Below are 72,089 nucleotides of genomic sequence, written 5' to 3' on the forward strand. Positions count from 1 at the left end.
CAGTTTTTGAACAACAAAACAAAGCATAAATATGGAATGCTAGAAATATTAAAGACTAAAGACTCATGGGATAAATTCTGATAAAAAAAAAAGACTCATGGGATAAAGACAACGTAACTGTGATTTATCCCTATTTAGTCCTCAAACAAATTATTTCAGATTTCTTCACTCTTCCTCATGAGTTTTGAGTCAGGCTTTTATAATTGCAATCTTTCTCTTCAATAGTAAAAAAAAAAAAGAAATTCTTCTCTAAACAAATACGTTGAATAAAGTAAATAATGTGTTAAAAAGCTCAAAGTTTTTTCGAAAACACACGTTAGGGACAGAATATTAATTGACACGTTGAAGTGAAAATTTACTATGGGCAAGATGAAGCCCATGAATGTGTTGGGACTTGTTTGAAATAATAATTAAAACCTTTAAAAGCAGCTTTTTAACCATGAGGTTTAAAATTTAGGCAAATTAATTGAGTAGAAATGTGTGTTTAATAATATAGTTAACGCGTTAGACAACATGATTAACGTGTTAATAAAGGTTTGGAAGTTCCAACTTTTATAAAACCAAAGAATAAATATCAACTTCCACAAAAACCATTTGAAATTGAGAAAAAAATATAAGTATTTCCAAAATGATTTTTCCTTTTAAGTTCATAAAATAAGGTTTCCTACTTTCTGGTCTATGTTCTTTGTTTGATTTGTATTTTACTAAAAGAAAAGATAAAAAGTAACACGGTTTTTTCAAGGGACATTGACAATATCCATTTTGCTTTTCTTCTCCAACTTTTCCACCATATATAATCATAGATGAAGATGCCGTCGAGACTGAAGACAAATGCTGAATGGTGCCCCTAGCCCCTCCCGGATTGGAAGGATTTGATGAAAGATGCAATAAGCTTCCACTCTGTTACTGTTATTTGTATTTTTTTTCCCCCGCATATCAAGGAATATAAAATAAAGTTTTTTCACAATTTTAATGGGTATTGAAAGATGGCCCAAAAAAATTGAGAATATTGAGGGAAAAAAATATGTTCTACGTTTTTTTAAGGGAAAATGACAGATAAAGAAGCTCCAAAATGTGAAATACCAATTTGGGAAGTTAAGGAAATGTAATTACCCATAGGGAAGTCCTTCTCAAATTGGAATTTTGAAATTCAGTGAAATGATAAAAATGTCCTTTGTTCTTTTTTTTTAAAAAAAAAAAAACCCAACCCCTCACCGGTGGCCAGCGACCGGCGGCCACCAACCGCCTCTGGCCACCGCCGGCGACTGGCCTCCAGCGGCCGCCAACCGCCTCTGGCCACCGGTGTGGTGGCTGCCGGTGAAGGGTGGCTGCCGGTGAAGGATTTTTGTGACAAGATTTTTTTTTTTTGGAATAGGATAATATTGGTTCAAAGTGACGGGGGTGGGATTTGATCCCACAACCCCTTGACCACTTAGACCAACAAAAGGATGACTATTGGGCCATCAAAGATTTCTTAACCTTATAATGCAAACAAAAATATAAGTTAACTCTTTTGCTGTGACTCCAGCTCGTGACAACAATTTATCTGAGGATGACAAGTCTTAATTGAGAAATAACAAGTCTAAATTTGATATTAACAAAGCAACTTTTCCTTATACATAACAAATAGCAGCATGTGCATTAATTAAAAATGATCATAATTTATTTAAAAATGACACGTCTTTGTTGAAAAATAACAACAATTTATTCGGTATTTCTTGTTATGTATAAGGAAAAGTTGCCTTGTTAATATCAAGTTTAGACTTATCATTTTCCAGTAAAGACGTGTTATTTTCAAATAAATTATGGTCATTTTTAATTAACGTAGATGCTATTTCTTGTTATGTATAAGGAAAAGTTGCCTTGTTAATATCAATTTTAGACTTGTCATTTTATAGTAAAGACGTGTCATTTTTAAATAAATTATGATCATTTTTAATTAATGCACATGCTGCTATGTTATGTATAAGGAAAAGTTGCTTTGTTAATATCAAATTTAGACTTGTTATTTCTCAATTAAGACTTGTCATCCTCAGATAAATTGTTGTCACGAGCTGGAGTCACAGCAAAAGAGTTAACTTATATTTTTGTTTGCATTATAAGGTTAAGAAATCTTTGATGGCCCAATAGTCATCCTTTTGTTGGTCTAAGTGGTCAAGGGGTTGTGGGATCAAATCCCACCCCCGTCACTTTGAACCAATATTATCCTATTCCAAAAAAAAAAAATCTTGTCACAAAAATCCTTCACCGGCAGCCATCACACCGGTGGCCGGTGCCGGTGGCCAGTCGCCGGCGGTGGTCGCCGGTCGCCGGCCACCAGTGAGGGGCTGGGTTTTTTTTAAAAAAAAAAAAAAGAACAAAGGGCATTTTTGTCATTTCACTGAATTTCAAAATTCCAATTTGGGAAGGATTTCCCTATGGGTAATTACATTTCCTTAGCTTTCCAAATTGGCATTTCACATTTTGGAGCTTCTTTATCTGTCATTTTCCCTTTTTTTAACTACTTTCTTTGTTAATTTAACAGGGATAAAATTAAAAAAAACATTATTTACCTTACAAAATTAAAGATTTATATTTAGGAATACATTTTTCTCTTACGAATAACTTAGATATAAAAATAGATTGATATTATAATAAAAATCAAATATACACTTCCTCCGGTCTTAGTTGCATAAGCAACTTAGGGTTTTTGTGTCTTAAATATGATATTATCTCCTGTCTTTAATATAAAATCTAGTTGACTAATTTGAAAAGACTAAAACAAATTAGTTTAGTTATTTATTATAAATATATGTTCTCTCTCCTAAAATATTCTTGCTGATCGTGTATATTAATTAGAATTACTATTAGATGAAACATTTAACATGTACTATTAGCTAGAATTACCATTTGATGAAATATTTAACATGTACAACTACTATGAGGGCTACTTTAGAAAAAAAATGAATAAATATTAAAGGCAAGATGGATTAGGGTCTTATATTTGGAATCAAATTAAAAGTCAAACAAACTCTTATAATAAAAAACAGAGGTAGCATATCAATAAATTTTGTCTTTCAAATTGATACGCTTTTTGTTTTCATCAATAAAATAGTGATCAAATGTGGTATTTTAGAGATATTAATATGTATTTGTTATAAATAACTAATTTAACTAATCTTCTTAACATTCGTATATTATACTCAACAAAAATGCCGTGTGAATCATTGAAAACTTGACAGCAAAATGTTGAAGATTACTACCAACAAATGTTGATTTTAATAAAAATTATTAATATGAAGTCTGGAATATGAGCTTGTATAAATGCAGAAAATGACTTTGGGGGAGTAACCCTAATTCGCTCCGATCACACTCAAATCTAATCAAATCAGGCAGGTATCAGCTTCAAAAAAGAAAAAGAAAATCAGCGACCACCATTGAATACAGTAGTGACACATCAAAGCTTGATTATAGAAACTAGGAGCTTAATAATAATAGATACTTTTCGTTTAAATATTTCAGTTAAAAAGTAAGAGTAAAATTTTAAAGCGTGATTATTTGGCCAAAAAAAATATTAAGATGTGATTGGTTGATCGGTGCAAGTTCCATTGCCTTCAATATAATAAAAATATTTAAATCGAAAAATAAGAGTTGTAAGGTGCGAAAATATAATTTGAAACAAATTGTTAGATGCCATTATCCCATACTTGGCTTATCAGCAACTTTCCTATTGGAGAAAGAAGACACCGTCTTTGAAATGCTTATACAGGGGCTACGTGGGTGTTTGCAAAGTTTTAAGATCATTAAAAATCTTTTCACAGTAAAACAAATTAGTGTAAGTATATTTTTGAGTAAATTCAAGTTTTAAAACTTGATTACTGAAATGGTTAAACTATTTTCACGATTACAATAAGTGTTAATTAAAAAAGCTTGAACATGATTTTCAGAAGGGAGTTGTGAGTATAAAACAGTGAAGAATTGCAATTCAGTTTTTGAACAACAAAACAAAGCATAAATATGGAATGCTAGAAATATTAAAGACTAAAGACTAAAGACACATGGGATAAACACAATGTAAACTGTGATTTATCCCTATTTATCCCTACACGCTTAAATTTACATCGAGTCCTCAAACAAATTACTTGAGATTTCTTCACTATTCTTCATGAATTTTGAGTCGGGGTTTTATAATTCATTACAATCCTTCTCTTCAATTTTTTTAAAAAAAATCTTCTCTAAACAAATACTTTCAATAAAGTAAATAATGTGTTAAAAAGCTCAAGGTTTTTTCAAAAACACATTTTAGGGACAAAATGTTAACTGAGACGTGAAGCAAAAATTTGCTATGGGCAAGATGAAGCCCATTAGTGTGTTAGGATTTATTTGGAATAACAATTGAAACCTTCAAAAGCAATTTTTTAACCATGATTTAGGGTTAAAGATTTAAGCAAATTAAATGAGTAGAAATATGTGTTCAACAATAGAGTCACCGTGTTAGACAACATGCATTAGCGTGTTAAGAAAGGTTCTAAAGTTAAAAACATTTTTTTATTGTTTTCCAACTTTTATAAAACCAAAAAATATAAACTTTCGCAAAAACGATTTGAAAGATTAATTTCATGTAAAAACAAAGCTGTCTATGATTGTTTTACGTAGGTACTAAGATTCAAAAGATTAGAACACTGAATTTTCTAATTCTCCTTTTGCATTACAAGACTTGTAGTCAACCCTAAATCAAAACTTTTAACTACTTATATTATCATCTAACAGCGTAAGAGCTGATGCAATTTCCAATGTTCTCAATTAGCATGAAGTGTGGTACACTCTTGGCAATTTTTTAAGTTGTGAAAACCATATTAGAGGTACCTATACTTTCTTTTCATTTTTAATTTGGTACCTATATGCTTTTTTTTAATTAAATTATGTTATTTTGTTCTTTTAACCACATTAACTTTTGTAACTTTGTTTTATTAGTATTGGAAATCTTTTGTACAAGAATTAATGATGTTAATAAAGTAAAACTAAAGATCTAATTAAGAGAAAAAAAACAAATAAGTATCAAATTAAAAATTAAGAAAAAATAGAGGTACTTTCAAAATGGTTTTTCCTTTGAAGCTCATAAAATAATGTTTCTACTTTCTGGTCTATGTTCTTTGTTTGGTTTATAATTTACTAGAATAAAAGATACAAAGCAACAAGGTTTTCCATGGGACATTGACAATATCCATTTTGCTTTTCTCCGTCAACTTTTCCACCATATATAATAGGGAAATTACACTCAGGTTCCACAAAACACAATTAATATCAAAAAGGTCCCTCGAAATCGCAAAATGATTCTGAAGTCCCCAGGGACCTATGTGTAATTAATTCTAATTGTGAAATTACGTAGTTGCCCCTGTTAATTTGAACCTATTTACAACCTCAACAGTGGCTGTTAACAACCCGAGAAGAGGTGGTTAACAACCTCAACAACGCCCCTGACATTCCACAGAGTGAGTTGTCATGAGCACTGTCGAGGTTGTCAATCACGTCTTCTCGGGTTGTTAACAGCCACTGTTGAGATTGTAAACGAATTGCTGCAATAAAATTAGAATCTATTTACAACCTCAACAGTGGCTGTTAACAACCCAAGAAGAGGTGGTTAACAACCTCAACAACACCCCTGGCATTCCACAGAGTGAGTTGTCATGAGCACTGCCGAGGTTGTTAATCACGTCTTCTCGGGTTGTTAACAGCTACTGTTGAGATTGTAAACGAATTGCTGCAATAAAATTAACAGGAGTAAGTAGGTAATTTCACAATTAGAATTAATTACACACAGGTCCCCGGAGACTTTAGAATCATTTCACGATTTCGAGAGACCTTTATATTAATTGTACTCTGTGGGACCTGAGTGTAATTTTCCCTATATAATAATAGATAATGTCGAGACTGAAGACAAATGCTGAATGGTGCCACTGGCCCCTGCCGGATTAGAAGGATTTGATGAAAGATCCAATAAGCTCCCACTCTATTACTGTTATTTGTATTTTATTTTCGCATATCAAGGAATATAAAATAAAGTTTTTTCACAATTTTCCTAATTAAAAAATGGGTATTAAAAGATGGCCCCAAAAAAACCGAGAAAGGATATGGGGTAAAATTTAACAGGGGTAAAATTTTAAAAAAAAATCATTATTTACCTTCAAGAGACTTATATTTAGGAATATATTTTTCTATTAGGAATAACTTACATATAAGAACAGAACAGAGTGATATTAACTCCAGTCGTAGTTACATAAGCAACTTAGGGGTTATTTGTCTTAAATATAATATGTCAATGTTGATAAAAAAAAATTTGTTTTTGGCAATAAAATATCAAATGCGGTATTTTGGATATACCTATATGTATTTATTAAAAATAACTAATTTAACTAATTTTTTTAATATTAATATATTATACTCCGGAAAAATGCCGTGTGAAACACTGAAACATTGAAAACTTGATAGCGAAAGGTTGAGGATTACTACTAACAAATGTTGATCTTAATAAAAAGTATTTTGACTGCAATTCTTGAATATGAATTTGTATGAATATAGAATATGGTTTTGGGAGAGCCATCCTAATTGGCTCGGATTATACTCAAATCTAATCAAACCAGGTAGGCATCAATTCCGAGAAAATGCAACAAGCATTGAGTACAATAGTGAAACATCATTGAGTGCAATAGTGAAACATCAAGCCGTGATTATAGAAACTAGAAGCTTAATAATAATAATAATAATAATAATAATAATAATAATAATAATAATAATAATAGACATTTTCCATTTAAATATCATTTAATATTCCAATTAAAAAAGTAAGAGTAAAATATTAAATGTGATTATTTGGCAAAAATAATATTGAAATGTGATTGGTTGATCGGTGTAAGTTCCATTGCATTCAATATAATAAAAATCTTAAATCAAAATAATAAGAGTTATGAGATGCCAAAATATAATTTGTTGATTGGCATGAGTCTCACTATTTTGGTGGCAAAAAAAAAAAAGTCTATCGTGGAGATAATTTAGTAAATTCGTGATGCTAATATAATTTCTCTCAAGGATTATCGTCTCCAGAAATCATTTTTCAATTCTTATTTATTTTTAACAAATTTTTAGATGCCATATCCGATACTTGTGAGCAATTTTCCTATTGGAAAAAGTAGAACACCACCTTTTAAAAAATAATTGAGGTGCCATGGGAAGATTCTTGGAATTCCGTAGGCAGGTAATGGAAATTGCGGGAAAGTTCCAAAGAAGCTTATAAATTCAAGGATGCTATTATGCTAGTTTCGCTACAAATATTGGGAACATAAACTTTATTTTAATGAAAATTGGGAAAAGGAACTTTAAATATGACGGTAAAAAAGAAACTTTTAACATAACTCTCTGTTCTTATTTATAAGTTATTTTTAACATGTTTGATATAAATAAAAAAATTTATAAATTTCATTAACTCTTGTTTAAATTTCAACAACTTTTCTATTTTATTTCTATTTACTACCACTCTGTTCTTTATTATAGGTCATTTGTATCCCAAAAATTTGTTTTCAAATATAAGTCACTTGTAGTATAAGTAATGATCTTTTTCCAATTTTACCCTTATTAATTTAATAAAAAATCAATTAATCTCCCTCTTCATCTCTCTCTCAACTTTTCATTTGCTATGCAATCCATCCCCTACCCTCTCTCTCCCTCTTAACTTATAATAAGGGTAAATATGGAGAAAAAAAACTAGTTAATTTAATGTATTTATTGGTTTGCGGGTTTGGGATACAAGTGACTTATAATAAGAAATAGAGTGGTACTTCCGATCCTTAATAAAAGAGCTTGTTTGACTTTTTATTTTGATCCTAAATATAAAATCTCAATCTACTTTATTTCTCATATTTATTTATTTTTTCCAAGATCGTCCTTGTAATAATAGTTATTCTAACTAATATACTTAATTAATTAGCAAGGATATTTTAGAAAAGACAATATCTATTTATTACAAATAACTAACTTAATTAATTTTCTTAATATACTCAAATTAGTCAATTAACGCTTATATTAAGAACTAAAAGTAGTCATGTATATTATACCTCATGTAAACAAAATCATCATAACGGTAAATAAAGGGTAAATATATACATTCATATAAAATATTTCTTTCAATATCCTATAAATAAGATCATAAAATGTTTTTTTAACCCTATAAATAGCATCAGAACAGTCGTCATTAGAAATTAGAATGGCTAGAGTTTAGTGAAAGAAAATTCAACAGAAGACCAGGAAAAAAATAATTTCATCCACAATATAAGTCATTTTCACAAGAAAAATAGTAATTTTTGTAGGGCAGTTAGACAAAATGATTAACGTGTTAAGAAAGGTTCGAAAGTTAAAAACATTTTTTTATTGTTTTCCAACTTTTATAAAGCCAAAGAATATTAACTTCCACCAAAACCATTTGAAAGATTAATTTCATGTGAAAACAAAATTTTCCAGCTCTTCTCTTGTATCACAAGACTTGCAGTCAACCCTAAATCAACTTTTTACTAATTATATTATAATCTAACAGCGTAAAAGCTTATGCAATTTCCAATTTTCTCAATTGCCATGAAGTGTGGGTCACTCTTGGCAGTTTTTTAAATTGGGTACCTATGCTTTCTTTTTATTTTTAATTTAGTACCTATATGTTTTTTTTTAATTAAATCATTTAATTTTACTCTTTTAGCAATATTAGTTTTTGTAACTTTGTTCTATTAGCATCGGAAGTCTCCGTACAAGGATCAATAATATTAATAGAACAAAATTAAAAACTTAATTAAGAAAAAAACACATAAGCACCATATTAAAAATTAAAAAAAAGTACAGATACTTCTGAAATGGTTTTCCCTTTTAAGTTTATAAAATAATGTTTCTACTTTCTGGTCTATGTTCTTTATTTGATTTATATCTTACTAAAAGACAAGATACAAACTAACAAGGTTTTTCAAGGGACATTGACAATATCGATTTTGCTTTTCTTCTTCGACTTTTCCACCATATATAATCACAGATGACGATGCCGTCGAGACTGAAGACAACGCTGAATGGCGCCACTAGCCCGTACCGGATTAGAAGGATTTGCACTTGGTTACACCTATAAGTAGAGTCGATAATATAAATTAAGTCTATAAACCGACAGGTTGGGTTGAAAAAAAAAAAAAAGAAACTGCTTGGATGCAGTTTTTTTAGCCTACCTGTCAATCTGCAGGTTAGCCCAGTTTTTTTTTAAAAAAAAAAAAATTTACAATTTTTATTTTTTTGGTTACATTTAACCAGGGTAAAATTTAAAAAAAATCATTATTTACCTTACAACACATTTATATTTAGGAATACCTTTTTCTCTTACGAATAACTTACATATAAAAGTAGATTGATATTATAATAAAAATCAAATATATACTTCCTCTAGTCTTAGTTGCATGAGCAACTTAGGGTTTTTTTTTTCCCTTAAATATAATACTATTTTTAGTTTTTTAAATATAAGTTAGTTATTTGTTATAAATACGTGTATATTAGTTAGAATTACCATTTAATGAAACATTTAATATGTACAATTATTATAATGACTACTTTAAAAAAATAAATAAATATGAAAGACAAAATGAATTGGAGTCTTAAATTTAGGACTAAATTGAAAGTCAAACAAACTCTTATAATAAGAAACGGAGATAGTATATCAATAAATTTTGTCTTTCAAATTGATACACTTTTTGTTTTCATCAATAAAATAATTATCAAATGTGGTATTTTAGAGATACATTGAAACTTTGATGGCAAAATGTTGAAGATGACTGACTACCAACAAATGTTGATCTTAATAAAAAAAAAAGTATCTTGACTGCTTAAATGTGAGGTCTTGAATATGAGTTTGTATGAACGTAGAAGATGACTTTGGGAGAGCTACCCTAATTGGCTACGATCACACTCAAATCTAATCAAATCAGGTAGGCATCAGCTTCCAGAAAAGGGGGGGAAAAAGCAACAACCACCATTGAATAAAATAGTGAAACATCAAAGCTTGATTATAGAAACTAGAAGCTTAATAATAATAGATATCTTTCGTTTAAATATTATCTAATATTTCAATTAAAAAGTAAGAGTAAAATACTAAAGTGTGATTATTTGGCAAAAAAAATTAAGATGTGATTGGTTAATCGGTGTAAGTTCCGTTGCCTTCAATATAAAAAAAAAATATTAAGTCAAGAAATAAGAGTTATAAGGTGCCAAAATATAATTTGAAACAAATTTTTAGATGCCATTGTCCCACACTTACCAGCAACTTTTTCTATTGGAGAAAGCAGAGCACCGTCTTTGAAATGCTTATATGGGGGTTACGTGGGTGTTCGCAAAGTTTTGAGTCAATTCAACTTTTAGACCTTCATTACTGGAATGGTTAAACTATTTTCACAATTACAGGAAGTGTTAAAAAAGCTCGAACATGATTTTCAGAAGGGAGTTGTGAGTATAAAACAGTAAAGACTTGCAATTCAGTTTTTGAACAACAAAACAAAGCATAAATATGAAAAAGTTAAGGGTCAAAAATGTCCATAAAAATATGCTAAAAGTTCACCGAACATCATTTTTTTTTGTTCAAATCTACATATCAAAGTTTAAAAAGAGGTTAAACGTCTGCTTTATAAGCAATGGGACCCACCATTTTTTAAATGAAAATACCAAAATACCCCCAGTGAAAAAAAGTTAAAAGTCAAAAATGCGTATGAACTTATACCAAAAGTTCATCAAAGTTTCAGTGCAAGTTCATGGGTATTTTTGACCCTTAACTTTTTTGTTTTAATTGGGGGTATTTTAATCATTTCATTAAAAAGAATTGTGGGTCCCATTACTAAAAAAAAAAAACAGGTGTTAATAGCACTTGTATTATTAACCTCTTTTTAAACTTATGATGGGTAGATTTAAACCCAAAAAAAATTTTCATGGTGTTGAATGAATTTTTGGTATATTTTTATATGTATTTTTTAGGAAAAAAGACAGAAAAATGACGTATTAACTTCATAATGCCCAAAACATCTGCTCAATTTAAGAAATCCTATTTTGGTCTCAAGAGATAAAATTGGAATTATCATGTTAAATGAAAAAACCAAATTACCCTTCATTTTATTTATTGTTTTTAAAATACCAAAGCTTCCACTGCTCAGCCGTTCGCCGGAACTCCGGCAGTGCAGTCACTGAAGCTCCGGTGACCGGCCAACAATTGGTCACCGGAGCTCTATCAATCAGAAAATTTTTTTTTTAATTTTTTACAATTTCAGTATAACGGTTAACAACTTTTTTAACACTATTAACAACTTCAGTATCACAGTTAATAACAGGTTTTCTGAGAAATCCAATAAGTTTCGGCAACTAGAAACAATTTTTTTGAAAATTTTTACAACTTCAGTATAACAATTAACAATTTTTGTGACACTATTAATAATTTCAGTATAGCAGTTAACAACAAGTTTTCTAGAAAATTCAACAAGTTTTAGCGGCCAAGAATAATTTTTTTGAAAATTTTTACAATAACAGTTAACAACTTTTATGACGATAGTAACAACTTTAGTATAGCAATTAGCAATAGGTTTTTCAAAAAATTCAACAATTGGTCTCTGGAGCTCTAGCAACTGGAAACAATTTTTTTGAAAAATTTTACAACGTCAGTATAACGGTTGACAACTTTTGTAACGCTATTAACAATAGGTTTTTTGAAAAATTCAAAAAGTAGCATTTTTACAACTTCAATAATACCATTAACAAGTTCCGTAACTCTATTAATAATTTTGGTATAGCATTTAACAACATGTTTTCTTAAAAATTTAAAAAAAAAAGAAGGCATTTTTACAACTTTAGCAACTTTTTTTTTTTAATTTTTACAACTTTAATATAATGATTAACAACTTTTGTAATGTTATTAACAACTTCAGTATAGCAGTTAACAATAAGTTTTTCGAAAAAATTCAAAAAGTAGTATTTTTACAATTTCAGTAGTGTAACCATATTAACAACTTCAGTATAGCATTTAACGACGGGTTTTCTTAAAAATTAAAAAAAATGGCATTTTTACAACTTTAACAACTACTTTTTTTGGAAAATTTTTACAACTTCAGTATAATGATTAACAACTTTTATAACTTTATTAACAACTTCGATATAGCAGTTAACAACAGGTCTTTCAGCAAATTCAAAAAATAGTATTTTTACAACTTCAGTAATGCCGTTAACAAACTCAAAAACCTGTTGTTAACCGCTACACTGAAGTTGTTAATAGCATTACAAAAGTTGTTAATCGTTATACTGAAGTTGTAAAAATTTTCAAAAAAAATTATTTTCTGCCGCCGGAACTCTGACAACCAATTATTGAATTTCTTGAAAAACCTGTTGTTAACTAATATACTAAAGTTGTTAATAACATTACAAAAATTGTTAACTGCTATACTGAAATTGTAAAAATTTTCAAAAAAATTGTTTCCGGCCGGAGCTTGTTGAATTTCTCAGAAAACTTGTTGTTAACTGCTATATTGAAGTTGTTAATAGCGTTACAAAAGTTGTTAACCATTATACTGAAGTTGTAAAAATTTTCAAAAAAATTGTTTCTGACCGACAGAATTCCAGTGACCAATTGTTGGCCGGTTGCCAAAGCTCCGGTACTACGTCGCCAGAGCTCCGGCGACTGGCCAACAAGTAAGAATTTTGGTATTTTAAAAACAATAAATAAAATGAAGGGCAATTTAGTTTTTTCATTTAACATGATAATCCCAATTTGCTCTCTTGAGACCAAAACAGGATTTCTTAAATTGAGCAGATATTTTTGGCATTATAAAATTAATTTGTCATTTTTCTCTCTTTTTTCCTATTTTTTACCCTAAACCCAATATGAAATGCTAGAAATATTAAAGACTAAAAACTCATGGGATAAAGACAACGCAAACTATGACTTATCCCTATTTAGCCCTGCACGCTTAAATTTATATCCAGTCCTCAAACAAATTACTTCAGATTTCTTCACTACTCCTCATGAGTTTTGAGTCAGGCTTTTATAAATCATTACAATCTTTCTCTTTAATAAAAAAATTCTCCTCTAAACAAATACGGTGAATAAAGTAAATAATGTGTCAAAAAGCTCAATGTTTTTTTCAAAAACACGTTAGGGACAGAATATTAATTGACTCGTGAAGTAAAAATTTGCTATGGGCAAGATGAAGCAGATTAATGTGGTGGGACTTGTTTGAAATAATAATTAAAACCCTTAAAAGCAGTTTTTTAATCATGAGGTTTAAAATTTAGGCAAATTAATTGAATAGAAATGTGTGTTTAACAATATAGTTAACGCGTTAGACAACATGATTAACGTGTTAATAAAGGTTTTAAAGTTAAAAACAGTTTTTTACTGTTTTCCAACTTTTATAAAACCAAAGAATAAATATCAACTTCCAGAAAAACCATTTGAAAGATTAATTTCATGTAAAAACAAAGCTGTCTATGACTGCTTTACATAGGTACTAAGATTCAAAAGATTAAAACACTAAATTTTCTAAATCTTCTCTTGTATCACACTGATTAACTTGTAGTCAGCCCTAAGTCAAGTTTTGAAACTATTATCATCTAACAAGGTAAGAGCTGATGTAATTTTCAATTTTCTCAATTAGCATGAAGTGTGGTACATGCTCGGCAACTTTTTGAGTTGTGAAAACTATATTAGAGGTACCTATACTTTCTTTTCATTTTTAATTTGGTATCTATATTGTTTTTTCTTAATTAAATCATTTAATTTTGCTCTTTTAGCTTACGTAACTCTGTTCTGTTAGCATTGGAATTTTTTGTGCAGGGATTAATAATAGAGCAAAATTAAAGATTTAATTAAGAGAAAAAACACAACTACAAAATTAAAAATTGAGAAAAAATATAAGTATTTCCAACATGGTTTTTGCTTTTAAGTTCATAAAATAATGTTTCCTATTTTCTGGCCTATGTTCTTTATTTGATTTATATTTTACTATACAAAGTAACACGGTTTTTCAAGGGACATTAACAATATCCATTTTGCTTTCCTTCTTCAACTTTTCCACCATATATAATCATAGACGCAGATGATGTCGAGACTGCAGACAAATGCTGAATGGCCTACGGGGTTAGAAGGATTTGATGAAAGATGCAATAAGTTCCCGCTCTACTACTGTTATTTGTATTTTATTTTCGCATGTCAAGGAATATAAAATAAATTTTTTCACAATTTTCCTAATTAAAAAATGGGTATTAAAAGATGCCCAAAAAAAAAAAGAGAAAGGATATTGAGAAAAAAATATATATGTTGTGGATTTTTTTTCAACTACGTTCTTTGTTACATTTAACAGGGGCAAAATTGAAAAAAAAATTATTATTTACCTTACAAGAGACTTATATTTATGAATACATGTTTCTCTCATCAGTAACTTACATATAAGAGCAGAGTGGTATTATGATAAAAATCAAATATATACTTCCTCCAATCTTAGTTGCGTAAGCAACTAAGGGGTTTTTTTCCCCTTAAATATAATATATCAATAAATTTTGTCTTCCAAATTGATAAACTTTTTGTTTTCATCAATAAAATAATAATCAAATGTGATATTTTAGAGATACTAATAAATATTCATTACAAATAACTAATTTAACTAATTTCTTTAATATTTATATACGCAAAAACGCCATATGAATCATTGAAAACTTGATAGTAAAATGTTGAAGATTACTACCAACAAATGTTGATTGTCATAAAAACGATTAATATGAGGTGTTGAATATGAATTTGTATAAATGCAGAAGATGACTTTGGGAGAGCTACCCTAATTAGCTCCAATCACACTCAGATCTAATCGAATCAGATAAGCATCAACTTCCCCCAAAAAAAAAAAAAATCAACAACCACCATTGAATACAATAGTGACACATCAAAGCTTGATTATAGAAACTAGAAGCTTAACAATAATAGATATTTTTCGTGTAAATATTATCTAATTATCATCTAACAGCGTAAGAGCTTATGCAATTTCCAAATTTCTCAATTAGCATGAAGTGTGGTACACTCTTGGCAATTTTTTAAGTTGGAAAAACCATATTTCAGATACCCATACTTTCTTTGTATTTTTAATTTGGTACCCATGTATTTTTTTTAATTAAATCAGTTAATTTTGCTCTTTCAAACAACATTAGCTTTTGTAACTTTGCTCTATTAGTATTGGAAGTCTTTGTGAAAGGATTAACAATATTGATAAAGTAAAATTAAAGACTTAATTGAGAGAAAAAACACATAAGTATCAAATTAAAAATTAAGAAAAAGAATAGGTACTTTCAAAATGGTTTTTCCTTTTAAGTTCATAAAATAATGTTTGGAAAAATGACACACAAAAAATGACATTTAAACTTGAAAATACCGAAATGGTCATTTGAATTTGTAAAATTCTAATTCAGTCATAAATAACCAATTTGACATTTATAAATTTACTGAAACAATCATATTGCCCTTTATTTTATTTATTATTTTTTTAAAAACCAAAGCCCCCTCTAGCCAGCTAGTGGCCAAAGCTCTGGCATCAGCGACGGAAGCCGTCACCGGAGCTCTGGCGACCAGCCAACATTTGGTCGCCGGAGCTCTGACAACCGAAAACAATTTTCTTAAAAATTTTTACAACTTCAGTATAATGATTAATAATTTTGTAATGCTATTAACAATTTCAGTGTAGCAGTTAACATAAAGTTTTTCAAAAAATTCAAAAAGTAGCATTTTTACAACTTCAGTAATATCATTAACAAGTTCCGTAACTCCATTAACAACTTCGGTATAGCGTTTAACAACATATTTTCTTAAAAATTCATAAAAAAGGCATTTTTATAACTTTAGCAACTACTTTTTTTAAAAAAAATTTACAATTTCAGTATAACGATTAACAACTTTTGTAACGTTATTAACAACTTTATTATAGCAATTAACAACAGGTTTTCTAAAAAATTCAAAAAGTAGTATTTTTACAACTTCAGTAATGTCGTTAACAAGTTCCATAACTCTATTAACAATTTTGATATAATATTTAACAACATGTTTTCTTAAAAATTCAAAAGAATGGCATTTTTACAACTTTAGCAATTACTTTTTTTTTTTGAAAATTTTTACAATTTTAGTATAACGGTTAACAACTTTTCTAATACTATTAACAACTTCAATATAGCAGTTAACAAATTTTACAGAAAATTCAAAAAGTAATATTTTTACAACTTCAATAGTGTCGTTATAACAAGTTCCGTAACTCTATTAACAACTTCGATATAGTATTTAACAATAAGTTTTGTTAAAAATTCAAGGTAACAAGGTTTTTCAAGGGACATTGACAATATCCATTTTGCTTTTCTTCTTCAACTTTTCCACCAAACATAATCATAGATGAAGATGCCGTGCGGAAATATGGTTTTTCCTTTCAAGTTCATAAAAATAATGTTTCTACTTTCTGGTCTATGTTCTTCATTTGATTTATATTTTACTAAAATAAAAGATACGAAGTAACAAGGTTTTTCAAGGGACATTGACAATATCCATTTTGCTTTTCTTCTTCAACTTTTCCACCATGTGTGATCATTAATAAAGATGATGTCGAGACCGAAGACGAGTGCTGAACGGTGCCACTGGCCCCTACCGGATTAGAAGGATTTGATGAAAGATGCAATAAGCTCCCACTCTACCACTGTCATTTGTATTTTATTTTCGCATATCAAGGAATATAAAATAAATTTTTTTCACAATTTTCCTAATTAAAAAATGGGTATTAAGATATGGCCAAAAAAAAAAGAGAAAGGATATTGAGAAAAAATATAGGGATAATTAGTTTCCGGGTCCTTATAGTCTCATCTGATTTTTAATTAAGTCCTTATAAAATTTTTTCTTTTTATCAGGTCTTTTTAATTTTACGTGTTTTTAGTTAGGTCTCTTTATTTTTTTTTCTTTTTATTAAGTCCTTATAGTTTCACTTATTTTTTAATTAGGTCCTTTGTCATTTTTAAAAAATTATTTATTAACTTTATTCTTTAAAATTAATTTCATTTTAAACTAATATTATATAATTGGACAAAATAATTAATATAATCATTTAGTAATTAATAATTAATCAGAATAATTAATTATACTTAACTATAAATTATTTATAATTATATTCTAATTTTAGAAAATTTTATTATTATAATTTGAATTTTATAATTATAAAAATCAGAATTGAAAAATAAATAATATATTTGTTTAACTAAAAATTTAAAAGAATATTAACATAAGATTTTTATAATAATTTATTATTTTTAGAATATTATTATTTATAGAACAAAGAATAAAAAATACAAGGACCTAATCAAAAATAAAATAAAACAATAAGGACCTCATAAAAAGAAAAAAAGATTATAAGAACCTTTAATATTTCAATTAAAAAGGAAGAGTAAAATATTAAAATGTGATTGGTTGATCGGTGTAAGTTCCATTGCATTCAATATAATAAAAATATTAAATCAAAAAATAAGAGTTGTAAGGTGCCAAAATATAATTTGTTGATTCGCATGAGTCTCACTGTTTGGTGCAAAAAATAAAATAAAATAAAGGTCTAGCCTGGAGATAATTTCGTAAATTCGTGTTGTTAATATAATTTCTCTCAAGGACAATCGTCTTTACAGATAATTTTTCAATTTTTATTGATTTTTAACAAATTTTTAGATGTCATATCCGATCCTTATCAGCTATTTTCCTATTGGAAAAAGTGGAACACCATCTTTGAAAGGCCTTTTCTGTTGACCTATTGACTGGGGAAAGCTTTTGGAAAATGTTGGGGTGACTGAAATAATTGAGGTGCGGTGGGAAGATTCTTGGAATTAAGTAGGTACGTAATGGAAATTGTGGGAATGGTTCCAAGAAGCTTATAAATTCAAGGATGTTCCGGTCAAAATAAATAAATAAAGTCAAGGATGTTACTATGTTAGTTTCGCTGCAAATATTGGGAAAATAAACTTTTTTTAATGAAAATTGGGAAAAGGAACTTTAAATATGATGGTAAAAAGAAACTTTTAACATAACCATTAGAAATTAGAATGGCCGGAGTTTAGTGAAAGAAAATCAACAGAAAAAAACCAGAAAAAAATACTCTCATCCACAATATAAGTCACTTTAACTAATTTATTAATTAAAAAAATGATGGTAGACTCGTTAAATCTGTCTTAAATTAAAAAAAAAATTTCAACTTTATTTGTATTAAATGAGAACGCTCAATAAAATCATTAAACTAAAACTTTTAATTAAAAACATATCTAAAGATTTAATTATTGAAAGGACACAATGGTGTTGTATACTTCATTAGTCGACTCCGCTTAGTGGGTTAATGTTTGTTATTGTACATATATTAAATGAGATTATGAAAGTAAGAGAAAAACACAAAGAATTACATTTAAGCATTGATTATAGAGACAAAATTGATAAATAAGTACTCCTCCGGTCCTTAATATAAGACCCATTTAATTAATTTGAATGAATTAAGGAAGTTAGGTAAGTTAGTTGATTATAAGAAAAGTGACACATTTTTCCTAAAACACCATAATCATCTTTCTTAATACCCTCTCTCCCTCTTCTACTTGATTATGATTGAGAGAGTATCCATAGGGGTAGTTTAGAGAAAATTAATAAATATGAGAAATGGGTCTTATATTTATGACCAAAATCAACTCAAGAATTGGGTCTTATATTAAGGACCGGAGGAGTATTAATTATTCTTCAAATGACTTATATTTTGGATCAAGTTATTCTTCTAAATATGACTTATATTGTGGAGCGGAGGGAGTAGAGTGAGAATAAAGTGTGCAATATGTATTTATTAATTGAATATTTGGGTTAACTTATATTAAGTGATTTTATATTTTATGAAATAAATATATTGAGAAGTTTTGTCACAAGTTACATACAAACAATTATAAGAACCCTAATAAATACAAAATATGAAAATACAATCTGAAACTAATTACATGAATTATAGTAGATGTAATAAATGGACAAAAATAAAATAAAAACCACCATTCGATCCAATCAAATTATATTTAATTATATTAATCAAAGCGCGCGAAAATGACTTGAATTGGAATAGAGGTTTTTTTTTTATATACTCCTCCGGTCCTAATTATAAGACCCAATTGACTTATTTGAGGAGATTAAGGAAGTAAGTTAAGTTGGTTATTTATAATAAATAAGTGTTGTTATTCCTAAAATATCTTTGCTAATTAAGTATATTGGCTAAAACTATCATTATTAGAAGGATTATCTTGGAAAAAAATGCATAAATATAAGAGAGAAAATGGATTGGGTCTTATAATTAGGACCAAATAAAAAGTCAAATTGGGTCTTATAATAAGGACCGGAGGAGTATTATATATCAATATGAATATTAATGGGTCACGGCTTTTGCCTCGATGCCTATATAAGCATAGCCGTTCAATTCTTTTTCATCAAATTCCTAAAGTGATTGATAATCTAAGCCATCGGTTCTTTCGTTCATTAATTTCAAAATGGGGATCCAAAGCGTTGAAGCCTATGGTGGAGCCACCAAGTCTTCAATGCTCAATTGCATCGACCTCTCTGATCCTGACATCGACAAATCTGTTAATTTGCTCAAACAGGTTAGCCTTCTCTGTTTCGCTCCTTCTTGTTGCTTCTTGGAGAATTTCGGTGTGTTGGTGTTTAATTATATATGTGTGATCATTTAGGCATGCTTGGATTCTGGGTTTTTCTACGTTGTGAACCACGGGATCAGCCAGGATTTCATGGACGAGGTTTTTGCCCAGAGCAGGAAATTTTTCGGTCTTCCGCTGAAGGAGAAAATTAAACTTCTTAGGAATGAAAAACAGAGGGGATATACTCCTGTTCTCGATGAACTACTTGATCCTGAGAACCAAGTACATGGTAAATATATTCTTTTGTTGTTCCTTCCATGCATGTCTTTACATACAGCACTATGTTGTCTTCTGGTCGTCTTCTTCCTCATTATTTTAGTATTTTTTTGGGTTAAGTAGGTGATTACAAAGAAGGATATTACATTGGAGTTGAAGTATCCGAGGATGACCCAGAATCACAGAAACCATTTTATGGACCAAACCAATGGCCTGCGTCTGGTAACTATCTCAAATTTGTAGTTTCTGAGAATTTTTCAGAAGAAAACATCATTTTTACTTCCCTCTGGCGATAACTCATTCACATTTCTTTGTCAACTTTGTTGTCTTTTAGATATTCTGCCTGGATGGAGAGAAACAATGGAAAAATATCATCGACAGGCATTGTAAGTGTTAAGGAACTTGTTAATAATAAGTAATACCTTCAAAGTAATACGGAGACCATGGATTCACAAAAGTTTTTTCATTTGTTGTTTCTTTTACTGTACCTTTAACCATCGGGTATTCAGAGAAGTGGGAAGAGCAGTTGGAAGAATAATAGCCCTTGCCCTTGATTTGGGTGCTGATTTCTTTGATAAGCCAGACATGTTAGGAGAGCCGATAGCGACTTTACGCCTGCTACACTATGAAGGTATCAATATCAATATTTCAATATACTTATAAAGATGAAACGACCCTATTCATAAGCTATGAACAATGAAACTTATCTTGAGTAAATATTAGTAGTGCCTTATGCCTGATATAATTACAAAATGAAAATGATCCTGACACGAGTTGATCGTTCTTTGGTTAAGGACAAACCTCAAATCCCTCCCGAGGATTATATGGAGCTGGAGCTCATACTGACTATGGTCTAATTACTCTGTTGGCAACAGATGATGTACCAGGTCTTCAAGTAAGGATCTCTCTCTCTAAGCCAGACATTTTACCTTATTACAGAACATTTATATATTTTCTTTATGCAGATATGCAAAGATAGGGATGCTAAACCTCAGATATGGGAGGACGTGGCACCCTTGAAGGGGTGAGTTCTCATTGTAGTTGAACGTAATTTTCTGGCTGAAAGTGAGACTGAGTTGTTACCTGCATGCTATTATTGCACAGTGTCGCATGTTTAGCTGCATACGTTTTCCTCCTTACCTTTCAAAGACACTGATTCTTCCTTTTTTGTTTTCATTACTCGAATTGAAAGAATAATTGCTTCTTGTTGTTGCCAGCGCATTTGTAGTGAATCTGGGAGACATGTTGGAGCGCTGGAGCAACTGTATTTTCAAGTAAGGAACTTTGTTACTGCAAGTTATATATCTGAACTCTACCTAAGTCGGATATACTTCCGAACTTGAAACTGAAGGGACTTTCAAGATTGCCCCGAAACTTTCATCGCTAAACGTTTCTATGAAAGTTTGATATGTGTGATTATGGTGCAATTCATTTTTCAAGCTCTAATTTTTACAATGAATTTATTTATTTTTGTTCTGTGGTGCTAGCTTGAGTTGGCCTGAGTACGTTTTTTTCAATCTAGGTACAAAGGACACATGACAGTACTGAAGCATTCTGGACTATTAGCATGCATGGGATCTTATTTTATTGTCTGAGTGATAATATTTGGTGGTCATTGTTAAAAGCCGCTCTTAATCCCATGAAAATTTCTGCAGTTAGATTGTTGATCTAGCTCTATATGAATCAACAGAGATCGCATGTACATATAATCATTTTCATTTCTACAAGGACTCCCCTAAAAGTTTTGACTATACTAATGCCATGTCATGTGTCTTCCTTTAATTGCTGGGACGAAAAAAATATAAGTTTCATTGAGAGCAATTGTACATGTCATTATGAGTGTCTTCCGTTCTGTACATATTGGAATGGAGATGTTAGACTAAATGTATTGATAGATAAAATTAAAGATCACAATGCTATATGTGATTTGGCCTTCGTCTATCTGATATATATCACTGCTGTTGCTAACTATTGCTATAGGCTCTTATCAGTAGCATCCTTTTACATCGAACTTTGTTCAATGCAAAATCAACATTTTGCTTTGTATTTCTGCTCAGGTCCACATTGCACAGAGTTCTAGGAAATGGTCAAGAAAGACACTCTGTAAGCTCAGTCTTTTTAATTTTAAGTTTCAGCTTAGTTTTTCCTCCCGTTCTGATGTTTAACTTTATTACATACTAAGCTAAGGCTGTACATGGGCAGGGCTGAGCTGGGCAGGACCCTTGCCCCCTGAACTTACTAGGGCTTTTCATGGGCAGGACCGGGCAATGGGCTGCATTTTCGAGCCCGTTCATTTTTCGGGCTGGGCTGGGCAGGACCCTTGCCCGATGCCCAGCCCGAAAAATGAACGGGCTTGAAAATGCAGCCCATTGCCCGGCCCTGCCCATGAAAAGCCCTAGTAAGTTCAGGCTGGGCTGGGCGGGCTTCCATGCCCAGCAAATCAATATACTATATTACTTAACTAGTTATTTATGTTCCTCTAGATAATCTAATGTAACTTTATATTAAAATGGCAACTTGACCTTAATTTAGTTATTTCTAATTAATATATTATGAAACAACATTTTATAGTAGCTAAGAGGAGTAAATTATGACAAACAAAAATGTTGTTAGTATACTTTATTAAACTTAATTGCTTTTCTAGTTTCTAAAATTTCTCAACCAAATGTAAATATTTTTTCCCATAACTCCCAAATACTCATAAGAGCATGGATCAATTATATAAATTGCTAATGGTCATAATGTTTGTACTAAAAAAGAAGATGGTTATACAAATTGCAGTAAATGATAACACATTTACTCTCAAAATCATTTGAAAATAAATAAGTATAATGAATATTGAATATTGATGCAACAATGTGTTTGATTCAGGAGATAAATATGAGACAAATAAAATATATATAAATAAAATTATATATATTTTTGCGGGCAGGGCCAAATAGGCAGGGCAGCATACTGTGCTCGATGCCCAGCCCTGCCCGACAATTTGCCCAGCCCGAACATGTCCAATATATCTTTTGGGCCATTTTTTTTAGGACAGGTTGGGCATTTTCTTGCGGGCTTGGGCGGGCATAGCGGGCCACTAGGCTCCATGAACACCCCTATACTAAGCTATACAATAGTTTTACATATCACTGCTATTGGCTGGTCAAACAATATATATATATATATATATATATAAATATATCAATCCTCTATCGTGACTTTTCCATTCAAAGTAGTAAACTCGTTCCCCATGCAATGAACTTCTGTTCATTAAGGAATGATGTGTACATCACTTTCTTAACTGTACATATTTATTGTCAAATGTATCATGTGTAATGTCTTACTTAAAAAATAAAAATTAAATAATTAAAGTAACAAATATATTTAATACAAATTATTATGGTAATTTTTTTATCTGTTCAAACAAATAATTAAGGCTAAAAATAATAAATATTTTCACATCTGGAGTATTATCTCCGTTATTTTTTGCTTCAATTCCTGATCAGCAATTAATGACCTTACTCTGGGAATTTCTGGTTTCCTTGGTTATGCTTCCTTTTCCTCTTATCTGATTTGTTACAGAGGCCTGTAAAGAAAAGCATGTAACTTTCTCATCTCACTTTTTGTTTTCTCTTGACAGATAGCTTACTTTTTGGAGCCTAGTCATGACTGTCTAGTAGAATGCTTGCCAACTTGCAAATCAGAAAGTAACCCTCCCAAGTAAGTTAAAATTTCTACCGAGTTTACCAGCATATTCTATGCCAGTAAGTTTATATGATAGCTAGATTCAAGCTTTCACAATGAGGGACTCGTTTTTGGACATGTAAATAATAAGGTAGGCAATTTATTTATATCGTAGAACATATGAACCAAGTACATAGAGAAGGAAACTCAAATATGCATGGGCAAATTGGCAACAGAAGACAGACAAAATCGAAATACCATAAAGGGTTTCTCCCAAGCAAAAGGAAAACAAAACTAATACAAAATGGAGAGCTAAAATGAACTCTATCAGTGGTCCCTTCCAGTCTCACAAAACTGCACATATATTTCTTGCCAGGTTCCCTCCCATTTTATGCCAGGATTACCTGTGCCAGCGCTACAAGGACACTCATGCTGATTTAAGCTCATACAAGAAACAGTAAGCTTTACGTACTAGCATGCTTGGCCTTTATGGTAAACTGGAAAGAAGTATTACCTTGCAGTTCGAAAGTTCAAATGCTAGTGGTCACAAGCAGACGAATCAGTAAGCTTGTGTTGTCATTTGAAGCCTTGCAGGCTGGAGAATTGTCTAAAGGAAATTGGCTGTTCACTGATTTTCTCCCAGCAACAAGGTTTCTTTGTACTAGGAGCATTAGCATTTTACCCTAGGCATCAAATTTAGCTCATTAGCTTCAGCACAAGGGGTAAATTAGGCTTTATCTTTTAAGTTTGGTGCGAAATGCTTAGGGATCGGATAGTAAAATCCATGATCTGTACCTAGATAAAAGAAAAATAATCTGATCATCTTTGATATTATCATTCATTATACGATATGAATTTTCACTCTGCATTTAGCATAAAATTTCACGCTGTAGTCAATTATTTTTCAGATACCATATCGTGTTACTACTTACTCCCCACTTCTCGATCTCCCAATTGTATCGTGTATTTTACTCTTTCAATGGAGCATAGTTACACATAATGTCCACATAAACAGACAGCTGCCAAATGTCTACCTCGATAGATTTGAAATTACCTTGGTTGCCCTTGAGAACATTTGCCCTGTTCGCCTTCTAATGAAAAATAAGTTGTCAGTAATAACTTTTATGATTAAACAGCTGGTTTCTGGTTATTTAGTCTAGATCATACTTTAGTTAATGCTAAAACAAAAGGTTCTTCAGAAAGAGGGAGGACATAACAAGTTTATATACATTATAGTAACAAGTCGTTAACTCGACAAGGTCCCACAAAAAAGATAGGGTGGAAGTGAGCTAGGATACAAAATGTTAATTCAGATATGAATGCGAGGAGTCCTTTGCTACCCACAGATCTCTCGCCACACAGTTGGGAGATCTTGTTTAGAGGCATAAAAGTCTAGGAGAATCGAACCCGCAACCTTCCATGCAAAGCAACACTTATTTACTGAATTTTCACTCTTGGCATAGTCATAAGTAACGTGATACACCGCCAAAGCCTCATTTTTAAGTAGCTTCCTACTCTTTGGACTATCATCCAGCTCAGAAGCACCATATAGTATCTGCATGCCACAACGCAGTCAGCAAAGGAAGAAAATATCGGATTTTCTGAGAAAATGTAGTGCAAAACCATTGAAACATATACCTCTTTATATTTCCTGTAGATGTCATCAGCAGCCATGTGTTTGGCTGTCGGGTCAGAACATTTTAGCGCAGCAGCCATTTCGCTCCTATACTGGTCATAGTATGATCTCCACATATTCAGGTAGTTCTCAGGTACTTCGACATCAAAACAGGGGAGCTTTGTAACAATATCTGGTAGCATGCACAGAACAACAGGTGTAATAAATACACAGTACATTACGTTATGAGGCAACACCAAAAACACGGGATTATTCTATTTGGAATTCTCACCCTTCTTAGATATGTCTTCATATTGATATCTGTCCACCTCATCGTATATTAAACCTAAGATAGAAGTAGAGGTGTATGAATTGTCCTTTTCCATGTAATGTGGGTACATTTCCGGCTTCAAATACTTCGGAACTTCAACCTGTTGACAAGCATTGGACAGAGGATATACAATTTAAACGCCTTCCCTTGTTTTCATAGAATTGTATGGAAAATGGAATGAAAAAACGAACGAAATTCTGAAGTATCATTTGTGCCATTAGATAAAATATAATAAAATGATATACTACACCCGTTCCCTAATAAAAAAGTAGCATAGCAGGCAATATAGCGATGAAATTTTGAGGCAAAGAATATGGTAAGGAAAATAACACAGAACTAACCTTCTTTCCTCCTTTCTTTGGTGCGTCCAAAGCATAGTAATAAAGATCAATCAATTTAATCATCTTTTCCTTCACACATTCTTTCTCCTGCTTCTCTTTTGGGCAGTCATCCCTCACCCTCAATGTCAGCAGCCGATCCATAAGGGCAGTCCAACTCTCAGCTGCAATACCCACAGCATAACTAAAAAAGACAGCCAATTAGTATCTTAAGCCAATTAACTTCCGCAACCCAAAAAAAGGGCAGAATATTACATTATTCCAACACTAGATAATGAAATCTCCGATTCTCATCCGAATTCGAATATCAAGTACTTAAGACCAGCAATAATGAAATAATTGTAAGCAAAACAGATTCCATACGTAAAAAATAGTGCCTCCATAGTTTGAGAACCAGCAGTGAAATGGAAGATTCAAAGGACATTGAAGGATGGAATAATGTCAAAAAATGGAAGTTGCCATTGCTTAAGTGATGAAGACACAAAACACTAGCCAGGGCTGCTCGTAAGTTCCATTTCATTCAATTTTGGATACGAAGATTTTAGTAGAAATATTTAGACACCATCATACCTGGGTTGAAACCGACATCCCAAGAACAATTTGAAAAGTTCATGCTGCAGTTCATCATCTGAAAGTGCACTTGGCCTTTTAGAATCAACGACATCATTGCAAGGAGGATTTTCAATCCATGGGTCACTCTTTTTGAAATACTCCAACAACTGAAACATTCAAAATATAAATATCGTCAATATAAAGAAAGTTGTTTTTAAGTACTACCAGCCTCCTCAGCAAAATGATGATGATGATGATGATACATAAATTACTACCCATTAAAGCCCAGAAAGAAGAGCATAAATTCCGATTTCTCAACCCCAGATTTGTGAACATTTGAGAAAAGACCTACGATATAAGTTAATCAAGTTGTACAGAAATCTAACATTCTGGTAAACTTCTATACATTTATAAGCTTTGAGGAATTCCAATTTAAAACATTATAATCAATATCACAAAAGAGAAGAAGCTACAGGAACCACCAAAAATAGAATAATAGGAACTTTGGAAGTGAAAGATATCTATACAGGAACCAGCGCTAGGATGAAACCAAATAATGCATGGATGATGAGAAAGCATCTTTGGAATATGCAGAAATTTAAAAGCAAAGGCAAATGAGGAAAACATCTCTCACTGATGCAAACTTAGGCTTAGCCATTGTATTATTCTCAGCTGTGATAGCAGAAAACACAAACAAATTACTGGTTAAACAAACAACCTCAGTGGGAGATTGGACGGTCTAACCAGTTAACCTCAGCCTAGCTGCCTAACACACCAGAAAACTGAATACTGATTAGACATCTAATAAACAAAAGAGCAGACCTGAGGATTTTTTGATACCCAGTACATGTCACCATCAAAATCACCTCCACCTATCTCATCTGCCAAAGAGCGAGGACCAACACAAGGAAAGAATATTGCATATTTGCTATGGCCAACAAAAGATTCTAGCTCCTTCACATATGTTGCTTGGAGTATGTGAATATCTCCAAAATGTAATCCTGGATTCCGATATACCAATACATCTCCAGAAATTTGACCATTTTCACTATAAACGCAAAGGAAAAAGCACATTATTCAAGCAACAAAAATAGTTAACATTTCCTCAATAAATTAATTTCTAAATGAGCCCGGAGTTTGAATTGTATCATCAAAATTACTAAGTGTTTTATTAAAGTCATTTCCAAGGAACAAAAAACCGGACTGAACACTAAACCGATTAAGGTAATGGTTCACGGGTCAATTAGTCAGAACGGGATCAACGGGTCATATTAAAATAATATGATTTTATTGAAAAGAGCAAAATATAACAACATTAATAATCACTAACAACAAAATATAAGGAAATGTAATAATAGTTTGATTGTAACAATAACAAAGTATAACAATATTAAGAATTTTGTTCTTTATGGTTTATCATTAACTAAAATTAATAATCATTGATACCAAAATCATCATTAAAATTCACTTAAATCTATAGGGGCTGAGATATTAGGAGCTGAATGAGAAAAAATAGAACCAGTTCATTACCAGTTTTAACCAGTTTTCACCGGTTCATGCCGGTTTGACCATTCACTACCGGTTCAACTCCCCTCAGTTTAACATCCAAACCAAATCAAACCATTGGCTGGTTCACCGGTTTTCTAGTTGAACCGGCCGGTTCAGTTCGTTCTTTTGTTCTCTGTCGCTTCTTGATATGATTTAAATTCATATCTTTCTCACACGAAGACCAACATTTGGCACTAGAGTCATAATAATATAGATAAAACTATCGTACCAGAAATGAGCAAATATGCAATAGGCAAAGAATATGTGAACATGATTGGATGTGCAGGGAAAATTATAGCACAAGCTCCATACTAAACATGACATGAGCATGAAAGAACCATCCAGTGTCACATAATACCAACCAATACAATAAAAATTCAACCGAAACCAATCCCCAAATGAGGAAAGTCTCCCATGGTGACTTTTTCTATCCACAAAACTAGAACTCATAACTTGATGAAGGCACGTTAAGTGGCGTGACACTTAACCCCTCACCATTGATCCAAGCAAACAAATTTTAATAGAACAATGATACTGTCTAAAGTAAGGTTCAGAATCAGAACAAATGCTCGAGACTAAACAAAGGAACATCTATGATCAGATATATGAGCTACAAATGTATCCCATTCGCATGGTAGGGCATAAAATAAACGGGGATAGCAATAAGTTGCCACTTTTTAGCCAAGATGAAGTATGACAGACTATTCCTCTTGACCATTGCAGTTAGATGGTAGCCAGGAAAAAAATAATCACTAGAGTGTGAGGAACTAGAAAGAATGCGTCGGCTGCATTGTAAATTCAAAAAATATATACACACACATATATATATCATACGCCTCCAACCATGGGGGTTTTGCGCATAAAATGGAGCCATGTCTTCTACTGATAGAGAGATAAAGCAAGAAACAAAAGAGATGCTTACAGAATAATACAAACTTGATTCTTCTTAAGGCGTCCAGTGGGATCAGCAGTCCCCATTAAGTAGTAACAATTGGGTATATAAAGTTTCCCCCTCCTAAGACTATTCATTTCCTCCTTTGCAAGTACAGATAGACGATATTGCAAATATGGCTCATCAAGAGGGATACCATGTTGAATCATTTTTGCTGAATTGAACTCATCATCTATCTCACCATGGTTTAAAGATACTGCACAAAGAACCACATAATTGAATAAATTTTCTAAAGCAGATTTCAAAAAATCATACAAATGACAGGCCAATATTCAAATGGCAGAATTTAATTATTCTAGGAGAAATTAGATGACAAAATGAAGTATCAGCTGTAGGAATCTCTACGAGGATTACCTCTGAATGCAGCACGCTTGTCAGTGAAGACACAATATGCATTTTCCATAGCACTCTTAAGTAAATCCAGAAAAAACTCATTTGGCACTCCTCCATAGCTTAGAAGAGCAATCAGGGTTCGGGATAAATAACACCTCTGTGGTTTGTTGCTGAAAGATGAAGGCTTAAGATTAGATAACTGTTGCTTTAAAAGTAGAGAATTTTCTTTTCTAAAAACCCTAGAGCATTAGCTTAACACAATAGTTTAAGCACAACTCCTAGTAGTTTAAAACTTATGATTAGTTAGTCATAAGCATATTAAAATGTCTTTTTGCCTCCTTTTCTATCACAGAACTATAAACCTTAACATATAAAAGAATGGATAACAAGAAGGTTAAACAATCCTGCAATAGCTAAAAACATGCAAGCATACGAGTGCCTTTTGAGCCCACTCAGGATGAAAAGTCGGGGAACTCCTGAGCCCATTCCAGATTTTGACATTAGTCATAATTTATTGGTTCTTTCTGAGCCCACTCATTGAAAAATTAAACTATCATATAACAAAAAGTATGATCAATATCCAAACCCCCCATAGCTGCTTCAGGCAACAAAGTTTCAGAAATAGCAAACAATAGCCAACTTGATAGGAAAAAGATATGTAAAGGAGATACCTTGTAGCTACCACCTCCATTGAATTAACGCTTTGAATCGAAAGATTTGGATCTGTATGCGCCTTAATCATTGATTGTCGAACTTGTATCGTCCGAGGAGGAAGCTGCATGATTTAAGAATGAAAGAACTTTACTGCCAGCAGAACAACTGATACATATCTAAATTCACATAAATCTGATATGCATTTAATTGTAACAGCTCAGTTCCCCCAAAAAAAAAAAAAAAAGAGTAACAGCTCAAACAACTTCAATCTGGTAAAGATGTTGAACCTAGACATCATCTAGGAAAATGAAAATGGATAACCTAAATTCTTCCACCTTTTCTATATATCAAAACATTCTCCTGATGGCTGCTAGATAATACTCATATCTTTACTCTACCTCACCTATTTCACTGCAACCCAACAGAATACCTGGCTCCATAAACCAACCAATAACAACCAATAATATGAGAAATTAATATCTTACAAGATAGACCAATTCACCAGCAAGACATGGAAGTTTACTCACAAAGGTAGTAAACTCCATAGCTAAAAAACCACAACAGTACTCCAATCTACTTCAAATTTGTTTGTGCAAGTGAGAGGGGGGGGGACTCCAACTAAACACATTTGTTCAAGAATTAACCCAAAATATCAGTCATTATATCTGCAAGAATGCATTTACAAATAAACTGACATCATCAAACTCTTTTGAGAAATCCTCCACCTAATAAAACATGGAGTGGATGACAGCTAAATCGTCCAAAATTTATTATTTGAATAAAAGAAAATTACAAGTAGGAACAATCTTATGAGCCATGAATTCATCAAAACAGGAATTAAAACTCGGAGTTTATTTGCATACTCCAAAATGCAGATTGCCATATACTACAATTAAGACGATCATACTTCCACACAAAAATTAAGAAGAAGAAGAAGAAATGACTCAATGAGTTAGTACCTTTTTGTTGATTAAAAGCGTTCCCTTCATGGCACATCCCATGTGAAAGAGACGGCATTGGATCAGCAAAGGCTTAGTCAAGGAAAGAAAAACTATCAGAATAAAATCCATGCGACGCACATCTGCAGTCTCAAAATTTACAGAAAAGTAAGGAACGCACTGGCTCACATGTGCTGGACTCCATCTTTGTAGAAGCCATAGTTGTCTTACCCTATCCAACCGAATTAGAAATTCACTATCATTTAAGTCTTGGTGAGGAAAAGATTTCTATGAAAGACAAAATTTAAAAAACTAAAGAGAGAGCAGACAACGAAAAAGTAGCAGTAAGTGTTTATTGCAGCACCGAGGCTCCATGAATAGAAGATCTGAACTTCCAACACTCGAAAAAATTAAGTATCGAAGTAGAAAATAGTTTTGTGAAACAGCACTTCCAATGGAGATTTTAAATAGGGATGCTATCTAAAATTATGAGGCATTCAACCATATAGCAGTTGCTTATTCCATTGAAAATGAAAATAATAATGAATGCCCGAAGATGACCAACATAATATACATTCACCAAACAAGAAATAAAGTTGGGGGGAAAGAACCAAACAAGAAGTAAAGGGAAAAATAGAACAAAAAGACATGCATCTAACAAGACACCGTGATATTATCACATAATCCATTAGTCTTGCACACAATACATATTAATTTCTGATAAAGCCTGCAGTTCAAATCATCTCAGATAACATCGTCTGCCCAAACTTAAGATCGTTGTGGGTGTGTGTTTTTTTTAAAAAAAAAAAGCTGGAAGAATACTACTCTCTTTCAGACCATAACATTGTAGGATGTTGAGACATGAATGACTCGTCATATCAACATAGTCATACAAGCTTTACAATCATTTTCCATCAGCCTCGTGTCTGACCAAAATTTTAAGAAAATGGCATAAATAAAATAGGAGTTAAGGTGCATCTAACACCCCAAAATATCAGGTGTCCAAGTACATCTAACATCATGAAGTTTTTTTTTTTTTTAAAGGTACGTCTAATACTCTAAAATATCTTTTAGTGCATCTAACACCAAAGCAAAAAAAAAAAAAAAACTTTAAAGTGTTGGACATGCCTAAAAATTAGTTTAAAGTGCTAGATGCATCACAAGTTACTTTAGAGTGCTGTATACATCTAACAAAATACTTCAAGGTGCATCTAGCACCTTAACCCATAAAATAGCATATATACTATATAGTTATATTTAAGTTTTATCCTTCGAGAAGTATATTTACTATTATTTAATACACATATCAACAGAATGATGATTAGAAAAAGAAGAGAACCTCGATGAATAAGCTATAGCGAGTTTATGCCATGTAGTGACATGGTACATTCCTACAAGTTAGTTGCTCTACATCACAAAACGACAAGAAGGCACATGGGTAAAAACGATAAAAATAGGAGCATATTGTTATAAACCCTTGATGGATATTTGATACAAAATAGTGAAATAGAATAATGTGAGCAAATAAAGTATGCAAATTTACGTATTAAAACAAAGAGATACCATGAAATTTTTAGCCTTCGTATTAAACACGTGTCTAGGGCAAAGCATAGCTAAATCCTCAGAAATAAACCCGGTTCCATCAGTATGTATCTGTGCTTTCCCATTGTGAGAAACTTCACCATTTTCATCCTAAAAAGAAATGAAAACAAAAGAGAAATAATTTTCTCGTATACAAAAGGGGCAAAAAGTCCTTATAGAGACGAAAAAATAATTGATCATACCTGACAACATACATCTCCAATTTCTTGAACATCAACAGATCCCATGTCAATATCAAGTGTCAAGGTTTTGGACAAGATTAGAGAAAACCTAAGTACTTGACGTCAGTAACTTCGATCAACTGTTCCTTGTGCAGGATGGGAAAGAACATAAGATATAATTTTAAAAACAGTATGGACAGAGTACCATACCTGGCCATAAACTTGTCCAACGTAGGCAATGTATGAGCATGCATAAATAAAGATCGAGCTTCAAATATTGACTTCCCCCGTAATATGTATGATTCCCTCTCATCAACTGATGCACAAGATTTTGTCCTAACAAAATAACATCTCACACCTGAAGACGTTTGGTCCTTCTTTTTCTCTTCCTTTCTTCCATCTTTGAAAACTGATCAGTTGATAAGAAGTTTATGCTCATCAGTGCATGTATATTGGTTTCCCATAGGTTTGTCTAAAAACTCTAAAGGCAGCATCAGATGCATATTAATTGTCAAAGATTCAAGAACGACTTGTGCATAACAGCAACAAAGAATGAGATGTAAGCAATGCATAAAAAGATTTAAAAACCAAGGGGAAAAAAATCAGGCATCCAAATACACAGATACCGCGAATTTCCATTATTGAGGCAACATTCCACCATAGGGGCACAAAGCAACTACATTCACTTTAGTAATCCAGGGGAACAAATAGTTCAATGAGTGCAGGAATAGAGACATATCAACAATTTGACAAAAACAAAAACAAGCAATCAGGCATATAGATACTGTCAAGAAGGATCAACAAGTGCAAGCATAAAATTTCAAGGACATAGCATTTCATAAGAAAAGGTTCACAGATTACCAAAAAAGTGGTAAAGGCGAAGACCAACATGGATTCCCTCTCTTCCAAATTTACTGTATAGAGCATATGCTTCCTCAAAACTAGTCCGATTCGGCTTGTATCCATGCCTTTCCTCAGCAAATTTTACAAGTAGAACATTGTCATCACCTAGTGATTTTTGTAAGTGTGTTCGTACTTCTTGGAAGAAGGGGCCCTGAATTACCAGACAAAGGGATTGGAAATTAATATATTAATTAATAATCAATAGTTCATATATTACCAGCCAAAGGGATTGGAAATTAATATATTAATTAATAATTAATAGTTAATACTATATTTTATAAATAGCCCATATGCCATTGAATTATCACCAAATGTAAACTGGTCTGGGGATGTAGTTATTTTATTAGTGGACAAGGTATCACAAAGAACTTCCATAGTACACATGGAAGTATGTATAGAAATTAAGGATCTGCATCTACAACAGCATGTATAAGTGCATATATGTTCTCTAGAGCTTGTTAAAAGTTAAAAGTTAATGAAAATATAATAGAGGCAAACCTTGAACCTTAAACTCCCATCTGGAGAAATATGACACTCATAGACAAAAGGCTTCCCTGAATCCCAATCATGATACTGCAGAAACCAAAGTTATCAATAGCAAACAATCAAATATTTTTAAGAATAATACAGCAGATGTTGGATAAAGAAGTTCCAAATCGCTAGAGTTGATGGCTTAACAGGATAGTTAAGAACTGCAATAAACTCATTTACATGACAAATCCAACAAATTTAGCCTTTTTTTAAGGTGCAGTTGAATGGTAAAATAAAATATAAAATAATAACAGCATGGTACAACAAATTGGTAAAATAAAATATAAAATAATAACAGCATGGTGCAACAAATTAAATCCTCCAGGTTTTCAATGCACCAGAAAAATTTTATGGATGTCATAACTGTTGAATATTCAATTCAAATTCCCAGGAAAAAAAAATGTCGATGGAAGATGTCATTTTTAATCGCTCAGCGCATAATTGGAATAGTTTTGTCAGAGCTAACCATTCCCTTATTTTAAGGACAAGTTCCGACTTGAGATCAAGAGGAAGCAAAGTACTCCCTCCGTTCTTTATTATAAGAGACATTTGGTGCTTATGGCATGTTCCTATATATAAGAGACACTTAAAAGTTGTCTCTACTTTTTTGTGTTGATTTCCTATTTTACCCATATTTATTGTCTCCAACTCACACTTTCTCTCCTTTCCACTTCTCTGTCTTTTAATAAATTACCATTGTTCTCTCTCATGTTCTCTCTCCTTATTAATGAGGGCATTTTTGGAAAAAAAATTATACTTTTTACATATTAATTGTTCTTAACTAATTTTAACTATTTTTTTTATCAACGTAATTCGGTTATTCGTCTCTTATAATAAGGAACGGAGGGAGTAATAAATCAACGCACTAATTTCATACGCATAAAAAGCAAAAGGAATGTTCAGCCAAAAAAAAAAAAACAAACAAACAAACGGGATGTTCACCAGTCGTCGATCGTGGTGATCGGAGACAAATTTTTTTCCCACGGCTTCCCATATTTCTTCCTCAAACTTCCCCATCGGCAACGGTTTAAGACTCCTAATCTTGTCCGCCGTTATAGCCCGTTCAAGACTCTCTCTACAAAAACAAATGCAAAAAGCAAACTTTAAACCTTAAAGCATCACTGACTCAGAAGTAACTCTGGAAAGAGAAACAAGTAAAATAAAAAACATTCCACACTCACCCTCCAATGTAGCTCAAAAGTAGAAATGCCTTTCTGAATTCCAATTCTCCCAGGGCCACTAATTCTGGACTCGTTGGTAATTCTGCTTCTCCCTGTGCTCTTGAAGGCGAGGCAGTTCCGGGATCCTCTTCCATGGGAGAGGGAGTTGCAGCTCCGCTAACTGTAACTTCAAAATTTTCAAGAATAAAGGAAAGAGATGGCAAAGCTAGTCAATAGTACGACATACACTGACAAGTCATGCCCACTCCTTAACCCGAGCAACTGACACAGTAAAGAGAATCTCAACACATTGAAACCAAACCCACTTCCATCACATCATTTGCCCTGGGGAAAATTGTATACATTGCCTTTTTAAAGACTTTTAATTAATATGTATAACTTTTATTATTATTATTAAAAGAGTTAAATTAGAAAAAAATGTATAAATATAAATTAAAATTTTATATTTAAAATTAAAATAAAAATTAAATAAGTCTTGTTCTAAGCACAGTTACTGTATTGAGCACAGTTACTGTATTGAGGACAGGAGGTAGTATAAAGTAAAAGGGTGTTTAGCAATATGAAAATTATGGTTTCAGAAACACTTTTTTATAAAACGAGGTAAACTCCTTCATATATTTACTTTGTAAACTGTAAAAACACTTCTGAAACTATAGTTTGACTTCTATCCAAACATTCCTTAAATCAAAAAAAAAGAAAGGAATCCGGAGTCGGAATCGTCACTGTTCACCCACATTAACAAAGGAAATGGCCGGCCTTGTTATCTGAGAGACGTTTCCTTTTCCCCGACGAGAGCAATTTTGGTTCGAGCTAACTAAATGAAAGAGAACACGAAACAGTAAGTAAATAGATGTACTCCTTCTACCTTGGGTGTCCATGATTCGCGTAGCAGAGCCTCTGGTTGCGTTCGGTGAGCGCCTAGGGGCTTTCTTCGGAGAATTAATCATGTGCACAATGAACCCAGAGAGACTTTTCCGAACTCTGGAGTGTGAGATTAGTGTCAAAATATCAAGAGCCGATTCTTCTCCGATGTTCGCGAGCTGGCGCCTTACATGGGAGTCAGGAAGGGGCTGATTCTGATCTTTGCAGATACTTTCCAAGAGACGCTCTACTGAGTCAGGAAGAGGGACATTCTCAGCGAGATTTGTCATCGAAAGCAGCCCAAAGCTTGAATAGTTGAATGGTTGAATGGAAGAGAGACAAGACGACGAAGGATGGTTGAAGCTCCACAGCGCTGACAGAAGATGAAATGATTACCACTGCACAAGAGAAACCAAAGAGGCAATCACGTTTCCCGCTCGCCAGTGAGGCCAGTAAGAGTGTGTCTGTGTACGTATATATTTTTATATAAATATATATATGTTCATGCACAATACAAACCAAAGTGACTTTTTTTGAATAAAGTGCCGTTGGGAAAATAAAATTTGTGAGGAGTCTAATCACCATCAGTACCCTTTTGTTGCCTTCGTGAGTAAGGAGACCCCGGTGGCACCGGCTGAGCAATACTACCTTCTCTCATGTTTAATAAAAAATTCTGTTTAGTTTTTATTTTAATTTTAAATATAAGAGTTTAATGTATTTTGTCTCTCATATTTATTTATTTTTTTTCAATATAGTCCTTTAATAATGATAGTTCTAGATAACAAATTTGATTAGTAAAGATATTTTAGAAAAAACAACATATATTCATTACAAATAACTAACTTAACTAAATTCGTTAATCTCTTCAAATTAATTAACCGGGTCTTATAATTAAGACCGGAAGTAGTAGGAACTAGCAAGCACACCTACGTTTACCTTTTGAAAAATTTATCTAGCCGTACGTGCTTATAATTTTATGTCATTTAGAATTAGCTTAGATTTTTTCACCAAAAACAAAAAAGAATTAGCTTAGATTTTTATAATGTTTTTCTTTTTACTGGGTATTTTTAATTTCCTTAGTTATAAACGTTAGTGCTTATTTTCGCATACAATCTGTTAATTATGACTTCCGTAAATGAGGTTTTTCTTTAAAAAAAATGAAATAATAAAATAAAATTTATATATGGTCATCGCAATAAGAAGTTAATATGCTCGTAATTGTCTCCTTGCATCTTTGTATAATTTGCAGTATGGTTGATTTTGATTTTATTTAAAAGAGTGTTTGGATAGAAACAAAATTATAATTTTAAAAATATTTTTACAATATACTAAGTAAATATGTGAAGAAATTTATTTCATTTTATAAAAAAAGTGCTTTTTCAAAGTTTTTTTTTTTAATTCAAAACAACCCCCTAAATCTATGTAACAAAATTAATATTACCTCCAGTCTTAATTATAAGAGCTAATTAGCTAATTTGAAGAGATTAAGGAAAGAAGTTAAGTTAGTTATTTGTCATAAATATGTATTGTCTTTCCTAAAATATCCTTACTAATCAAGTATATTGGCTAGAATTACTATTGTTAGAAAAACTATCTTGAAAAAAATGTATAAATATTAGAGACAAGGTGAATTAGAATTTTATATTTAGAATTAAAATAAAAATTAAATAAAATCTTATATTAAAAATCAAAAGTAGTACAAGGGTATGAGTGTATGCAAAATAAGAGTCACGCTTTCTCACCGAAAAATTGAAAATAAGAGTCATACATAAGTTACTATGTATTTGCTAACGTCATTTTTCTATAACAAACGCAGGACTAATGGCTATAGTTAAGAAAATTGTACGACCTGCCAATAAAAGTAAAAGACCTCGTTAAAATCATACTCATACTCTTATTTATAAGTTATTTTTAATATATTTTAAATAAATTAAGAAAAATTTTAAATTTTATTAATTCTAGTTTAAATTCAATAAATTTTGAATTTTATCACTATCTAATATTAGATTATGTCTCATGAAAATAAAATCAATATAATAATAAATTAAGAGTAAAATTACATATTCATGTAAAAAATTTCTCTATTTCTCTTTCTCCCATCAGAGGAGTACTACTCTATCTTATATACAAGTCACTTGGAAAAATAAAATAAAATTTGTTCCTAAAAATAAATTATTTGTAAAGTAATTAATGATTCTTTTTTTATTTTAAGTGAGTCAAAACAAAATTATCTTTACATACCTTAGGTAGTGATTGTTTAGGCACTAATCAGTATATCAGTACTTTTAGGGTCTATTTGGTACAAGGGAAATAGAAGGGAAGAAATGGGAGAAAAAATTTTAACAAGCTCATTCTAAAATAATTAGAAAAATGGGGTTAAATTCTTTAATTAATTTTTCTTCTTGTTTTTATCTCATATTTTTATTTTATCAAAATTTTATAACCCCACTTCTTTAATTTTTATAAAATCATTGCGGGTAGCTTTCGCTGATCTTTGGAGTGCTGGCCGTTTTGTTTTGCTTTGTTTGTTTTCCTCTTTTACTCTAATTTGCTCACTTTAAAGAATGTTTGCATAAAAATAAAATCATAATTTTAAAAATATTTTTGTGATATACAAAATAAATATATGAAAGAGTTTATTTAGATTTATGAAAAAGTACTTTGAAAAAGACTTTTAAGATTATCCAAACATCTCCTTAATCTTTTATGTAATCTTTTGTGTGATAGGCTGGCTTTTATTAAAATTATCTTTTAATTAAAAAAAGGATATCAGTACTACTATATTCTTATCTACAAATCACTTGTTAAAAAAAAAATTTGTTCCTAAAAAAAGTTATTTGTAGAGTAATTAATGATTCTTTTTTTATTTTAAGTGAGTCAAAACAAAATTATCTTTACATACCTTAGGTAGTGATTGTTTAGGCACTAATCAGTATATCAATACTAGTATTTTTAGGGTCTGTTTGGTATAAGGGAAATAGAAGGGAAGAAAGGGGAGGAAAAATTTTAACGAGCTCATTTTTAAAAAATTAGAAAAATGGGGTTAAATTTTTTTAATTAATTTTTCTTCTTCTTTTTATCTTATATTTTTATTTTATCAAAATTTTATAACCCCACTTCTTTAATTTTTATCAAATAAGTTTATTAAAAAATTTTCTTTCCTTCTTTTCTCTTCATTTCCGTCATACCAAACGGGTCCTTATTGTAACACTTGTTTTTTATTGTTAATGTATAGTATCTGGCTTCTCTCAAGGGGGAAAAAAAGGCACATCAGTTCGTGTAGCTTTCGCTGGTCTTTGGAGTGCTGACCGTTTTGTTTTGCTTTGTTTGTTTTCCTCTTTTACTCTGATTTGCTCAATTTAAAGAATGTTTGCATAGAAATAAAATCATAATTTTAAAAATATTTTTCTGATATACAAAATAAGTATATAAAGGAATTTATTTAGATTTATGAAAAAGTATTTTGAAAAAGACTTTTAAAATTACCCAAACATCTCCTTAATCTTTTATATAATCTTTTGTGCCACAGGCTGGCTTTTATTAAAATTATCTTTTAATTAAAAAAAAAAAAAAAAGAGTATATGAGTACACCTTTCGTTTCCTTCGTGGGCAAGGAGCCAGGGGCTTCAGGTCAAAAGAAAAACGGAGCCTGTGGCAGGGCAACAGCAAGTACGTACCTTTAGCTTTTTATCCGCATGTACTCATTGAAATTAAATAATAAAAAAATACTTTCTCCTGTCTGATATATGACTCTATTTTATTTTTATTTTGATCCTAAATACTATCTTCAGTTCTAATTATAAGCGCTTGTCAACTAATTTGAAGGAATTAAGAGAGTAAGTTGAGTTAGTTATTTTTTCTAAATAGGTATTGTCTTTTCTAAAATATCATTGCTAATCAAATATATTGACTAGAACTATCATTGTTAGAAGGATTACTTTGAAAAAAATATATAAATATGAGAGACAAAGTAAATTGGGACCTTATATTTAGGACCAAAATAAAAGTCAAACATGGTCTTATATTAAGGACCAGAAGTAGTATAAAATATCAATCCACTTTGTCTCTCATATTTATATATTTTTCTAAAGTAGTCCTTCTAACAATAGTAATTCTAGCCAATATACTTGATTAGCAAAGATATTTTAAAAAAGATAACACCTATTTAGGATAAATAACTAACTCAACTAATTTTTTTAATCCTTTTAAATTAGTTAATTAGTTTTTATAATTAGGGCTAGAGGTAATAAAAAAAATTACAATTAGAAATATTAAGGGAAAAAAAGCAGCCTTCGGCGAGTTGGGCTAATGTAATGAGCCTTTAAATGCATTGTAAAATTTTCAACAAGCCCGCTAGGTTTTGATAAGTTAGCCGGCTAACGTGTCAATCCTCACTTTAAGTACATAGCTCTACGCCTCTACCAATAAGCCACCGGAGTTTTGATTTCGAATTAGTCCTTTAAATCAGATTCTTATTTGGAAAAATATTTATACTACCTCCGGTATTTAATATAAAGTCTTGTTTGATTTTTATTTTGATCCTAAATATAAGACCCCAATCCACTTTGTTTCTTATGTTTATGTTTTTTTTTTCAAGATAGTCGTTTTAATAATAATAGTTCTAGCCAATACACTTAATTAATGAAGATATTTTAGAAAAGACAACACATATTTATTACAAATAACTAACTTAATTTTTTTTAATCTTCTAAAATTAGTCAACTAACTCTTATAAATAAGACCGAATGTAGTATTTAGTATCTGGTGATCGAACAGGACCTCTAATAGAAGAAGAATATACGTGCCTAGGGAAAAAAAAATCCTGCCGGTAATCATTGTTTGATTATAATAATGGCAAGTTTATTTCTTTTATATATATATATATATATATATATATATATATAATGATCTTGTTTGAAAAGGCATACATTCTCTATATTTTACATCATTCTTTAATTTTAATTCTCACAATTTTCATTATTCAGGTGATGAGCAGTTGAATATTTATCAAGACACTTGAAAAGATGAATGATTATTAAACCAATTGAGATATCATCTATCCTAGAAGCAATGACATGGTTAACAAAAGACTTGTTAGTTATATATTGACCAAAACAAACGAGACTCGTAACCATCGTCTTAGTGGTGATTCCCATTTCAAATTTCAAATTCTCATCATAACAAGTTTTGGATCAACTTATTTTAAATGATTTTATACCATATGAGATAAATATATGAGATGTGTTTTGTTTTGTAAAATGTAAAAACACTTACTTCCCAAACAAGTAATTAAGGGGGTGTTTGGATGGAAACCAAACCATAGTTTCAGAAGTATTTTTACAGTTTATGAAATAAATATATAGAAGAATTTATCTCGTTTTGCGAAAAAATATTTTTAAGAAGCATTTTGAGGGTTGCCAAACACCCTCTAAATTGATGATCTCTAGCTGTGGATTGAACCTCTTCTATAGCAAGGGAAAGCAAACCATGGCCACATCCATACTTAGTTTTGATGCATCCAAACTTTCAATTGCATTTCTGATTTTACCTTCATGCGTTTATGAAGACAAAATGGTTCCTGCGGTTCTTTCTTCACGAGGAAAAGATACTGTAACGAATAAAAGATATTTTTATAGACCGAAAGAAAGTTGTTCGTGTTGAATTTTTTCCTTCCTTCAAATATTCTACTCATAATTAAATCTGCCCCTAATTAAATGTGCTACTGGTTAAATAATTCTTAAGGCTTGCTACATCTTATAACCCAAATGACACTAAATGCTTCTTTTAAGACTTGTATAAGTGTGAGATCGTGTATAAATTATGGCAAAAAAAAACTTTTAGGAGTTAAAAAAATTATTATTAGGAATATATTTAGAAAAAATTATAATACTTCTTGCAATTGTGAAAGGGGCTCTATAAATAGGGATAAGAGCTAAAAAAAACTTAGAACTTCCTCTTATTTCAAATATAAGTCATATAAAAATATTTAATATTCTTTAAAAACTATCAAATATCTTTTTTCAAAAGACCAAAAACAATTTATAGAAAGCCTTCTATAATAGGAAATAGAGGGAGTACTATAGAAAGAAAGGGAGGGAGCATGTTATATTATTGATGTGATACGCACATAACCAAAAAAGAATTAGATGTCAATATATAAATTTAAATACACAACACAGTGTGACAAATGAAACATATTTATACCATTTTTGAGGAAAAGTATATGGTATTTTCCATCAAAAGAAAATGCTGAATTGCATTCTATACATCTTTATTTTTTATATTTTTCTAAATAATTCATGCATCTTATTCTTTTATGCAAAATTAATCATTTGGTTCCTATTTTGACTCGATTGTAACACATCCTCCAAATTTTAATTTGGGGCCAGTCAATTCTTATAATTATGACTTGATTATAACTTAATTCTTAAATTGTGACTCATTACAACTTTGTCTTTTTAGTTTTAACCATTTAAAATTTCATTATATAAACTCCATAAAATATATAATCTTTTTTTACAAAACTTAGGGAATAATTTTTTAAAAAAATTAACTACAAGAACTAAGAACTAAGTTGTATCAAATTAAAATTAAAAAATTGAGTTAAAATTATGATGATTGAGTTGGGTCGAATTAAAATTTAAAAATTAAGTTATAACTAAATCAAAATTATAAAACTAATAAATTAAATTTTGCTTTTTCTATCGAAAAGAAAACCACTTCAAATGCATGCATTGGGTTTTCTCTTCTTTTTTTCCTCCTCCCAGAAAACTAATTTTCTTTTTAACCTTGACCCTAGAGAAGTAAAGAGAAACTTAGATTTCCCCCCAAAAAAACCAAGAAAAAACTTTATTACGAAGAGGACAGATGGATTAATTTCAGTGAGTGATTGAGAGGGACAGTGCGCTCATTACATGTCACTAGTGTACCAGCATATTTAAGACTGTCTCGGCAACCCTTATTACTCCAGAACCTATTTACCTAATTTATAAAAATTAAGAAAAAGCTATATTAGTTTTTTCATAATTAACGAGAAACAATTTTTGATAATTTTCTTGAAATACATCTTTCATTTATTGGACATTAACTTTCATTTATTTAAATTTGAAAAATAATACTCCTCCTATCATAAATATATGACCTCTTTTATAATATAATCTATACTATTAAAATGATCTTATTTGTATTCCTCCGGTCCTCAATATACAAATCAATTGACTAATTTATGTATATTAAATAAGTTTTTTATATTAGTTATTTATAATAAATAAATATTATTTTTTTAAAATATCTTTGTTAATCATATGTATTAATTAAAGCTATCATTTGATGAAATTTTTAACATATACAACTACTACAAGAATTACTTTGAAAAAATAAATATATATGACAAGGAAAATAGATTGAAATCTTATATTTATGATCAAATTAAAAATCAAAGTAACTTTTATACTAAGAATCAGAGGTAGTGCATTAAATAAGGATCTATCTTTAAAACAATACTCTTCTGTTCATATTTATAAGGTAGAAAGAGAAAGTTTTTCTTGGTCTTATTTATAAGTCACTTTATTAAATTTTTAGTATAAATATGTCATTTTATCCTTCGTTTATTATATTGTAGATAGTTATTTGTTGGAAAGGTGTAGATATTTTAAACAGGGATAAAACTGAAAATGTATTATATTTTAATAAAAAATTAATACAATTTATATTGGAAGTACCTTATAAATAGAACCAGAAAAGTATTTAATATCATAAATAAAAACAAATGAATTCTTATGTTAAACACTTTTCTCTACCGACATACTACCTCTAGTCCTAATTATAAGATATTATTTGTACTATACAAATAAGGTCTTATAAATAAGACTAGTAGTATTAATTATTAAGAGCCACGTCAAAAACCATTAATAAATTTTATATTTAAGATCAAGAGGGTATTTGGATGGAATCAAAACCATAGTTTTAAAAGTATTTTTATTATTTACAAAATAAACATGTAGAGGAGTTTATCTCGTTTTCAGATCACCCAAATGCAGCGGAATTTAGCTTTTGCACGTAACTAACCAGGTTCATGGGTATAAACTATGATCCATGATTATCCAATGATGCGTGATGTCGAATGATGTGTGAAATGTGAGAGTAAATGCACCAGGAGAAATATATGACCCTGGTATAATTATAAAATACAACTTCCAATGATTAATATAAAAATTAATTGACTAATTTAAACAGATTTAAAAGTTTATTAAATTAATTATTTATAATAATTAGGTATTGTCTTTCATAGAATATTCTTATTTTTTTATACAAAGAATATTATTACTAATCATATGTATTAGCTAAAATTACTATTTAATAGAACATTTAATATGTGCAACTAATACAAGTACTACTTTTAAAACAAATTTAAATAAATAAAAGTAATAAAATAGATTGGTTTTATATACTTAAAACCAAATTAAATATTAAGAAGGGGTAATAGTAATACATTAGCAGTACTAGCATTACGTGTACACAGACAAATACATACAGAAGTGTAAAAATAGCATATATTCTGTTTTCCATACTTCTCAACATATATGTTAGGTACTAGTATGTGTTTACTTCATTTCATTAAGAAAATGACAGTTAGATGTCTAGATTTTAACCAAACCATGGAACTAGAATCACCCCACTACGTATATTTTACATGAGGTTGAAAAGAAGAAATCCTAAAATTTAGCAAGAACCATTGTAAAACGTTTCTACTTGAAAAATCCACATTCTTTGCCCTAAAAGTCTAAACTAAAAATAAACATTGAAAACATTTAATAAAATGTATTCTAAATAAAAATAAACGTTTGAAAAAAACATGAGAAATAAAAAATTAATAAAGAATATTTGAAACATATAAATGCAAACTAATCAAATAAAATATTTGCCCGTTCAAATAACAAAGATGAGGAGAAGTATATATGGAAACAAGCCAAGAATTCATTAGTTCTCCTAGCTAGATAAAAAAAAATTGGTGAAAAGTCAGGGTTCTTTCATTTCCCCTTGGCCAAAAAACAAAATTCTTTCATTTCGTGGGTGACTACATGAAAGTTCCTCATGAATAAGAAGCTGCGGATTCAATCATGTTTATAATCTCAGCTCTTGTTATGTCTCTAATTAATAGACTAAACTTACAAATAAATCCTATCAATACCCAATGATGACATGTTTGGATTAACTATGAGTGTTTATAAGTATTTTTATATAAGTTAAAACAAAACTCTATTCACATACTTATTTTATATTTTATAAATTATAATTAAAAAATTATTTATAAACTATTTTGAATACGTCTGGAGTGAACCAAAACCACTAGATGATCCGGCCCTTTGCAATTAAGAGACAAGAAGGAGAACAGAACAAAGAAAGAGGACATAGAAAATATTGCCAAAGCCCCAACTCACCAGTCCTCCTCAACCAAAGTTACATAGTACTCAGCAGAACATCAACACCTCTTGCTTTAGTTCCCATCCCGCAAGCCAAAGATAACCAGCCATGGTTCCTCTTCCTTCTTCTTCCTCACTACTTTTTTCCCTTTTATGATCAGTATGAAACAAGTCGCAAACACACAAGAAAGAAAGGGGAAAAACAGAGGAGTTGAAACAGAGGAAATAGGATGATATCAAACCAACGTGCTGCGCAAAATGAAGCTGCTTGTGAGATAAATGAAGAAACTTATGCTTCAATCTTCCCGAGAAGTTATTGAAATATAGAGAAACACGTGAATCCAGAGAAATATACGTTTCAGTAGAGAAAACGGGACTTTCAAAGTTTCAATACAGCAACATGAAAAAGAAAGCAGAGCAGTCAAAATGGGGGAAAATTACAGGAAGAAGAAGAGCACCAAAGTTACAGTGTGAACATTTAAACGAAGATCAAATCAACACACTAAACTAAGAAATAAAGAAAATAACTACGTTGTACGTTGGATGAATACATAGCTATGTTTCATCTCTCCCATATGTTATTGTAAGGTGAATCGGAAGCAGCCATTCTTTTCTGTAAATTCAGGTCTTTGTAGAACCTGTTGATGAATTCTTCAGCTGCCTTGTCGACTTGTCCATCTCCATCCTCGTCGTCGTCTTTCAGGGGGAAAGGCGAATCGGTGATTCTGAGTTGCCTCCCGGCAGGGCTCTGGCCGAACCCAGGCAAAGTCGCAGACGGCGAATTCTCCACCTCGAGGTTATCGACAAGAACCTTCCGGAAGGCATTGAATGTGGAAACGTCGTCGTGGTTGCAGGGCTTGTGCTTGCGTTTTTTGTTTGCCATGGCGCGAAAGGGGAGGGCGGGGCTGTTGTTGCAGCTGAACTCGTAGTCGCTGGGAGAGATAAAGGAGAGGTAAGAGTCGTGTGATCGGCAGGTTAATGATGCGTAATGGTGGTGGAGTTTGATGCTGCCAGCGATGGCCTTGCCGACGGCGATCTTCCCCCGTTTCACCAATAAACTGAGATTGATCTTTATTTTCCTCTTGCCTATTCCCTTTTTCAACATGAACACCACTACACGTACAATGTTCCACAGCTTGCTTGCCGCCGCCGCCACCGGCGTCGCCGCATTGTCCGCCATTTCCATTCTGTTACAGTGCGAGTGTGAGTGTTTGCTGAGACTTGGGAGAGGGACAGAGAGAGGGAGAGAAGGTGTTTCTACAAGTTGTGTGGGATGATGAGAGGGAAGTACGGGTATTTAAAGGGGTCCACATCCAAGAGTGGGCCCGGAATGATTAAATTAACCTTTTTTTTTCCTATAACAATGATTAAATTAACCTTCTTAACGTAAAATCTAGTTAATTAATTTAGATAGATTAAAAAATTAATTAAATTATTTATTTGTAATAGGTAAGTATTATTTTTTTAAAATATTGTTATTAATTATGTGTATTAACTAAAATTGTCATTTAGTTAAATATTTAATATGTGTAATTACTATAAAAACTACTTAAAAATAGATAAATATGAAAAATAAATTAGATTGAGGTATTATATTTAAAATCAAATTAAAATTCAAACTAACTGTTATATTAAGAACCGAATGTAATAATTGACATAAAAAATTAACTAGTAGTTGACATAAAAAAATTAGCTACTAATTAATTAAATCAAGAAAGCTGAGTAGAATTCAATGGGAACGTTTCTTTTTCTTTTTATATTTAAATAGTAAGAAAATAAGGATGGAAATTTTGAAATAACGGGGGAAACTTGTACTGGAAGAGCTTTTAATTTGGCAATTTTAAATTTGACTTATCGTACGCATATCATTTGTCTACCAATATACCATTATGTTCCTATTTATAAGTTAAGGACTACCCAAAAGTATAGATATTCATACACATTATGGAATAATTTTTAAAACAAATTATATAAAATGTCATAAATAGATTAAGAATGAAGAGCAGAATCCTGCCTTCGATTGTTGTACGAACGTGTACAAATATTGTGGAAGGTATATAGTTGGAAATAAAATATATTGATGACGCGCTAGAAAGCCCTAATGATTTGGGAATTAAATCGTTGGTTTGCTGTCGCTTTTCTTCGAAGTTGGATTGAAAGTTACTGGAAAGTTTGTGTGATGAGAAATGATTTTCAATAATTGGATTTGAATATGATATTATAAGTTGAATCTTGCTCTCTTCCCCCATGTACCAATACATGATATGCAACAGAGTTGTATAATACTTTATATTTTTTTTAAGGAAAATTTAATTTTAGATTATATAGATTATATAATTCGTGAGTTTTTTTGGGCCAGATATAATATGAGTTTAAAATGGGATATATGAATTATATAGGGTTAATATCATTTTTAGTTCATAAAATTTGATATTGTTTTAATTTTAGTTCATCAAATTTGGAACTAGTGATTTTGGTATCAAAATGTGACCACATTTTGGTTTTGATATGAAAAATTTCACCTCATTTTGGTGTGCCTAAAATTTTTTTGTTTCTATAACTGTGTTTTTATCCCTCAAACAGTGGCTAAAATCAAAATGATATTAAATTTCAGAATTAAAATCAATAAATTTTATTATAAAACGAGGTTGTAAATTTTGGCCTCGTCTCAGTTATATATACTCCAAAAATTTTATGAAAAATGATTTTGTAAAAAAGAAAATACCAATTAATTTGTGAGTTAATGTTAAGGTTAAGTTGAAAGAGAATAAATGGCCTTAGATGTTCCAAATTAATGAATCTTTGCCATGTATTGTGTGGGCTATGTTGCTTGACGTGATTTAGCAAAAAACCATAATCTTAAGATATGTTTGGTTTGGCAAGCAAGCTTTAATTGCTGGCGCCATGTAATTTAGTGCGCCATTGGCTTTGACAAGGACACCATCGTGTCTAAACACTACTAATCGATCATCACATATCGATGAGGCTTTGAGTTTAGATACGACATGTTCCTGTGTTTGTATAAATGTTTAAATTAATTGTGGTTTTGAAAAAAAAAATTGATTTTATAATGTCAATTGGATTTTAAGACCTTAGATTTTATAATGTCAATTGGATTTTAACTAGAGGGCAAGCATTAATGACTTGATATACAGGCTCATCCAACTTGCGATTTCTTATTTACAAAAGAGCTTTCATATCATAAACTATTGGTTCAATTAAAAAATATTATCTCTGGTTTTTAATATAAGAGTTAATTGACTAATTTGAATTAATTAAAAAAATTTACTAAGTTATTTGTAATAAATATGTATCTTTCGCCAAAATATCATTATTAATCATATGTATTAACTAGAACTATTACTTTATAGAACTTTTAGCATGTGCAGCTACTACAATAACTATTTTAGAAAAAATGGCTACATATCATAAATAAAGTGGATTGAGATCTTATAATTAATATCAAATTGAATGTCAAACTAATTCTTGTTCAAAGAAGAAAGATATACATTGAGGCTATTTAGTGAGATCTCAAATTTAACTTTAGAAGAATGTTATGGATCATCGTAAAAACAAAAAAAAAAGGCATGTACCTTAGTTAGAAATAAAGTGATTTTAAAAGAGAAGAATCAAAAGATAAAAAACAAATGCTAATTCAATTATAAGTAAAAAGAAGCTTAATGATAAATTATCGAAAACATTATTTTAAATGTATTAAGGTGCCAGATATTAGTAACAATTTTAGCCATGAGTCTGAAAATGAAAAATTTAGCACTAAATTTTATTATGTGCAACTGATCTTATGATTATTATAAATGAACGTTTAACTTTTACTGAACATAGTAATGTTCTTTATTTGAAACATTGAAATCATGCCCATGACTTTGTGTGTGCATGTTTGTGTTTTTTTCTTTTGCCTAAAATGAGTAAACAACCTTAGTCCTTAAATGTCAATTTTAAATTTTGAGGATCCTTTGTTTTTGTTCCTTTGAAATGATTACAAAGTGTTATTTTTCATGGTTTGACATTTTTCCCGGGGGGATGTGGTTGAACTTGTTTTATGATCAGACAAAAAAAATACTTTTAGTGACTTAATTTTAAATAATACTATATTTTGATCTCCTAGTTTTATATGGTATTTTTCTAGTCCTCTAATTATAATCATGCTAATTTTTATTAAAAAAATAATGAAATTAAAATATTTAAAAATAATAACTATTGGAACAAAAATACAATCATTTAGGACTAATCATTAAGGCCCTTGATTGTAGGGTTTGCTTACTCCTCCGGCGTGTGTCTTTCAATCTATCTTTCTTTATACGATTTGAAAGTGGAGCAAAATTTCCTAAGAACATGTGTTGACCAAGTCGTGCGTTTCCTTAACCTCTTCCTCTTGCTCATAATATGCTTTCTTAAATTAATTAATCAATTAATTATCTTAATACTCCATCATAGTCCCTTAAATTATTAGACATTAACAAATGTTTACACATTACATTTAATTTTTTACAATACCAATATTGGGTATTAACACTAAGTCTAATATTTTTTTTTTTTACTAGAGACACTAAGTCTAATATATAAGAGTTAGTTGAGGAATTTGATGTTAAATATAAGATCTTAATTCATTTTGTATCTCATCTTTCTTAAATGTAAGGGTTTTCCATCAAGGAATAATTCTAATAATCTAATACACATGATTAAAGATAACGGTTTAGGAAGATCAATACACATTTATGATAAATAATCAACTTAACTAATTTTTTAATATTTTTAAATTAATTATCTAGTTTTAAGGAGTAGAAATAATATTAAGAAAAAACTCTGACACATTATATTAAGAATGTGGTCCCATCACCAAGCATTTCTCCTGAAATTCCAGTGACAAATATAAAATATGTCACGAAGTTGTTTGCAAGTTTCATAACTTAAATTAATAATAGTTTTTTTTTTTTTATGGAGTGTGGAAATTAAATCAACGTTGACGCCGTTCTTTTGTGACATTTTGTACAATTGTGCGAGAGAAGAAAGTTAATTAAATGGAGGGGCGGCGAAGACTTTCTTTGTCTTCACATGCCACGACGACGACTTCGGAAACTCTTCCGGACACTACCAATATGCAATCACTTGGCACTGTTGGAGTTAAAGTGTATGTGCGGATGTGTCAAAATGAACACCTGTTCAAAAGAATGGAAATACAAGGGTATAAATATTACTATTCTGATTCTAAATATAAGATATATTTTATAATATAATTTACACTACAAAATAGGTCTTACATTTAGGAACTGAAGAGTAACTTGTATTCATTAATTAGTGAATGGGCCTAGAAAAAGTGAAGGATCTTGTGTCTAGGGATAAGGAAAACCGAACCGAACAAAATTCAGTTATTTCGGTTTTTATTTTTTTGGGTTATTTTATTCAGCTATTTCGGTTATTGGTGTTCGGTTCGGTGTTATAAAAAATAATTCGGTTAGTACCGAAATAACCGAAATATTTGAATGAACCTTTTTTTGAAAAAATATTTCTCTCCTGCCTCCCGGTCTCCCCACGGTCCACCCAGTTAACCATTCTTATTATTTTGTATTAACTGATGGACTCCATCTGTCCAGTGTCCATCACATGGGATCCACTTCCATAGGCCTAGAGTTCAGCTCTCCACCTCAATAATTCACACCCTCACAGGTCACAGACTTGTAGCTGCACACTTGCACATCATCAGCATCTTAGACTCTCAAAAACTCCCATTTGGCCATTTTTGAACTCTCAAGTAGTCAAGCCCCAAGACTCACAGGTCGGTTGTCGGCGGTTGTGGATTGCACAGCTTAAATCTCAATGACTCCCTTCATCCTCGCAAGCTCCGATCTACGCTCAGCTTAGCCGTCGCCACCGGTCTTCATATAGTAGGAGCATTACAATGGCGGCCTCCGATCCCTCTCCCTTTGGCCTTCTCCTTCCTTCGCGATCACTTATTGCATTCCAGATTCTAGTTACAGCCCCTAGATTTCTCACCTCTAACTTTCATTATGGTGAGGTGAGATTCAAGTTATAGAAATTTTTTCAACCATATTGTCTTTTTTTTCAACTAATTTTTTTTAAATATTTTTAAATCTAGTTCTTATGTTAAGGAGTAGAGATAGTATTAAGAAAAAGCTTTGATGAATATTATATTGAAAATGTGGTACCATCACTATGCATTTCTCCTGAAATTCCAGTGATTAATATAAAGTATGTCAGGAAGTTGTTTGCAACTTTCATAACTTACTTAATCATTAAGCAGTAGTACATTTTAATTAACAATAGTTTTTTTTTAATGGAGGGTGGAAATTAAATCAACGTTGACGCCATTCTTTCTTGACGCTTTGTATAGATTGTGAGAGAGGAGAAAGTTAATTAAACGGAAGGGCGGCCAGGACTTTGTTTGTTTTCACATGCCACGACGATGACTTCGGAAACTCTTCAGAATACTACCAGTGTGACAATCACTTGGCATTGTTGGGGTTAGGATATATGTGTAGATGTGTCAAAAGGAACAAGTTTCACCTTGTTCAAAAGGGTGGAAACACAATGGTATAAATATTAAATTGTGCTCGTTAATTAGTGAATGGGCCTAAAAAAGAAGAAGGATCTTGTGTCTATGACAATAGGTTATCAGAGGTAATCACAGTGGAAATTCGGCGACTTTCTCATACGCACGAGTTAGAGGTGGATTGACACTTTTAAATTAAAGGCTTTTTGCCAAATCCAAAACTAACTTGTTATGAGAGATTATCTGAAAATATAGTTTTGTTACCTTTGAATTTTGAGAACATTAGCATTCAAATTTATAATGTTTTGTTAAGCTACTTGAACGGAATTTTTTATTGGAGAAACGGATTAACCTTTTCTCTACAGGCACTGGCGCCAATAAGAACTCCAAATCATGATCATTAAGATAAATTGACGTAAAAAAGTGAACTTATTTTACCCCCCAAAAAAAAAACAGACACTTTGGTTATAAAAAGTGAGCCTAGAAATCAATCGAAAATGGTTTTTTCACTCCAATCCTAGTTAACTTGTTAATCTTGCTGCCTAACACGTTAATTGTTTGGTTGAAAAATGTCTCCATTCTTTTACTTACAATTAATGTGCTAAGTCTTTCGATTAACATGTTATCTAGTATGCTTCAAAATGTCTTCTGCTCTCTTATAAAGAATTTTAATTAATGCATTAACTAAATCCCTCAAAATTTTTTTTTTCGATTGAGACAAAACAAAAAACAAAACTATCCAACTACATTAGAAAGAAGAAAAGTGGAAAGAAAGTCAGGCGATGTACTAAAGAAGACAGCTCCCGCGGCAATCTAAGTGGCCTCCTTCGCTAATGCATCAGCAGCTCCATTCACCTCTCTACTGCACCAGTCTAACATAACAGACCAATCTCTTGTCATCCATTCTTGAATCTCCGAAAGTAACTGTTGCTCATGGTGATCTTCAGTCTAGCCATGAGCTATCAAGTTCGTCGCCTCCCAACAATCTGTTTCTATCACTATTCGTCGCCAATGCATATCCCAAGCACGCTTCAGAGCCCATGCAATACCGCACAATTCTGCATGAAGACTAGAACCCCTCCCAAGATTGCACATGAACCCACCAAGAGACATACTGTCGTGATCCCGAGCAAGGCCTCCGCACGCTGCTACCCCTGTACCCTGTACATAAGCTCCATCAACATTAATTTTAATAACTCCCATGAAAGGTGGCACCCACCAACAATCCTGTCTTCCTCTAGTGAGCAGCTCACTCACTCCCGTATTCGCCCACGCCACCACCTCATCGGTCCTACACAGCACTTCTTGGTACCCCACTGCCTTCCCGTCAAAAATCCCAGTGTTTCTATTCAACCAAATTTGTCTACACAACACCCCAAACCAGATGTTCCATTTCGCATTATGCACCATGGCTGTTTGACCCAAGTTCCATTGCACCCATGCCTCTGCATTCCCTAACGTAAAGAACCTGCCCCAAAACTGAGATGGCATCAGACTCTCCTAGCACTTTCGTGCAATAGAGCAATCATGGAGGGCATGCAAAATATCTTCCACATGGTGCCCGCAAAGACCACACGACGCGTCTGTCTGCATTCCCCTCTTGGCTCGCGAGTTATTAGTCATAAGACGACACCGCACACACAACCAAAGAAACATACGAACTCTTTGAGGCACTTGAAGTTTCCATACCTTGCGCCAAACCCCATGGTATCTATTATTGTGCCTATCAGACACCAAAGAGTAAGGATGGAAATAGGCCAGGCGGCCTGTCAGGGGCCTGTGGCCTAGCCTGTAAATAGCCTGGCCTGGCCTGGTCTATTTAAATAGAAGAACAGGCTCAGGCCTGTAAAAAGGCCTGTTTATCTTATCAGGCCAGGCTCAGGCTCACTAACAAGCCTATTAAGCCTGTCAGGCTGCCTGAGCCTGTTATTATTTTTTTAGGGTTAAAATTGTAAATTTGCTACAATCTACCTAAAGTTTATCCTAGGTCAAGGCGTTCTTGTTCGGCCGTTCGCTTCTTCTATTCTTCCTCGCTAGTCGCCACACGGCGCACCGCAGGCACAAGCTCATAGCAGCTCGCACACGTACTGACGCAGATCGCAAGTTGCAACCTTCATGTTTGCTTGAATCCATTCTTCCATTCCTTGATTCTTTCATTTATCGTTTGTGCTTTGCCTCTTCCATTTTGTTCTTTGCCTCTTCAATCCATAGTTCGTGCTTTGCCTCTTCAATTCTTTCATTCTTCATGCCATTGCTATTCACTGACGCTGCGACTCCAACCTCTATTCTCAGGTACGTGGCTCATGTTGACAGATATATATATATATCTAGTTGTGCTTTGCCTTCGATTCTTTCGTTTATGGTATGTGATTCGTTTGTGTTCATATAAACTGTTATCTTCTGGATTTTGGCATCTGGAATATCATATTGTGATTTTGTAAGAACTTTGGACAGGTTATAAATTATAGCTGATTATATCATTTGTGCTCTGTAAGAACTTTGGAATATCATATATACTGTTAGTCATTTTAATTTTGCCTATCGCTTCATATATTTATTACTTATTAAATTTTGTTATGATATAATATATATTTGATTTCTTCTCCTTAGGTGTTTGAACAAGAAGAAGAAGAAGAAGAAATTGTTGTGTTGAAGATTTGATGCTTCACGGTTTGATGTTTTCTTGTAATTGTAACAATAACAAATTGTGTTAATTATTTCATATTTTTTATTTGTATTTTAGATAATTTGGATTGAGATATTGTAATTTTGAATTTATTTATACATGTTTAAAATTTGTTAAAAATACAGGCTTTTTAACAGGCCACAGGCCAGGCCAGGCTTAATTACAGGCCAGGCTCAGGTCGAATAAAAGGCCTTTCACAGGCCACAGGCCAGGCTCAGGCCAATAGACTTCACCACAGGCTTAGCCTGTTAAGGGTAAAGCCTGGCCTGGCCTGGCCTGTTTCCACCCCTACCAAAGAGTAAGCTGACTTGACAGTAAACTCACCACTACTGTGCAACCGCCAAACAGGTACGTCTTCCTCATTCTTTTTAATAGTAGGATAAGCTCTACTAATATCCTGCAATATGCCCGTAGGTAACAAGGATCTCAGCTTGTCCCACTGCCACCCCCCAGACTCAGAAATACACTTCTCAACCCTCTCTTCAAGAATGTCCGATGGTATAGGGCCTATCGCGTAAGCCTCCAAAGCATCATAATGAGGAACCCAACAGTCCGTCCAAAACTTCACACTCCTCCTGTTACCGATTCGCCAACCTATCCCACGCATAGTCTCCTCCCAAGTATTTCGAATACCCCTCCATGCTTGAGAGCCACCTCTTGTGGCACTTATCTGGGGAATCAACCCGTCCCCACACTTATACTTTTCGCGCAAGAAACAAACCCACAACGTGTCTTTCTTCTTAATGAGGCCCCATCCCAACTTCATTAAAAAAGCCACATTATTATCCCAGGATCTTCTCAAACCTAGCCCGCCAACCTCCTTCCCTGTACAGACATCTTCCCATGCCACCAAATGGGTCATCTGTGCCATAGGAGTAGTTCCCCAAAGAAAACTACGACATTTCTTATCTATTTCCTAGCAAGTAGCCATAGGAAGCAAAGTAGATTGCATCATAGACGCCGGAATAGCAGACATTACAGAACTAACTAAAGTATGTCGCGCAGCCAAAGACAAACTATTAACCTTCCACGCGGTAAGCCTCTGATCCATTTTCTCCAAAACATACTAATACGTCCTCTTAGTAACCTTTCTATGATGAAGAGGCACCCCTAGATATTTCCCTAGATCCGCTGTAGGAGTAAATCCCAAGAACGCACTGATTTCTTGTTGGCGATTATGGCACACATTGCTTGAGAAGTAAATTCTAGACTTCGCATCATTCACTTTTTGACCTGAAGCAGAACAAAAATCATCTAGACAAGCCTTCAGTAAGCCGGCTTGACATAGATCAGCTTCTGCAAATAAAAACAGATCATGGATGATGACTTAAATTAAAAACAGATCAAATTTTGAAGGGAGAATGGCACAAAAAGAAACTTAAAATTACTAAGGACCTGTCTGTTTGTATTTTTTATTTTTCCGTTCTCAGAACAATTTTGTAAAATTGTTTTTCAAAGCAAGTTTTGGAGGGGAAAAATCTGCTTGGATACTTGTGCTAAAAAAATTACATTTAAAAATAAATATACTGTGATTGAAAAGTGAAGCATGGATGCTGACTTAAGTTATCAATTGGAGAAATAACTATTGAGTAGAGAAGAAAATGTTCCCAATTTTTTCAAACCAACAAATAAGAAATACAAAAATAAAAACAAAAAAACAACAAATAATTGTTTTGGGTTTTTAGTTTGTAAAAAAAGAATTTTTTTTTTGTTTTTAAAAACACTTGTCTAAAAATAAATTGTCAAACAAGTTTTTTCTTTAACTCAAAAACTGTTTTTAAAACAAGGAACCAAATAAAGCCTAAATTTCAAATTAGGTTTGATTCTCACCCTTTAATTAATCTCTTCTTTGTAGCTTGTTACTCTCTTATGAACTTTCACTTAATGCATTGAGTTTTCTATTTAGTGTGCTATTGATCATGTGCAAACTTTTGAGGGAGAATCCCGCCAAAAAAATAAAATAAAAGGCTTGTTTGTTTTTGTTCTTTGTTTCTTTTATTCTCAAAGAAATTTTATAAAATTATTTTTTAGAACAAGTTTTGAAAACAAAAAACAAAAGAATTTGTTTGGATAATAATTTTTAAAAAAAACATGTTTAAAAAAAATATAGAAAACCACACTTGATAGGTAATAATTGTTGTTGATAATGATAAGTAGTGGATAGTAGGTAAGAAGAGAAGAAGATTTCTAAAAAAATTTTTAAACAAAAAATAAAAATAAAAAAACATGTAAAAGTTGTTTTGGTTTTTAAAAACATGTTACTATTTTTTGTTTTTTAAAACAATCAACTCAAAACAAATTACCAAACAAAGTTTTTTGTTTTTCTGTTTTTAAAAATAAAAAGTTGTTTCCAAAATAAGAAACCAAACAAGCCCAAAATTACTAAATGTTAAATTAGGTTTAGTTTTCACACTTTAATTGGATTTGACAACACTTGATTTGCAAATAACAACATAATTTTTTCAGAATTTTTTATTTGAGTTTGAGTAATTTTAAGCTTTTTTTTAAAAAAAAGATTCTCTCAACTTTCAATTAACACATAAACTCTTTGTTTTTAGCATTTTAACGAACTTCTAGAACGAGTTAATTGCTCCACTTAACATGTAATGTTCACTCCTAACACCTTTCGAAAATGGTCAACTTGTTAACCATGTTGATGTCACTTAATGGGATAATGAGCTTGTTTTCAAAAGATTGCTTTCGTCTATTCCGCACATAACGCTAGTATGAGATGTTAATGAGCTAAAGTTGTGTGTTTTAAATCAAGCCAAAATATATAAAAACCCTCCTAACTTTACCTCAGTTGCATTTAACCCTCTCATTTTCAAAGTTTAAATAGCTTTCAAATTTTGACCAATAACACCTTGCCGCTAAAGTGACTGGTAAATTTAATGTATAATAGAATGATTTTGTTTAGCGGTACAATAGGATCACCAATCTAATAGTTAATGCAGCTTTTCTTAAAAAAAAAAAATCTGCAAAAGAATGATTTTATTGAAATTGGTTTTTTTTGTTGTCATGCACAGGTATTTTCTTGCTTAAGATATTGTCAGTGATTAAATATGGACACATCTCAAAGAGGTCCTCTCTTAGTGGAGGTTTGAACTTTGGTTTGTCACATTGTGAGAGATTAGCAATTCTTGCTAAATCCAACTCTTATTTGTTTGTTGAAATTGAGATTTTATTATGAACTAAAATAATTTTTTAACAAAGTTTTTTTAGGGGAAAATAACAAAAAAAGAGTTGTAAATTATGAAATATCAAATAAGGAATGTTAACAAAATTTGTTGTCGTTTGCAAATTCAATGTTGTCAACACCAAATAAAGTATTATTATCAAACCTGATTTAAGATTTAGTAATTTTCAGCTTCTTTTTTTTTGTCTTTTTTCTTTTTTCTTTTTAATTTTTGTTTGAGTCTAAAAGGTTAAAAATTTTGTATTTGAATTCATACAGCTCTGACAAAAAAAAAAAAAAGAATTCATACAGCACAAGTAAAAAAAAATTTTTTGGTGAATATAGGTATCTTATTATTAGAAGCAATCTGTTTGAGGTACTTTTGGATACTAAATGTGGATACTTTTTCTAATAGAGATTTGAATCTTAGTTCATCATATACCATGGATGGGTTAAAATATTCCTCTCTGATAAGTGTTTTTTTTGTTGTTAAAACACAGGTATCTTCCTATTGGAGGCAATTCTATTTAAAACACTTTTAGACACTAAATGTGGACACTTCTCTCAACTGAAATTTGAACCTTAGTTTGTCATATTATGAGAGATTAGCTCCTTCTGTTAGACCTAATCCTGTTGGTCTCTTTGATAAGCTTTTAAGGTCAAAGGTTTTTAAACAGACCCATGCCCATAACACGTTTCCCAATAGGAGCCCATAACGTATGGCGAGCCCAATCCTAGTGCTTAGTTGTTTAGTCTGGTATCATCGGGCCACCACCAGCGTCACTAATGATGGGTGTTTTGATTAATTTGAAAGTGATTTCATAACTAATCAAGTATATAAAGAATTTTATCTTATTACTTTTTGAAATTTCTAAACTCTCTTAGTCTATAACTCATTAGCATTTGATCATTCACTGGAATCCACGTGTGCCCCTTTGTCTTTACTTAAAGCACTTGATTAGCAAGGATATTTTAGGAAAGACAAAACTTATTTATTATACTCCTTCGGTCCTTAATATAAGACCTATTTAACTAATTTGATTATACTCCACAAGGTTTGTCACATTGTGAGAGATTAGCAATTCTTGCTAAATTCAACTCTTATTTGTTTGTTGAAATTGAGATTTTATTATGAACTAAAATAATTTTTTAACAAATTCTTTTATGGGAAAATAACAAAAAAAGAGTTGAAAATTACAAAATATCAAATAAAAAATGTCAACAAAAATTTATTGTCATTTACAAATTCAATATTGTCAATACCAAATAAAGTATTATTATCAAATTTGATTTAAGATTTATTAATTTTCAGCTTCTTTTTTTTTCTGGTCATTTTTTCTTTTTTCTTTTTAATTTTTGTTTGAGTCCAAGGTTATCAAACTCACGAGTTTAAACAAACTCATGAGAATGAGATAAACTCGGATCGTAAACTCGTAAGAGTTTACTTTTATTAATAAATTGGTATTAAAATTATATAATCAAATAATTAATATATAAAAAATGAGAACAATTTCATTTAAATATATTTTAAATTTAAATAATCATAATTATATCCATTAATGATCATAATTTATCGCATTCAACAAAAAAATTTCTATAAAATTCATATATAAAGTTACTAAACATAATCAAATCCAAAAATTTAGCATGAGTTTAAGAGCAAGTTGACATGATTTTGTAAGCTTAAAACGCAAAAACAGTAAACTTAGTAAATGAACTCGTAAGTTTAACTGAGTTTACAGTTATCACGAGTTTAAGAGTGAATTAACACGATTTTGTTTGCTAAAAACATAAAAACGTTAAACTTGGAGAGTTAACTTGTGAGTTTGATAATAATGTTTGAGTCTAAAAGGTTAAAAATTTTGCATTTGAATTCATACAACTCTGACAGGAAAAAAAAAAAAGAATTCATATAGCATGAGTAAAAATATTTTTTTTTGGTAAATACATGTATCTTATTATTAGAGATAATTTGTCTGAGATACTTTTAGATACTAAATATGGATACCTTTTTTAATAGATATTTGAATCTTAGTTCATCATATACCATGGATGGGTAAAAATATTCCTCTTTGATAAGCTTTTTTCTTCTTTTTTTTTGGTTTGTTAAACACATAAGTATCCTCCTATTAGAAGTAATTCTATTTGATGCACTTTCAGGCACTAAATGTGGACACCTCTCTCAGCTGAAATTTGAATATTAGTTTGTCATGTTATGAAAAACTAGTGCTTTCTGTTAGACCTAATCCCTGTTGGTCTCTTTGATAAGCTTTTAAGGTCAAAGGTTTTTAAACAGACCCATGCCCATAACACGTTTTCCCAATAGGAGCCCATAACGTATAGCGAGCCCAATCCTAGTGCTTAGTTGTTTAGTCTCGCATCATCGGGCCACCACCAGCGTCACTAATGATGGGTGTTTTGGTTAATTTGAAAGTGATTTCATAACAAATCAAGTATATAAAAAGAATTTTATCTTATTACTTTTTGAAATTTCTAAACTCTCTCTTAGTCTATAACTCATTAGCATTTGATCATTCACTGGAATCCACGTGTGCCCCTTTGTCTTTATTTAAAGCACTTGATTAGCAAGGATATTTTAGGAAAGACAAAACTTATTTATTATACTCCTCTGATCCTTAATATAAAACCTATTTAACTAATTTGATTAGATTAAGGAAGTTAAATAAGTTACTTAATTATAAGAAATGTGACATATTTTTTCTAAAACACCATAATCATTTTTCTTAATACCCCATCTCCTTCTTCTACTTGATTATGGTTGAAGGAGTATCCATAGAGGTAATTTAGCGAAAATTGATAAATATGAGAAATAGGTCTTATATTTAGAACTGAAACCAGCTCAACAATTAAGTCCTATATTAAGGACCGGAGGAGTAAATAACTAATTTAACTAATTTATTTAATCTACTCAAATTAGTCAACTAGCTCTTATATTAATACCAGAGGTAATATATAAAAGTATACTACCTCCGGTTCTAATTATAAAAGCTGGTTGATTAATTTGAGGAGATTAAGGAAAGAAGCTAAGTTAGTTATTTGTAATAAATAAGTGTTGTCTTTCCTAAAATATCCTTGCTAAACAAGTATTGGTTAGAAACTATCATTATTAGAAGGACAAGAGGTAGTATAACCTTATTCCACGCGTCCGTGTTTGTTTTCCATTTCACAATTAAACATCTTGACAACAAAAAGGGGTGGTTGACTCACACAAACCCGCGTTTTGACCTGCGACGCCCCATGAAGAATGGTAAAACGTTAACTAGCCAACGGCTGATGGGGAACGCAATACCTTAATTCCCAAATTACCCTCTTGAGTTTCCTCACATTACCATTAAATGCAACTTAAATCGGTTGATCAGACCAGTAAATCAGTGAATTGATAATCTCCTGATTAGTTTGGTCAAGATTTTCAGACAGGTTGACTGAGTTGGATTTTATATTTTTCTCTCTTCTCCAATGAATCTGAAACAACATCGTTTTGAGTTAAAAATTAAAAAAAAAGAAGCAATATATCATATTTGTACTTCAGTAATTTTGTTTTATTGGATTATGTGGTTTATACATGAATGTTCTACTTCTTTCGATTTTTAACATAAAACCTATTTTATAGTACAGATTGTATCGTTAAATAAGTCTTATATTAAGAAGAGAAGAAGTGAATTAATACATTTTTCATTTAAATATTTCATTTTGGTTTTTAAGTGTTAGCTCTGAATCCTTTTAGATACTTTTATTAGATTATATTGTTTTAATCATAATTCGGACCGGTTCAGTAATTGTCAGACCCCTCATTCATGAACCACTCTATCTGGAATCTTGATTGATCTAATAACTAATAAGTAATAACTAGTCTACTTGTTACCTAGCATCTTCCTCACTAAGAATTTTTGGAGGTTCTGGGTCTGGGGGGTATTTTAGAGATTACAAACGAAAGTGTAACCGCTACGTTTGAGCATGCTTCATGGCTCTCCTATTCTTCCAAGGCATTCAATTTGAATCCACACGTTCTGTTGAACGACTTTCAAAGCACACAACGAGCGTATTCAGAAGGAGATTATCCTCTCACCGAAGAAAAGCAGGTATCTTTTCACGAATTGGGCTTTTCTTGATCTTCGGCCTCGTTTGTTTCTTGTAATTCAAAAACTAATTCTCTCTTGTCCTCTCTCTGGTTGTCGAGAAAATCTCGGGAAACCGTTGTTCAACCGACTGATCTTGAAAATGCTTCTTAGTTACTATAATAGTATGATACTCGTACTTGAGGGATTCCTTAGCAAGCACACTAGTTGCTAATTCTTGTTTGGTTGCCCAGAAAATGTTGGAAATCAGTCGAATGATTCTAGATTTCCCTGCCGTTTGTTTTTGAATTCTTCTTCCTTTTAGAGAATCTCTATTTGATTGCTCACGATAAATTTAGTTTTGAAGTTGCAGAGAATAGAATGGACTGCGATTTTAGGAACCAGAGATCTAAGAGGGCTTGCATGAAGCAGACTCTGCAGATGATGTTGCTTCTACTCGTTTGTGCGTGGTTGCTATATCAGATTAATCAATCAAGAAGAGCTAATAGAACAGAAAGATTTGGTGGGGAAATCACAATTATTGAGGAATTTGGAATTGTATTGTTGGGGCGTAAAGTGAATCCATCATCGTCATGGTCGAAGCAGATCCCTATTCCCGACTCAGGAGAAGCAAATTTTGCAGCAGAATCTGAAAATGATAGAACTGATGAGGAAAAACTAAGAAGCGGGTCAAATCAGAAGGTGCAAGAAGATCATGAGAAGGATGAAACAGAGAGATTCTACAGTTTCCATGATGAAAATGGAGTTCCACCTGAAGTTAATGATGATGAAACAGGGCCTTGTGGTAATGGTTCAGGTTTTGGCTTTAGGAAGGAAATAAGAACCAGACATGGAGGAATGAACACTCGTGAAACAGTCATATTTTCTGGAGATTTTCATGATGATGATGATGAAGGTAATTCTGAAAACATAACCCATTCTGATACTTCAGGAATCAGTGCTGGGTATTCTTCAGCTTTGTAACATGATTGTTTCTCATGTTTCACAATAAAATTCAAATTAGCAATATTGTTCACAATTAACTTGAAATTTTTTTTTTCAATCATCGGCAATAGGATTTTATGGGTATCAAATATTTGCTGCTCATGAAATCAATACACTGAAGTTGAATCGGTCATTAAATCAGCCAAGATTCTAGTGTAAACGTATATAGTTTAAACATAATTGAATTGGCATCAACTAAATGCATGATTAATATAGAGAAAATATTTATATATAACCCCTAAAAAGTAATATTTTAAATAAAAAAGATGTCAATTCATAAGTAAATAGAATAAGCATATATAATCTACACATAATTGAACAAATCATAGTTATTAAAATACAAATATAATAGATTGCTTCTTTTTTTTTTAAGAAAAAACTTTTTCTTAAACTTAAAACATCTTCATTTCAGATTTAGCAAGTTTAAAACTCTTGAGTGGATCAGCAAAGAGATTAAGATTCACAAATTTAACCAAGTAACTAAGATTAGACTTGAATCATACTTATATCAAGTTCTTCATATTTATTATATAAAGTTTTCCAATCACATATAGTTATATATTTTATTTTTTATATATGGGTTTACATAATTAAATGATAATAATTTAAAATTAGGATATATGGTTAGTGTGATTGAAGGATATAATGTCTATAAAGAACTTGATCTAAACATTTTTCATTAGATTTTAATACTTTACCTTTTCTCTCAGTTCATGCATGGAAAAAAAAACGAATTTCTAATTTTTTTTACATGATAATTGATCTGCATTTAGTTTTATTGAAGTGACTGATTGATGTGAATGTTGGGAAAAATGATTCTCACAAATTTAGAGAAAAAGTAAATACTAGTATATGTTATGAAGCTTTGAAATGATCCAGATTCCAGACCAAATTGGTCTGTCTTTTCAGCATCTTTCTCAAATTCAATGTCTTATTTACATTGGACTTGTCATTCAAGAAGTTCATGCAAATTTATTTCATAAGTGTAAATATCAGCCTCAATTATTTATGTTCCCGTACAAAATGATACTTACGTGTACAACAAATAATTAAGTTTAGTTTTTGAGTCGTTTTTTCATCATGCATAAGTAGTTGGGCAGGCCTTGGTTTCCGTCCCCATGCTATATGGGAGGGACTTTTCCGCCCATTTGGTTAGGTATGGATTGAGAAAAGATGTAAATTTATAAAAGGTTGAATTATGCAAATATGCTTATAAAGCATATGTAAATGTGCATTTGATACCATACAATTTTTTTACATACGAAAATGCTAAGTCAATTAAATCTTATAGGGTTAAGATGTATTTAATAGTTTGAAATATTTTTTTGAGTGTATTTAATACCTTAAAGTATTTTGCAAGTATCATGAGATATTTTTCAGATGCGTCCATCAACCTTGCATAAAAAAATATTTTAAGATGTTGGGTGCATCTAAAAAAATACTCCATGATGCTGGATGTATTAAAAAATACTTTAAGATGCTGGACGTACTTGAAAGAAATATTTCAAGTTGTTGAATGCATCCCAAAATATTTTAGGGTGTTTTTTTTAGACACATGTATCTTCTTATAAGAGACAATCCTATTCACAATACTTTTGAATAGTCAATATGAGTATCTCTTTTAGTAAAATTTTGAATCTTGATTTATTATGTTGTAGGAAACTAACTCGAACCTGGGAAAAAAAAATATGTGGCGTATCTTGGGGGGAAAAAAACCTCATGATGGATGTATCCTTGACCCAATCTTGTAAGCGTCCATTGCTTCATCACCAATAAGGCCCGCTTGCTGTCCATGTGTGATGTGCAGCCCGGGTGCAAAACCAATCAAATGAGGCCACTCCATTCCGATGAAGACGTTTGGTTGACCACTTGTTCTCCCCCATGTCTACCTTTGGAGTTTCTTGGAATGAGCTCTTTCCCCCCTTAATATCTTCCTTGTTCTGACGTCTCTTTAAGGAAGAATTGTCGGATGGCAAATCGATTTTCATGGCGACAATTTCCAGAATACTAAATACATACCTCATTGTTATTCAAAACCTCCTTTAAACTATCTCCAATTTCTTCTTCTTCGGACTCTTCTATTTGCGCCCAATCCTTTGACCCTTCCCTCTTTTTTTATTCTTCTTCTTCTTTTTTTCTTGACCAATGATGGTAGATTTGCGGGCTTTAGAGTTTTATCAATAACTGCTCCGTGGTAAACCCTTTTGACCCTTCCCTTTTTATTATTATTATTATTCTAATTTCGAAGGAAAACTTTTTGAAATCCTAAATTAGCCAAGGGAGTAATATGACACAAGGACATTATATTTACTGTTTTGTAATAATCATAGGCAGCATTTGAAACCTTAACAGCCGATTCAACACCGATTAAAGCATATTTTCACTTGATAAGGATTAGCTTAAAGTTCAGGGTGTCTTGGGAATACTTGGGCATACACTTCAATTTTTAATTTGATTTCTATGTATTTTTTTTATTAAATCTTTTAATTTTACTTTTTTAACACCATTAATCTCTATGACTTTGTTTTATTAGTATTATTAGACCATGTACAAAAACTAATTGCGCTAACAAAGTAAAATTAAATGATTTAATATTAAGAGAAAAACTTATAGGTATCAAGTTAAAAATTGAAGGAAACTATAGGTACCTAAGTAATGGTGCTAAAAAAAACTACCAAATTATATGAATTGGATAAAAATTTCAACTTGTTGTCTCTCCCTATTTGATTTAATTTTATTTTCCATAGAAGAGTTCTAGCCAGTGGCCAAGTCAATTCATGATAAACATTACTTATGATTTTTAATATAAAAACTAGTTGAGAGTTAGATTTGATTCTAAATATAAAACCTCAATATATTTTGTCTTCTAATATTAAGGGATAGTTTCCCTACACAAAATAATTAAAAAAATAGTTTAAAAGGCTTAACACATTTAACTATATCCCCAAATCAAATTACTTATTGAACCCTTGTACTATTATCTGTTCTTAATATAAAAGTTAGATACCTAATTTGAAGAAATTAAAAAAATTAGTTAAGTTTATTATTTATTACTAATGTGTGTTGATCTCCTTAAATTTTTTTTTTTAATCATATGTGTTAAATAATTAGAATTATTCCTTAATCAAAACTCCTTATAATCAATAAAGATATGCGTTAATATAAACTTTGGTCCCTCAAGTTTGGTTTCAAATTGGTTTTAGTCCCTTAAATTTTAAATCATAAGTTTTGATCCCTCAAAATTTTTTTCCATTTAAAACATTAGTCCTTATAACCCAATAAAAATTTAGACCATTTTACTTTTAGAGGGACCAAAATCTATGATTTAAAATTTGAGAGACGAAAACCAAAATAAACACTGACTTGAGGAAAGAAAAAAGATATTAACCTAAAGATCTTTTAGGAGAAAAATGGAAGTGACACATCACTTTTAGTCATACGTGGAGCTGGGAGAGCCAACTTCCAATTGAATGACGCATCGTGGCAAAAACAGCATTCCTGAACCAATTCCGACGCCACTAGTTACCACGCAATAAAAATTCGCCACGCAGGAAAACTGAATGATATCATCGTCATTACATACAAATTTCAGATCCGCTATAGTCTTTTCGCATACGCACAAATTGGAGTCTTCCCTCCCCTCTCGAGTCTTCCTTTCCACAACGACGACTTCAGTAGCTGGGGTCTCAGTCTCTGAGGCACGCACTCTCTCTTCACCTAAAGCTCAATTTGGCCGTCAATGGCGGCATCCGATGCCTCCAACGGCAGCTCCTTCCGGAATGCTTTCGGAAGCGTCCTTTCGTTCTTCATCTTAATCCTGATTGGTGTTCTCGCCTTTTCGATCCGTCTCTTCTCTGTAAGAATTTTTACCTTTCTGTGTCCATGGATTTGATAATGTAATTTTGGCCCAATACATTTTTCTTTTGTGCGTTTTTCTGATCCTGATTTGAACTGCATGAATGGCTGGCCAATTGATATATTTTTGCTTATTCATAAGGTCAGAAATTTTGTTAGCCAAAATTATCATTTCTGGTTGGTGAAAAAGTAATGGAAACAATGGTCCCGAGTCTCGGTGTCATACTTAAATTTGGTATAACTTGACTGGGCGATATTTATACATCACTTTATCAATAAGCTCTAAATGCCATCTTCTTCTCATTATATTCTGCTATATAAAATTTGGCCTCATAAAGTTCATATCTCTGCCTGCATTACACTCTTTACAATTTTGCCCTATTCTTTCTGGCAGCACCATGGTGATATATGTATTTCATTTGTTGATCATTGTCTAGCATTCCATGACATTGACCTCTTTCGTGTACTGATACAGGTTATAAAGTACGAGAGTGTGATTCATGAGTTTGATCCTTATTTCAATTATAGAGTCACTCAGGTAAGCTTTTTGTGAAATGAAACCTTTTCCCACCGATGGCCACATATTCTTGCGATGATTGATTAGTCTCTCAAACTGATGCTGTTGTTTTCTCCCGAGCTTCTTAGTTGCTGATTAGTGGGTTTAAAAATTTAAATTCATCCTTATCGTATGTGACTTATTATTTTTGTAGTCCGATTTTATGCACAGAAGATAATTTTTTTTTCCCGGTTCCAAGTATGTGTGTGACAAAGAAAGAACTACATATGTTTTCTGGAAAAAGAATCTATAGCAATGCAATGAAATCTCACAGAAGATGACAGGAATATTGGTTGGTTTCAGTTTCTAACGAAGAATGGGATATATGATTTTTGGAACTGGTTTGATGATCGAACTTGGTAAGTAACCAGTGCATGAATTGAAACACTTTTCCTTCTTGATCATCTCGTTAATTGTTGGATTATATTTCTAGTGTTAATTAGTGTCACTCTTTTCTTTCAAGGTATCCTCTGGGTCGTGTAATTGGTGGGACTGTCTATCCTGGTTTGACTTTGACAGCAGGCACCTTATGGTGGTAAGTGTCTCAAATAGTGCAGTTTGTGCTATTTATACTAACGCTCTTGGTGTTCTGTTGATAGCAGACTTGATATGTATCTGCGCTAGTAATTGTTTTGTGGCTTATCTGAATCCTGAATACTTTAGACATTCCTCTTTGTGCTTTTCAAATATTTGACTGCTTTTTGGGTCATTGTCTTTTGATATCAGGTTACTGAATTCTTTAAATATTCCTCTCTCAGTAGAGACCGTTTGTGTATTCACTGCACCTATATTTTCAGCCTTTGCTTCATGGGCAACTTATCTCCTGACTAAGGTTTGTTCTACCCATATTGAATATTTTTAATATTATTAATATCTGTATTAATATAATGCACCTGCCTCTGTGCAGGAAGTTAAGGGTTCTGGGGCAGGACTGACAGCTGCAGCTCTTTTAGCTATGGTGAATATCTTGGCTGGTTTTGTGACTAGATTATTTTCATTGAATTTTGTCTAATTCTTGACAGCGATACTAATAACATGCTAACATAGATTAAGTGAGAATGTCTTGTTGGTTTGTGTTTACGGTTTAGAACCATTTCACTCAGTGTTGGCTACAAAAGATAAATAAATAAATAAGCATCCAACGGAGTATGTTCTATTCTGATCTTCACTGCTATTTGCCGTAAATCCTACAGGTTTTTGTTGTGGTAATATTAATTTTTGTGAAAAGGAGCATTCCTCAAGATTATGAATTCCATTGTTGTTTGCTTCATGCCTTATGCAGGAAAATTCTTCAGAGTCTAATCTTGTTTGTTGCTACTTCATAACTTGCGTGCAATATCACTGTTTCACCTACTTAAGACTGGCTCTATTGTATTTTTTTGGGGGATATGCAGTGGTGATGCTTTAATTTCCCTTTTTTGTTGTTGAAAGGGTCATATTTCATTATACTGGCTTGACTTGTCACTCGAGTTTTACGTAGGATATGGTGCTAATTCTATCTTTGGGTATTTTTTGACCCAAAAAAAAAAAAAAATCTTTGGGTATTAATGATTTAATTGTTCAGCGTTCTTAGATTGTAAGCGTGATGAATATATATCTTTTGTAATTGAAGCGGATACAAGTTGATTGATAATCATGCATCTTGATGCGGATGATTTGAACACTTTTGGCAGGTTGCTTGTTAAAAATGGATCCTAACCCTATATGAATTGCATGGTTGAATTATAAATATGTAATCATTCTCTATTCTATTATGTTTTTATTTGCTGTTCCCTGGCTCTCCTCATATATATAAGTGGTCTTCTTCTCTAAATATGTTTCTATTTGCAGGTCCCCTCATATATATCTCGGTCAGTGGCTGGGAGCTATGATAATGAAGCTGTTGCTATATTTGCTTTGATTTTCACTTTCTACCTCTATATAAAGGTTAGCCCTCTAATAATCCCAGCATTCCCCCCCCCCCCGGGGGGGAGTCTTGTGCTGATCACTTCAAAATATGTAGAAAGTCATCAGAAAGGTTGCTTATTAGTTTAATTCATTTTCCCTTAGTGTATTATTAAAATTTTCTATATGATTTGTTGCTCATGCACTTGTGTTCTCTGTTATTTTTCTGACTTTACTTACATGTGATGTAGACACTAAATACAGGGTCTCTCTTTTATGCCACTTTGAATGCCATCGCATATTTTTACATGGTAAGATTTGTATGATGGAAACTTGTTCCCCCCCCCCCCCTTTTATTTCTTACTATGCAGCTTCAATTATGTTGTCTTTTTATTGTTTTTCTTTATCTTGCAGGTTTGCTCATGGGGAGGGTACACTTTTATTATCAACCTCATTCCAATGCATGTACTGTTGTGCATAATAACTGGTCGCTATTCTTCTCGACTGTACATTGCTTACGCACCTCTTGTGAGTATCTAGTGCAATCATGCAGTTATCTTCTTTAGTTCAGATCAATGCCTTTTCTCTTAATTGAAATGTGGACAGTGCATGTGATGGTTCTTAGAGGAAATCTTGTATTATTTATTCAACAGGATGGTGATATTCTGTGTTATGCATATACTACTGTTATACATGATTTTCTTTATTAATTTGGAAATTTTAACATTCTTGCTGCCTCTCAATCAGTCAGAACCTTCATTTACAAATTTGAGATGTTTGTTTGTATTTTATGGGTTAGGATAATCTTTGGTTCCTCAAGTTTGTTCTCATTTTGATTTTAGTCCTTTAAGTTTTAAACATTTTGATCCCTCAAGTTTCTGTTCATTTAAAACATTGGTCTTTATAATTCAATAAAAACTTGGACCATTTTGCCCTTCAAGGGATCAAAACCTATGGTTTGAAACTTGAGGGACCAAAACTATTATATTAACCCAATAATTGTTTGGAAACTTTTTCTCGTCCAGCAAATCTGGATATTTTGTTTCTGGTTAAAATTGTGAAACTCCTCAATATAGGTTGTCTTGGGCACACTGTTGGCTTCCTTGGTGCCCGTTGTTGGATTCAATGCTGTCATGACGTCAGAACACTTTGCATCGTTTCTGGTGAGTTATCCCCTACTCTTTGAAATAACAGCTATGGTTGACAAGAAGATCATGCTTTATGAGAAAAGAATAACTATTTCTCCTTCATGGTTAATTTATAGCTCCTTAAATTCACTTTGACCATTTTTCTGCCAAAAAAGAATTTAAAGAAAGTTAGAGAATAGGACAATGCATTCTCCTTGAAATAAATAATGAAGACAAACACCTGAAAAGAGAGATGCTTTCAATCCCTCTGCACATACATAAAAATCGCCTGGCTCATGTGTAGGCAGCACAGTCAATGAAGAGTTCTTGAGATGTGAGACCTACTGCCCCATTGTGCTGTATTCATTTGTTGAGGGGATTATTGACATTCCTCCAATTGGGCAAGGAAAGATACCCAAAATGCCTACTTAGAGCAACTGACTACACTAGAATTTTATTAAAATCAGATTATGATTTTCGAAAGGCCTCCTTTCCATCTTAATTATTAGAAGGTAGAATTGAAATAAATATCCATGATTGACAGCCAAGTCGAACTTATGAGGAAATGGGCTTCGGCATCTACAAAGTTTGAATTCTTTGTGTTGTGGACAATGAATTGAGATGTTTTTCATAATTTTTTTGTCAAGGAGGAGTAAAGGGCCGTAAGTTAAGTTTTGGGCATAATCAAGTATGCATCAGCCTGAGTGAGTTTGCGTGTTAGGGAGAAATATTGCCCTTCATCATTAAGCTCCCCAAAACAAAACCACCATGAGGTCCTACATATTGTCCTACGACTTTATGGATATGTCCATTAAGGTCTCCACCAACGAAAATCTTTTCATCAAGTGTGCTTTGACAACCCCTCCATATACACCCTAAGATGTGCCTGTGCCTCTACTTGAGTTACACAAGTGTTGATAATGTTGATATTATCTTGTCCAACAATCATTCTTGAAGATATGATTTCGTCCTTAATCCTTTTAATTTCCATTGCAATCTTCTTCCACTCTTCGCCAACAATGATACTGTCACTGTTTCTCATACCTACTTTTTCCATGTACCAAAATTTGAAATCTGCAAATTCCCTAAATTTTTCTGTAGCCCATTTAGTTTCCTGCAGGAACAAGATGTTAATGTTTGTCTTTTTCATAACTCCTACCACCTTCATAGATTTGTGAAACAGGGTCCCAATGTTCCAAGTGCCAACTATGATCTTGCTCTCATTGACTAACTTTGTTAGTCACATCTGTCCAGAAAAGTGCAGTAGCTCTTACTCATTTAACACTACAAACAGGCAATGTTGTAGTGGCTCTCCCTCATTTGTCCCTATACTCGAGTCAAACAGTATATCACTTCTGGGCATTGACCTAGCATTAGCACAAGTTCTTCGATTTTGTTATCTAAAACTCTGAAAATTCTGTTTCTTCTCAAATACGTTTTGGAGTTAAGGTCTGGAATTTTGTTCTGTCCTGTGGAGCCATGTCAGCGGTGGAAGTAGCCTGAAGATTTTTTAAGCTATAATGTATTGCATGAGTATTTACTTATATACGTGATCATTTCAAATTTGTGAAAACTCTTTTCCTCTCTAACACAAAGTGATTTAACTTGCCCAGATTCCTGATTATTGCTTGAAAAATAAT

The 72,089-nt window shown here is 31.8% G+C and overlaps 5 protein-coding genes across 7 annotated transcripts in view; 3 read left to right on the forward strand and 2 right to left on the reverse strand.

Moving 5' to 3' along the window:
- The first annotated feature begins 5,759 nt into the window (after positions 1-5,759).
- On the forward strand, positions 5,760-24,376 carry LOC114749291 (2-oxoglutarate-Fe(II) type oxidoreductase hxnY). Of its 3 annotated transcripts, none has more exons than XM_028937782.1 (11): positions 19,524-19,695; positions 19,783-19,978; positions 20,086-20,187; positions 20,300-20,351; positions 20,475-20,596; positions 20,760-20,860; positions 20,931-20,989; positions 21,183-21,239; positions 22,023-22,068; positions 23,591-23,670; positions 24,011-24,376. In XM_028937782.1, the coding sequence occupies exons 1-11, from the start codon at positions 19,585-19,587 to the stop codon at positions 24,093-24,095; spliced, it is 1,011 nt and encodes a 336-aa protein (XP_028793615.1). In that variant the 5' UTR covers positions 19,524-19,584; the 3' UTR covers positions 24,096-24,376. The 3 variants fall into 3 exon arrangements, with proteins under 3 accessions (XP_028793617.1, XP_028793615.1, XP_028793616.1); XM_028937783.1 differs by having other exon boundaries at positions 20,089-20,187; XM_028937784.1 differs by lacking the exons at positions 19,524-19,695; positions 19,783-19,978 and adding an exon at positions 5,760-5,764.
- A 6-nt stretch (positions 24,377-24,382) lies between these two features.
- Positions 24,383-36,424, reverse strand: LOC114749289 (probable RNA-dependent RNA polymerase 5). Its single transcript, XM_028937779.1, has 19 exons — positions 36,139-36,424; positions 35,274-35,439; positions 35,035-35,167; positions 34,060-34,134; positions 33,520-33,712; positions 32,869-33,067; positions 32,680-32,767; positions 32,459-32,587; positions 31,077-31,127; positions 30,917-30,988; positions 29,975-30,078; positions 29,325-29,473; positions 28,941-29,166; positions 27,293-27,518; positions 26,489-26,637; positions 25,922-26,102; positions 25,542-25,680; positions 25,273-25,442; positions 24,383-25,189 (listed from the first exon to the last, which is right to left on the reverse strand). Exons 1-19 carry the CDS (start codon positions 36,422-36,424, stop codon positions 24,971-24,973), a joined length of 2,955 nt encoding a protein of 984 aa, XP_028793612.1. The 3' UTR covers positions 24,383-24,970.
- A 9,494-nt stretch (positions 36,425-45,918) lies between these two features.
- Positions 45,919-46,736, reverse strand: LOC114749290 (uncharacterized). The gene has a single exon (XM_028937780.1). It carries the CDS (start codon positions 46,734-46,736, stop codon positions 46,119-46,121), a length of 618 nt encoding a protein of 205 aa, XP_028793613.1. The 3' UTR covers positions 45,919-46,118.
- A 15,289-nt stretch (positions 46,737-62,025) lies between these two features.
- Positions 62,026-63,019, forward strand: LOC114749293 (uncharacterized). Its single transcript, XM_028937786.1, has 2 exons — positions 62,026-62,046; positions 62,396-63,019. Exon 2 carries the CDS (start codon positions 62,404-62,406, stop codon positions 63,004-63,006), a length of 603 nt encoding a protein of 200 aa, XP_028793619.1. The 5' UTR covers positions 62,026-62,046; positions 62,396-62,403; the 3' UTR covers positions 63,007-63,019.
- Positions 63,020-66,682: 3,663 nt separating this feature from the next.
- LOC114749292 (dolichyl-diphosphooligosaccharide--protein glycosyltransferase subunit STT3A-like) overlaps positions 66,683-72,089 on the forward strand; it is a 10,981-nt gene continuing 5,574 nt past the window's right edge. The window contains exons 1-10 of the mRNA XM_028937785.1: positions 66,683-66,883; positions 67,358-67,420; positions 67,742-67,797; positions 67,902-67,973; positions 68,165-68,270; positions 68,346-68,396; positions 69,269-69,364; positions 69,574-69,633; positions 69,737-69,850; positions 70,399-70,485. Of these exons, the coding sequence (XP_028793618.1) occupies positions 66,767-66,883; positions 67,358-67,420; positions 67,742-67,797; positions 67,902-67,973; positions 68,165-68,270; positions 68,346-68,396; positions 69,269-69,364; positions 69,574-69,633; positions 69,737-69,850; positions 70,399-70,485 (822 nt within the window). The 5' untranslated portion in view covers positions 66,683-66,766. The remainder of the gene's footprint in view (positions 66,884-67,357; positions 67,421-67,741; positions 67,798-67,901; positions 67,974-68,164; positions 68,271-68,345; positions 68,397-69,268; positions 69,365-69,573; positions 69,634-69,736; positions 69,851-70,398; positions 70,486-72,089) is intronic.

The sequence above is a fragment of the Neltuma alba genome, unplaced genomic scaffold (genome assembly GCF_004799145.2).
Source record: "Neltuma alba isolate B1F8T4 unplaced genomic scaffold, ASM479914v2 tig00006009_pilon, whole genome shotgun sequence".
In the NCBI taxonomy this organism is placed as follows: domain Eukaryota; kingdom Viridiplantae; phylum Streptophyta; class Magnoliopsida; order Fabales; family Fabaceae; genus Neltuma; species Neltuma alba.

What these genes read in the sequence shown, in the direction of transcription:
- LOC114749289 (XM_028937779.1), bottom strand. Translation starts at nt 36,424, where the DNA reads ATGACAAATCTCGCTGAGAATGTCCCTCTTCCTGACTCAGTAGAGCGT. An exon ending in TCGCCTTTACCACTTTTTTG is followed by an intron (nt 33,068 to 33,519) that starts GTAATCTGTGAA and finishes TCAACTGATCAG; the next exon opens with TTTTCAAAGATGGAAGAAAG. An exon ending in AATCAAGTTTGTATTATTCT is followed by an intron (nt 27,519 to 28,940) that starts GTAAGCATCTCT and finishes TTGCGTTTATAG; the next exon opens with TGAAAATGGTCAAATTTCTG.
- LOC114749291 (XM_028937782.1), top strand. Translation starts at nt 19,585, where the DNA reads ATGGGGATCCAAAGCGTTGAAGCCTATGGTGGAGCCACCAAGTCTTCA. An exon ending in TCCTGAGAACCAAGTACATG is followed by an intron (nt 19,979 to 20,085) that starts GTAAATATATTC and finishes TTTTGGGTTAAG; the next exon opens with TAGGTGATTACAAAGAAGGA. An exon ending in ATGATGTACCAGGTCTTCAA is followed by an intron (nt 20,861 to 20,930) that starts GTAAGGATCTCT and finishes TTCTTTATGCAG; the next exon opens with ATATGCAAAGATAGGGATGC.
- LOC114749293 (XM_028937786.1), top strand. Translation starts at nt 62,404, where the DNA reads ATGGACTGCGATTTTAGGAACCAGAGATCTAAGAGGGCTTGCATGAAG.
- LOC114749290 (XM_028937780.1), bottom strand. Translation starts at nt 46,736, where the DNA reads ATGGCGGACAATGCGGCGACGCCGGTGGCGGCGGCGGCAAGCAAGCTG.